At 41.3% G+C, this 67,905-nt stretch overlaps 1 protein-coding gene across 1 annotated transcript; it reads right to left on the minus strand.

The window, feature by feature from the left end:
* Window positions 1-19,696: 19,696 nt before the first annotated feature.
* Window positions 19,697-59,836, minus strand: LOC135222055 (serine/threonine-protein kinase RIO3-like; the record flags this gene model as incomplete). Its single annotated transcript, XM_064260197.1, is given in 8 exon segments — window positions 19,697-20,380; window positions 26,095-26,268; window positions 31,941-32,046; window positions 37,721-37,890; window positions 50,471-50,674; window positions 50,810-50,948; window positions 57,971-58,116; window positions 59,771-59,836. Coding segments are annotated over 8 exon segments (1,287 nt in total), but the record flags the coding sequence as incomplete, so codon positions are not given.
* Between the last annotated feature and the right edge of the window lie 8,069 nt (window positions 59,837-67,905).

Genomic DNA, 67,905 nt, shown 5'->3' on the forward strand with positions numbered 1-67,905 from the left:
AAAATAAATAATTACTTGAAAACATAATTTCATGTTCCGCTAAGCATAAAATAAGACTTTAAATATGAGCTATTTATTCTGATATTTAGCCTATATTTCTTCTTTGTCACTTGAGAATACCTTTCTGTAATAATATTTTGCTTATGGTTGAAACATAGATAAGATTATAATGATGTAAATTCGTCTTAAGAATAATTTAATTATTCTGTAACTAAGTTAATTGTGCTCATTTAACTAATATAGACTTCTCTAGTGGAGCTGTAATGACAGCTAGGAGAATGTCAGTTAGGAATAGCGTAAATATAAAAGAGAGAGAGAGAGAGAGAGAGTAACGATCTGGAAGTGTCGTAAGATGTTAGTCATAACACAGGGGCCAGACTAATCTTAGCGCAGCCATTAAAAACTGCCTACCTGTTTCACCTGTAACCTAACCTTTCAACTCTCGCCGGAACTTGAAGACTTCCGGTGACGTCAGTAGTCCTACCTACGAGGGAGGGATTAAGTCAGTTAATCACACCCAAGCGACGTCGGTAGATAATCTGCAATCAATAAGCACCACTACCAGGCGGGACAGAAGGCAAGCACAGAAGCAGAGTGCAGAGAAGCTGAAGGAACAGAGCCGAGAACAGAAGTGGTTTGGGGTCCCGAACCTCACAGTTGTGGATAGAAGATTCAAGAAAGGCTCACACTTCGATTTGTAGTGGTATACTTAACTTGTGTCTTCCTAAGACTAACAACTAATAGTAAATAAAGCAAGAAACGATAAAGGATCTATAAACTAAAACAAATTAAAAAGGACTAGTAAGAAAGAAGACCATTACAGAACCACACTACATTAAAGATGAAATAAATATCTTTATAGAATGACAATATTTCCAGATGAATGGGTGTCTATGTTTTATATATATAATCAACAGAATACTTTCAAGTGATCAAGCGTTATTTCTTAGTACTAAAAGAACGTCGTTTTTTTTCTAGGGAAACAGATTCTTTATTTTCCAAGTGTAACTCCTCTCTTTATGAAAGTTAAACTAAATATGTTATAGTAGTTATGTGATCAGTCTATCTGTTTTAGAAATCAATGATGCTTTACAAAAGCGATGTTTTATAAACTGAGGCTATGTTATATAGCACAACCTACAAGAAAATATATTCAACATTTTGAAAGCTGACAAATCATAATAAAACACAAATGAACCCGTACACAAAATCTCCAAAACTGGAACTTAATCAAATTTGCTAGTATGAAATAAATATACAATTCATTTAAAGGAAATTCTTCGATATTTTACATCGAAATCCACCCGCAACATTTCACCTTTCACCCCAACTTGTTTCTGCGACCTCCTAGGCCTTCACAGGGAACCAGTAAAAGAAATGTTACTTAGATAACGCTTCATATCGAATGTGAGAACAATCACAGGCGCCATCAGGGTCCGAGAGTCGAACATTTTAGGTCGGAAAGTTTTTTAGATAGTTTTCCTTTTACATGAGTACTGCTGAGGCCTACAGGAAATAAATTCAGAAAATATAACAACAATATCATTAAAGAATTGTCTGAAATAGACAAATGAGATTTTCATGCCTATGAGCTTATTATTATTACTAATATTAGCAAGAAGTAGACCCTCTCGGATACATGTCTTATTAAGAGAAGTTTAATGAATTTGTCTCATAAAAGAATGTTCTCTATTTTATGATAATTCGTTTTTTCATAATCAGCGAGGCTGCTAAGTAATTCTGGTATTTTTGAATGTCAAGATCTGGTATTACCAATATTAAAACATGAAATCTATATTTTATTCTGATCGTATTTCAATATACGTATATCCGGAGACTACAACGGGATTGTAGAAGGTGATCTCCACTACAAAATCATTAATACAGTATTTTCTTATATTGTTATGCATTTTCAGTCAGTTGTTTCCTTAATGTCGGCATGTTTTGGCCATCATCTGGACGTTACAAGGGACCTTCTGGATGGGCATCGTTGAAGGGTCATCGTTCATAGTAGGGGTAGGCGTGGTCAGATCCGGGTTCGATTTATGATTGGCTGCCTAATGGAATTTCTTCTCGTGCGAAGCCTCGTTGCTGCGAGGTCTAGAATAGTTCTGGGACGAATCTGGTTGATTCTGGTCTCCTGTTGCTAAATTATGACTGGTCAGCATCTATATATATATATATATATATATATATATATATATATATATATATATATATATATATATATATATAATGGTAGATTTAACTCAATTTATCTTATAAAGAATTTTCTCTATTTTTCTGATAATTCGTTTTTCATAATCAGTGAGACTGCTAAGTAATTAGCCTATATTCAAGGTGTTATTCTGGTATTTTTATATGTCAAGTTCTGGTATTATCAATGTTAAAATATATATGAAATATATACTTTGTTCTTATTGAATTTCAATATATATCCGGAGACTACAACGGGATAGTAGAGGGTGATCTCCACTACAAAATTGCTAATACATTATTTTCTTATTATTACGTATTTTCAGAGCCAGTTGTTTCCTTAATGTCGACATGTTTTGGCCATCTCCCTGGCCATCATCTGGACGTTCTGAATGGGCATCTTTGTTGTTGTTTAAGATTAAGCCACCACAATGCCAGCACGGGCTCTTGTTCTCAGAGCAGCCCGTAACAGTAGATGTGTATATATATATATATATATATATATATATATATATATATATATATATATATATATAAGATATATATATATATATATGTATATATATATATATATATATATATATATATATATATATATCATATATATCTATATCATATATATATATATATATATATATATATATATATATTGTCTATCACAGTCCTCCAATTCAACTGGGTGGTATTTACAGTGTGGGGGGGTTCCGGTTGCATCCTGCCTCCTTAGGAGTCCACCACTTACTATGTACCCCGTTTCTAGGATCACACTCTTCTGCATGAGTCCTGGAGCTACTTCAGCCTCTAGTTTTTCTAGATTCCTTTTCAGGGATCTTGGGATCGTGCCTAGTGTTCCTATGATTATAGGTCAATTTCCACTGGCATATCCGGTATCCTTCCCATTTCTATTTTCAGGTCTTGATACTTATCCATTTTTTCCCTCTCTTTCTCTTCAACTCTGGTGTCCCATGGTATTGCGACATCAATGAGTGATACTTTCTCCTTGATTTTGTCAACCAACGTCACGTCTGGTCTATTAGGACGTATCATCCTATCTGTTCTGATACCATAGTCCCAGAGGATCTTTGCCTGATCGTTTTCTATCATTCCTTCAGGTTGGTGCTCGTACCGCTTATTACTGCAAGGTAGCTGATGTTTCTTGCACAGAAGAATTCCACTTAGGCCAAAGAAAAAGATAGACTAATAAATGATAGGATACAAATATTATCACAGTGGTAAAATACAGGTGAATTGCTTGAGGGTCATAATGCAGTGCATCTATGCTTGAACATATCAGTGCGAGGGTGCAAGCAAATTAGAGCTGAATAATCAATGCACTAAAAGCTGGAGGTTTGATAAGAAGTGAAAACATCAGGGATCAGCAAAAGTCACTGAATGTCAAGGAACAGACAAATAAAAGAAGGGAAGAAGCTGGAGTTTACAAGATACCGTGCAGTAATTGTACTGAGATTTACATGGGGGAGATGGGTAGATCCATCTCGCCAAGATTAAAAGAGCACAAAAGACCAGTGCGATATGCTTCACAGAGCTCGGGGATTTTCTCACCTATTAGGGATAAAGGCCACACTATATACTGTTGTGTCTTAAGAGCTGGTTTTCAAATTAGCTGTCCATACAAAAGGAAGTCGCTAGAATCCGCTATCATCAATCAAACCAACTGTCGTGAAAAGACGAGTGGACAGTCTTTCCTCAACTTGAATCTACCGCTCTCCCAAATCGGAAGTAATGGGATATGTAGCTGGCGGAAAGAAGGCAATAGGTTCTCTGTGCATTCGTGTATATTTATCTGTATTTGGGGTTTTATTCCTCCATGTCGTGGGAGGTATGTTTCTTTTCATCACGTAAATTGTTATTGGGCTATCCTACAGGGACCAGGGATCGAATTAGGGGTATTAGAATAATGCCTAATTGGTTACGCACAACGAGTCAAAAGCGAAGGTGAGCGTCCTTCCTCCATAGAACCTCATCGAGGTAGGCTGCACATAATTTCTCTCTCTCCCTGGTCGCCGGCTAGATCATTCGCCCCCATGTGCATTCATTAGTCAGTTGTATCAGTGTTCATTGAATTGTGTCCTTCTGCTGAGTAACGTAACTGTGAGTAGAGATGCTATATTTCCCGACCTGCGTCGACTGTTGATCAATGAATTAATCGGTTTTTCTTTTGTAGAGTTGATCTGTGAATCTCTTAGGGGCCACGTGACCGTCCTCGAAGTCATTCAGCGTTTTGTAATATAAGAGTATTTGCTTTAGATTATTGTAAGAGCAGATAAGGGAGGTGAATACTTACTTTTGCAATAAAATCTTTTAAAACTCCATCCTGCTTTGTTCACTCGTCCTTCGTGACAAACCGATTGCTGTTCCTTAGCCACTGTCATCAGGCTGCTGGTAATCCCACATCTTGAGGGATTTCACGATACCAACAATATGAACCTGTGAAGAGGACATTGGAAATCGGATGACATCGTCGAGTTAATCCTCCGGCCACTTCTCAAGCAGGTGTTCCAGAAAATACGACCACCGGACCCGGTGCCAGACGGGAGTTAATGAAGCCAAAAACAAATTTGGCTTGCCCAATATTATCAAGTAATTGATCTGTAGGAGGCAAGGGATAATTGCCAGCCACACTGATGGAATTAAGTTTCCGGTAATCAGTACACATCCTAAGAGAGCCATCTGGTTTCTTCACTAACATACATGGAGAACCGTAATAACTTGAACTGGACTATGATGTAATTGTACCGTGTTTGCTATTGACTGGCTTTTATATCCATTGTGCAATTAACCTATGAATGGCTCGTATGTGGAGAAATCAGTTAACATGTCAGCTACTAGGGCCTGTTGCCAAGAGCCTTCGACATAAGGATAGAAGGACAGCTTTGCAGTACGATCCAGATTCTCAGCTCGGCAGTCTAAATGTTTGTCATGAAATTGAGTCTTAACGGATGCGGGTATTTATGAAAGAACTTCCTTACAAAGAATGCCATGAATCTCGATTAGATTCCTCTGACTCTTTGTAACGGGAGTCGGAATACAAAGATCGCCAGTGATTAGTCAACTTTTTGCATTGAGCGCTCTGTGAATTGAGTGAAGAAGGATGGACACCAGATTATGGATAAGTAGCTAGGCATAGAAATGGCTGATATTTATCCGAACACGAATTTATTATTATTTCAAGTAGTTTACAATGAACGTAGGAAAAGCTTCGTGCAGATATCTTAGGTACTTGATCATTCAAGTGCTGCTCATCGCACGAAAATGTCCTGTGGTGCATTATATGCAATGACGAGAGATGTAGAACTGTGTACTGTATCCTCGTAGCACAGAAGTTCATGACAGCATCGTGGATAAACTTGGGTAAAAGACTAGTATATTATGACTTTATATCTCTTGTAAGACAGATAACCGAAACTATGAGAGTGACAGCTGTGATCCAAGGAAACTCGAATACGAATTTAAGATACAGTATATATTGTTTGGTTATTTTCAGAGAAGAGGCGAGAAGAGTGTGGCGGGTGGATATTTTTGGCCAAGAATGTTATCGCTAGTTGTAAGAAGGATGCTTAATATGGACGGAACGGAATCACTGTTATCTAGAAGATAGCGAGCCAGGGTTTTATTCACGCCTGAGAGCGCGAACGGCTGAAGGATTACGAATAATGCTGAAGTTGGATGCGTTTGCTATGAAGAAAAAATCCTACTCGTCCTTTCATACTGTCTGGCCGCTGGACCTTCCCTGTCACAGTTCTTGCGTTCGAGAGGCCAGTCATCATTATTTTCCAGTATCATAATCATAGTTACGACAAACATATATGAGCGCTAGTCATTAGTTAGGATTTATTTTTCTCCTCCGCCTCTGTACCTACCGTCATAATTTTTGCCAAATAGTTTCTCGTATTTTAACTTGCATTTTACTAATGAGATTCGTTCGTGAATCAAGTTCCCCACACTAAACACCGACGCAGATGGAATTCATTTCAATTTATTTTGCAACTAATACAATACGTAACCGTTGCATTGGTCATTCTCATCGAACATTTGTTCCGTATTGATGAGAATGATTTCAACTGTAGAGATGGGAAAAGCTAAATCAAATCTTATCATTATATTTAAGCTTGAAGTTTTTCTGTCTGTTCTGTATCTTCTTTCTTCCATGTTACTCTCAACACTCTCCTAACAATCGTTTCATAATACGATTACCAGGGTTTCCTCTTGTTCCACCTTCCAGACCTCCTATACCCTCAGTTTTCCTTTCAGCGCTGAATGACATCATTGGTCCCAGCACTTGGTCTTAATCTCATATTCCTTCAGTGCTGCCTGTTTTGCATTTCTGTGTTTGGGTGTGGCGTTAAACGAACAGTATCTCAGGCAACTTGGCGAGGAGGAAAATTCAGCAGAGAACAATTGCTTTTTTAATTGTTGTATTGTATATCCCCAGCACACGCAATACGGACACACACACACACACACACCTAGTTGCTGCTTTGGTCATGCAACAGGACGTCAATTTATCAGTACAATTAACGACATAATACTGTTCAGTCTCTTCCAAATCAAAAGCTGATTTTTCGTGGACTGAAGAAAAGTGAATAGCATAGCCTTAGGCTAAGTTTTGCAAGAGCCCAACATCATAAGTAACTGAAAGTGGTTGCGATTCCTCTGGTGCATAAAAATCAGTATTAGAGGTTTTTGCAATTTTTCCATATAGTCACAGCATATTTGAAAAAAATCAGATTCATGGTACCATTAACAGAATTTTCCGACACGATGTACTTACTGATTGCCAAATAACTATTAATATCATTTAGTTTTTTTATTCACGCCAAGAATTCGCTTGCATGCAAAATATACCGGAAGGAAATAGGAAATACACCGACACTTATATAAAAAACATCTGTCCTCGCACTGTACTTCTAGTGGGCCCTCTGCGGTGGCCAGTGGCTTTAGGGAATGCGGGCCCCTGGTGTCGCATCTTTCAGCCAAATGTCCGTCCACCTTATTTGAAGTCAGCGGGAGAAAAGCTGTTCTCGCTCTCTCTCGGTAGAGTAAGACGCAGATTTACTTCAGTTCGGTTGTAACAAAACAGATCGGGCTTTCTCTTTTCGAAATCGTTATTCACAAGTGTTTTTTTTTCCCTGAAACCATCCTAGCAGATATATCAGCAATCATTGCTGCCATGATAAATAATGCCAGTTACATAGGATTCTGATACAGTATCAATTCATGAACCTGGAAATTGACAGATGTCCGGGAGGCTGTACATTTTGGTATGAAGACAATCTGTTATGTAGTTCATCGACAGACAACGATTAGGACGAGCAGTATTGCTCACAATAATAATAAAAAAATCAAAATGCAGAGTTGTAAGATCAGACAAGGACAGCTGTAGTGATGGCATAATTTTTAGATAACGAATTGTAGCAGTGGAGGGTTTTGGAGAAATCAGGATACTGCAGCGCAAGTACAGAGTAGGAGGAGGAGGAGGAGAAGGAGGAGGAGGGAGGAGGAGGAGGACTGATTTGGCTGAGGCCGTTATCTCGGACGGGGCAGGGTGGGGGGGCCAGGGGGTGGGGAGGCGTGACTGTAATAATTTAGCGTTGCCAGAATCTTTGAAACTATTCCTTAATTAGTAAGCTGGGTTTCTGCAAGTTGGCCAGTCTTGGCATTTCGTATCTTTTTGACAGGGAAGTCAAAACTTCCATTGACCCAGAAACCAGTTTACCGACATTTATTTTCATATAAGATACTGCGGTCACTTTGGAATGGACGGTTGAAATGGATGTGTTTTTTCGCTGGATTTTCCAGTCTTTCAGTTGTGTTTCCATAAATTATGAGCATGATTTTGTCTATCGTAGTATCTGCATGAGTTAATAGACTTACTGTCACGCTTCTTGTGAAATGAGACATAAGAGAAAACGATATATTATTAAAACTGTTAGGGAAATTAGTTATAACATTTCGGATTGCAACCAAAAATACGGAAAAATACGACAACATATTCAGTAGTATAGTCAAGAATTGTGCTGTCTAAAATAATAAAAAGAGAAATTCTAATTTCAATAACTGGAATTTCTGGCCCTTGGGAAGACGCCTATCTGGCAACTCTGGGGCCAAACCCTCCTCCATCCAACGGGAAATATTCCTCCCCCAAGACCAAAAAAAAAAAGTCAGGAAATCTCGTCGTACAAACTACACTGGCGTACACAGGTACGCACACATTCCCACTTTCGCAGTTGGGTTACTCGCGGTCATAGGACAGCGAAAGCAAGTCTAGATTTGTTAGTGCTCTGCTCCTGAAGTTTCAAGACCTCAGAGATTTGGACTGACAACGTTCTACGTATTTGTCGAGGTTGCTACACCTCGGAGGGTTTTCGTCGCCATGGGACACCTCACTTTATTTCTGTAAGTACTAATGACTTGAAACTGGTCGTGATGAAGATAGGCTTCGTGGTTACCATTTTCCGTAACATTACCACATCCCATTTGTATCTCGGAGAGATTTCCTTCACCAAGCCCTTTCAAGGTTTTTGGTGGTTGTTCTATAATTATAGTAGTAATAAAGATGAAATTAAAACAATAATACGACCGTATATACAAGTTCTGGATCATAATCAAGATCTACAAGGTATATATTTTCTTAGGGAAAAAACGCAACCATAAGTCCCCAACTGCCAGGGACTTGGGTTCAGCTGCTGCATGCCATCTCTCTGTAGCGCTTTGGACTTTGCAGCCACAATAAAAAGCGGGAAGCATTATTTTTCCTCTTTCTTTTTGTCTGTGCATTATTACAGCTTACCTCATAAATTTCTGGGATTTCTATTCTATTCGATTTCTAGTTTATCAAAAAATTTCAAAGGTACAGATATAGGACCTCAAATTGCTGGTGCTATGACCAAATAAAATTTATTTCAGGTGTTCGAATTTCAGCTATTGGTGATCACACTCATTAATTCATGGTCCTTAGTTGTTAAAAAGTTAAAAAAAACTTTTGTAGTGTACTTCAGGAATTCAGAAACATTTCATCATTAACAGCCATTTGAATCCTAAATCATTGGCTGTAGAGAAAAAAATACCAGCATCTTGACTTTCATTAAATAGTCACTTCTCATCTCCTGAAGTATGTCTGATACACCCCTCATGGTTTATATGAAAGGCAGTCATTTTCATTTTCTTCAGTTTAGTAACAAGCTTTGAAAGAATGTTCTAAATCAGTCTTATGAAGTTTGATTTGTTCCTACACGTTATACAAACCATCGGTCCTTTACATGAGGAATTGCTTTCAGCACCAGCTGGAACTCGGTCATAAGATTCTGTAACAAGATAGTTAAGCAGTAACTGCTTGTCCGATAGTCGGGAATCCCGCCCAACTGGACGTAAACATTCCACTTTGCTTTCAACTGCCATTGTGTACAGACGTTCTCTCTCTGCCTGCTCCTGTCATGAGATTACCCATTCTTTCCTGTTTTCCCTTTTCTGTCATAATTGTGTTTGTTTGCCTAATATTTGTGTGTTCGTATGTTCAGTATGCAAGCCCACCAATCAGATAAGCCCTCTTGCCCCCATCTATGCAGTAATTATGCCCTGGAGTAGGGTGCAGGAAATGTGGAGCTTTTTGCTCCAGTATTGATGTGGACCCTCACGCCCTCTGTGCGAGATGCCAAGGGCGTGAATGCAATAAATTGGACACCTGTGACACTTGTATCTCTTGGTCAGAGGAGCAGTGGGAGAGATACGAGGGAAGGAAGAAGCCACGTAAGTCTGCCAAGGCGTTATCGAAGAGTTCTCCCTCAACTCCTTTGGTGACTGATACGTCGTCTTCTTTCCTTCACCCACGTAAACTCCCCCATCTCGCTCTTTCCCCTTTGGGGGACATGTCTCTCTCCGTTTCTTCGATCAACCTGTCGAGTGCAGAAGACGGAGGGAAACATGATGACTTGGAGTTGTACTCGGGAACTTCTGTTCGCTCAGTTGGGGATCCTTCCCCCTCTGGGTGAACAGGAACTCCACCTATTAACCGGACTTTGCTCTTTCAGGTTTGTCTGACTTCATGGGTGGGGACCTGTGGCAGATATGGCTGATGCTCAATCTTCCTGGCACTCCTTTAATGTGGGGACTACTTCATCATCTAGCAGCAACCCCAGTGACCCATGGAGAGGAGGCAAGGACAACAACAACCATTTTCAACACCTTGGTATACAGCACCACCACACCTGGAGTACACTACATGTTATGTCAGTAATCCCATCTGCTGTGGTGTAATCATAGTGTCGCATACCTTGAGAGTGTAATATCTTCCACCTCCTCCTCCTCCAGGTTATGTCGTCCTCGCTCCTTCACCAGACTTCGAGTGCCCAAAGAGTTCGCCACAAGACTTCCCTCCTGTCTCCATCGTCATACCTGTTGCCCCTGTCCCTGCCCGTGGAAGCGTTGCTGCATCTTCAGTTCCTCCTTCACAGGCCGTGCTGGAGCCTGCTGATTCGGCAGCCACTGCAGCCCCGTCCTGGGTGGGGGATCTTTCTGCTGTCCTGAAGAAGCTGGTGGAGAGGAAGTCTAAGAAGAAGAGGAAAGTGCCATTGTCGTCTTCTGCCGCCTCCTCCACTTCTCCTTCCGAGGCTGCCCAGCTGAAGAAGAAGAAGGTGGTCCCGCACCCCGCCCCCGCCCCCCCCCCCCCAAAAAAGTCTCTCGTTCAGGGACTTCTTAAGGGCCTGTCTCATTGTCCCGGTGAGACAGGCGGGCCTTCTGCTGCTCCTCCCCTTCCTTCGGGAACAGGAACCGCCCTACCTTCCCCAGGGAAGAGCAAGGCAGGGACCTTAGAGGTACCAGCTGTTGCCAGTACATCTGCTCCCGGATTAGAGGTTCCACCTCTGGACTGGGAACCGTCTTTGGTTCTGGCCAGCGAGTTTCTCTGAGTGTACGGTCACCTGCTGGTGACCATGCAGCTAGAGTCCAGAGTGCTGAGTGCGCTTACCGCCAGGACTCCGGCACGGGGCAGAAGGATGGTGGAGTCACCCAGGTGACTCACCTAACCAGTGATCGTTCACGTAACGATCATCCAGTTCCCAGGGTTGACGTGACGGTGCCACAGGATGTGCACGAGGTGAGACTGACAGGTCCCCCCAGTCTCCGGGAGCAGCTGAAGCTGCTTCTGGGACTGTGATGCATCAAGACGACGGTGCTCGTTCTCGCCACATTGGTGGACGCTACCGGTTGCCCGACCATCGATCACAACAGGGTCATTAGAAGGTCTGGGCAGCCGGTAGCAGTTCCCCTGACGCAAGTGATCGACGCTACCGTCCTTGGACCAACGCTTCTCCTCAGGGAGACTGCTTGTCTAGACCTGCAGACCGGTCATCACTGCGGGTTGGTGATCGCCTGCAGCCCTCTCCGTCCACCGGTTCTGCCGGTAGACAGAGCGGGAGCGTCAGATCTGTCTCACCTGTCCCTTCAACTTCCTTGGGATACACCAGGAGGAGTGAGGCGACTAAGGGGTACCATGAGGAGTTGCTCCTCACAGTCCGTCCATGAGAGCGTATGTGCGGTTCAGTCTAGGACCCAGGAGGTCATACGCTCAAGTGATCAGAGGAGATCAAAGGGGGCCTGACGAGGTTCTTCCTTCTGAAGGAAGAGTGTCTCGGGAGGGGCTCGGCCTGGATGGACTTGACGGTCCGTCGCCTCAGGACGCAGTCACTCCCGAGATATAGAGGTCATTGCACTGATTTGTCAGCACAATGACCTCAGGGAAGGATCAATGGTTGCCCCTTCTGACTGTCCATCGCAGTTAAAGTCGTTCTAAGGTCCAAAGAAGGAACCCAGAGTGTCTGTAGGGCTCCCATGGTCCTCCTTGGCTGACGGTGTGCTGGACTAGGTGAACACTCTTGTCTCAGGACAAGAAGCTTTGCTTAGGTTCAGCAGGTCAGACAAGTTGCTTCCCCCTCCTATGCCTTGTCAGTGGCGCTTCTACGTGCCTTCATCTAACCCTTTGCCAACCAAACAGGTTGACCCGGAGCTAGCCCGTCTAACTCTGGGCTTGCCTCCACAACACCTGCTGTCAGAGAACCCCTGGTTCACACAGCAAGAGGCAATGGCCTTGGAGTCTACTGCTATGGCAGCCTTCCAGGCCGTCTCCTGGCTGGATCTGTGGTCCCTCACAGTATCCAGGGTCACAGCTTCTTCGGGACCAGTAGCTCCCGTAGAAGACTCAGCTTTCAGGAGACTTTGTCAGTCTGGAGGTAGGACTATCTCCTACCTGGCCCACCAGACTGCTAACCTGTGGGCTAACCTGGTACTTAGGAGGAGGGACACTGTCCTGAATCTGGTAACCAGGTCGGCTGGTCCAGAGTTGGCATTGGGTCTCAGGAATGGACCGTTGCTGGGTTCCTCCTCTATATCTTCCCTAGAGAGATGGTGGATGCTGCGGTGGAGAAATGGAGAGCTGAAGACAGCGACCGTTTGGTACACCAGGCAGTTACAAAGACGTCTGGGCCAAATCGTTCAACTGCGGCTAGGCTTTGGAGCTTAGCTAGCTTTTCCTCCGCCCCCAAGACTTCTGTACCGTCGAAGGGGGCGCGGGGAAAGACCCAGCCTTCCTCCTTCGAAAGGGGAAGAAGGGGAAACGCTAGGGACGGCATTCTCCCTCGCCTGCTGCCAAAAGTGGGGGTGTGCCTGGCGAGCCATTGGGCAACATGGCAGCGCTACGGAGCCAAGACCTGAGTAGTAGATGTCCTTCGGGAGGGATATCTTTTCCCCTTTGAGTCGAGGCCACCCCTCACTTTTCATCCAGTCCATCACCAGGCACGTTCTTGGTTCTGCCTGGGACGTAGCACTCAAGGAAGAAGTTCAGACGATGTTGAGGAAGGGAGCTGTAGAAATCATGTGAGAACCATCACCGGGGTTCTACAGCCGACTTTTCCTGGTGGAGAAGTCTACAGGGGCCTGGAGACCGGTGATAGATCTCTCTCCTCTGAACCAATTCATTCGCCAGACTCGGTTCATGATGGAAACGGCACGTTCTGTGCTCGATTCTATCAGGGAGAATGATTTCATGCTTTCGGTGGACCTGAAGGACGCATATTTTCAAATACCCATCCATATCCATCGGCCCTCCAGAAAGTACCTACAAGATGGTGTTCCAATTCAGGGCACTTTGTTTCGGACTCTCAACCGCCTCTCAGGTGAGCACGCGAGTGTTCACTCTGGTGTCGGCTTGGGCCCATTCAGTCAGGATACATCTTTTGAGGTATCTTGACGATTGGCTGGTCCTGGCGAGCTCTCACTCATAGTTGCTACAGGACAGGGATCGCCTTCTCGACTTTTGTCGCAATCTAGGGATCGTGATAAATTTCGAAAAGTCGGATCTCGAGCCCAAGCAGAGGATAAAGTACCTGGGAATGCTGATCGATACGGAAGCAGCACGAGTTTTACCTGCAAACTCGCAGATCAGCAGGTTCAGGGAGGCTGCTCGACAGTTTCTGTCACGACAGGAACAGCCAACTCAGCTTTGGCAGGTTGTGATCGGTCACCTGTCATCATTAGAGAAGCTAATCCCTCATAGGCGTCTTCACCAGCGGTCTCTGCAATGGAGACCGAAGGAGTGTTGGTCACAGGTGCGGGATCCGCAATCCTTCCTTGTTCCTCTCACAGAGGAAGTAATGGAGGATTTAGCTTGGTGGCTGGACGACAGGAATCTCTTAATAGGAGTGCAGTTGCACACTCCCCCTCCGGAGATGCTTCTGTTCTCGGATGCATCAACTGAGGGTTGGAGTGCACACCTGGAGGAGTTGCTGGTTTCAGGTGTGTGGAATCGACATGACGAGCACCTTCACCTCAACGTTCTGAAACTCAAGGCAGTGTTTCTGGCGCTCCAAGAACTCTAGGAATGGGTGATGGGACACTGTGGTGTTGATGAGCGACAACACCATGGTAGTGGCGTACGTCAACAAACAGAGGCCTAGTGTCCCTCCCGTTGCATCAGTTGACAGTGCAAGTGCATGAGTGGGCAGCAGCTCACTCAGTAGTGCTGTCAGCCAGGTACATTCCAGGCGAGAGGAATGTAGTGGCAGAATAGCTCAGCCGCCAGAATCAGGTGATTGGGACAGATTGGTCTCTATACCCAGACGTGGCAAAAAAGCTGTTCAACCTGTGGGGGCATCCAGTGGTGGATCTGTTTGCCACTCGGCACAACAGAAAGCTCCCGATTTTCTTCTCTGTCGTGCCGGACACATGGGCAGCTGCAGAGGACGCATTCCAACACCCGTGGGACAACCTCGAAGTGTACGCCTTTCCCCCGTTCTGTCTGATTCGCAAGGTGATCAGCAGGGAGCAACCTTTGGATGATTCTAGTGGCTCCCAAATGACCTCAGGCTGTTTGGTATCTGGACCTGCTGGCTCTTCTCTCAGAGGCACCACTGGAGATTCTGCCCATGGCACAACCTGCTATGTCAACTGCACATGGAACGGTACCACCAGGCAGTACATTCCGTGTGTCTTCGCAGCTGGTGGATATCCACCATCTCTTGAGAGTGAGAGGCTTTTCTCGCTGAGCAGCAACAGAGATGGCGGGATACCTCAGACAGTCCTCTGCAGCAGTATACCAGGGAAAGTGGTCCGTCTTCTGTGGTTGGTATTGTAGACGTGGTCTCTCTCCGCTCAAAGCCACTCTTCAGCAGGTAGCAGATTTCCTAGTCTTTCTTCGCCGAGAGAAGCTCCTCTCTGTTTCTGCAGTTAAATGATGTAGAGCCGCTTTGGCTTTAGTCCTTAAGCTGTGAGGGGTGGATATTTCCTCTTCCATGGAAATATCCCTCCTTATGAGGAGCTTCGAGAGGTCTTGCCCACCCAGGGAACTTAGGCCCACTGAGTGAGACATGACTCTCATCTTAAGGAGTTTGACTTGTAGACCCTACGAGCCTCTCTGGGAGTCATTAGACAGGGATCTGACACTCAAGACTGTCTTTCTGCTGGCCCTGGCATCGGCGAAGAGAGTAGGGGAACTTCATGGTCTCTCTTATAATGTTAAACACTCGAAGGGATGGGGATCGGTTACGCTCAATTTCGTCCTGGATTTTGTAGCAAAGACTCAGAATCCTTCAGTCCCTGATGATAGGTTCAAGCCCTTTATGATCCCTTCCCTAGAGGACTTTACTGGTAACGATGCAGAAGAGATATTACTTTGTCCTCTTAGAGTGCTACAGCGCTATCTGAAGAGAACTCGCCATCTCAGGCCTGAGTGTCGACGCCTCTTCGTTAGCACTGCGGTAACCAAGAAAGAAGTGTCCAAGAACACTATTTCTTTTTGGCCTTGTGAGGTGATCAGGAAAGCGAACGACTCCGAAAGGAGTTTCGACACCGGTACCTTTCGTCCGAGCGCCCACGAAAATAGAGGTATTGGTCCTACCCTTGCGTTCCGCAAGAACTTGTCGGTTGCACAGGTGCTGAAGGCAGGGGTGTGGTCCAACCAGACCACCCTCACCTCCTCCTACCTTCAGGATATTGCCCACAGGTCCTTGGACACTTTTCTTGCGACCTGTGGTGGCTGCTCAACAAGTTGTGTAGCTTACCCAGCTCCTCTAACGGGACAAGGTTGTATCTTGTCCTTGTGGTAACCGTATGAATGGAGAGCAAATGAGAGTGTGACTGGCTTCTCTTCCTTCTTTCTTCTCTCTTCCTTCGGGCAGAGAGTGGCAATCGTCACATGCTGGAGAGGGCAATAGATGCAGGTAAGCTATGTGACTGAGCTCCATTCTTTTCCTTTCATTATGGATAGAAGCATATATCTGTCCCTTCCCTAACAAGGGGGGAAGCGGACAGCAGTAAGAGACAAACCTAATACTATATGTTTGGCCTCTTACTTCCGACTATAAGTTCTTGTTTTCTATTCATAAGAGGCTACGCATGCCTCCCTCTTATGATTTGGTCCAGAGGTCTGCCCATTGGTCTTGCAGTAATCTCACTCCAATCATTTGGACAGAAGCAAGGATCCTCCCATTGCTCTTACAACTAAGGAGGAATCTTGGTTGGGCAAACACCAGTATGTTTACAAGACTCAGACTCCTCCCACCAATCAGTGAGTCTTCCTTATGTAAAGGACCGACGGTTTGTATAACATGTAGGAACAAATCACAATTATTAAAAGTAAATTGTATTTTTCCTAACTATACAAACCTGAGGTCCTTTACATTTATGCCCACCTCATGCCGCCTCTCAATCTGTTCCTGGGTCTAACTACCTTGTTATAGAATCTTATGACAGAGTTCCAGCTGGTGCTGGAAGTAATTTCTTATGTAAAGGACCTCAGGTTTGTATAGTTAGGAAAAATACAATTTACTTTCAAAAATTGTGATTTTTAACTGCTTTGGTAGACATTGAAGAAGTGGCTGTCCTTATGTCCAGGCTAGACCTAGTAAGAGGTTATAGTAGTGAGCTTGAAGCCGTATCTTGTTCTTTGGCTTTGCTCTAGTGGCATACTCTCTTTTCGTCATTGCCCTTCCCAGATTTGTGACAGTGCCTAATTTAACTGCTTAGGTAGCAGTGGAAGAAAGGCTGTCTTATGTGAAATAATGGCTGTCTTATTCTAGTCAGAACTTCATTATGGAAGAGTTATGGGAGTTCCATTTGACAACGTCTTTGAGAGAGAGAGAGAGAGAGAGAGAGAGAGAGAGAGAGAGAGAAATTGGTGGATAGATGGTTAACGATTGAATTGGCTGTTGGTGAGTTCTGGGTTGTCTGCTGGTGCAGTTGGTGCTAGTTGTTGGGATCAGAGTTTTGTGGCAGTCTAGTCAGTCTTTAGGCAGAGCCTGTGAAGATCAGTAGTGTCGGCAGCAGTCTGTGAAAAGTATTGAAGGCATTGAAAGTCAGTTAAGTTGTGTGTTATTGACTTGTTGTTTAGTTGTTGTTGAGTTTGATGTTGTTTGCTTTGGAGTTGGTGTACCTGTGTTGTTAGGTTTGTTGTGCTTGTGATTTCCTGTTGGGTTGTATGTGAGTTGTTATAGTTCAGGGTTGTTATTGTTTGGGGCTGTTGTGGTTTCTTGGTGTGGTTGTGAGGAGTTGAGGGTTGTTTGTTGGTGAGCTGTTGTGATTCCTTGGTGTTGTTAGTGGGTTTGTGTGTTGCCTTTTGTGTTAGTGATTGTTTATTTGTTGTGGTTGTGGTCCTTGGTTTTAGTGTTGTGGGGTTGTGGTCCTTGGTTGTTGTTGTGTTGTTGTTTTTTGTGTATTGGTTTGTGATGGTTATTAGTGTCTCAGCAACCTCGACCAGCGGACAGCACAGCATAGCCCTGAGTATCTGGAGTTGGGCGAGTACATGTGTTTGTGTTTTTTTGTTGTGTGTGTAGGTAGGTCAATTGTCCTGCGTGTATTCCGTAGTGTAAAGAGGAAAGTGTGGCTGAGGGTGAGTTTGGCAGCCGGATTGGTTAAGTTTATGTGGGGGGATTTTGCCACTCGGTTTTTGGGCTTGTGATCCTGCCACACCATAAGGGTTTACCTGGACAGTTATAAACCTAAAAGGAGAAGTTAAGAATTTATCGTAAGTGATAGAAGGCCAAACACTCCCAAGATCCAAGATGGCTAAAGTCTATGCAAACGCATTTGATTCCCCGAGTGTTTCCCAAGTTTGGAAATATCATGATGGCTTGCGTACTGTAAACATTTCCTTATTTCCTCTCAAACCTCCTTCTAGAGAAGGTTGTCTTGCAGCTCAGGGGAGTTATAACTGTTTTTGCCTCATAATTTGTGTATGAATGTTCATTTTTAAAATGAGGTCTTAAGCCCTTAAACCTTTTGTTGCAGCAGGGACTTTCTCCTGAACCAAATATGATAGTAGCCTTGCTTTCTATCTTATTGTTAGTAGTTAGAAATCCCACTGTTGAATTTTGGGAGCGTGAAGGTACAGTTTTGGTGCATAGGCGCACATTTATCTGATAGTGGTAGTCTTTTTAATTTTGGACTGTCAGTTATGAGCTTTTCACTTGGGCACAAGAATTGCCAGTGCTTGATGAGATAGTCCTTTTTTTCCCCTGTAAGGATCCTCTGACAAGTCTCGCTACGACCTTACACCCTGTTGTGGTTCTATCTGGCAACATTACTTACTAGTAAGGATCACATATCAGGCAGGAATATTGAGAAGCTTTTTCTCCCCTTTTGAAAAAAACTTTTAGTTAGCTTGGCTTAACCCAGTTTCTCTGGCTTTACTACCCACCATCTTTATTCAATGTGGTAGGCAGCTAACTTTAACAGCAGGTAAGATTCAATCAAAATAATAATTTTCATGACAAAATTATTAGGATACTTACCTACTGTTAAAGTGGAAGACCGCCCAGCTTCCCCACATCTTTGTGGGTGGGCATGATGAAATAAAAGAACATGAACACTGCAGCACCATCTGGTGGGAAAACAGATGACTTCAGTGACAGTCCGGGTGGGTTAGCCAAGTGTATTTTGAATTTTTAAGTGCCAATTACACCAAAAGTGCAGAGGTAAAGCTAACTTTAACAGAAGGTAAGTAACCAAATAATTAATTTTATTATGAAAATGAGCTTACTGTTGTCATTGATTTTATCATTATTGATTGTTCTTTTGATTTTTAATATGTTGTTGTTGTTTTGAGTATTTATTAGGTTTGTTAGTTTTCATTCTATTTGGGACATTGAGCTGAACCCTGGACCTGCTGCTCATTACTATCATAACCGGAAGAAAATCACAGAGTACTTCTTTTTTATATTTTGAAGCCTAAGGTCAAATTTTCTTAGATCTCCAGACTTGTGCTTGTAACTGCAATTTAATGTTTTCATTTGACACTAACCCTGACTTTATCATTGTAACATCCCACATGTGCAAGGTATGGCTGACTAACACACAGTCCTGATACCTATTTATAGTCAGAAAACATGGAGTGTATATACTGTTTACTGCAATACAAATATTTATGATTTTGCATATGATGGTTTCTTGGAGAGGATTAGTAAGGCCGTCACAGGGTTAAAAAAGCTTCATTCATTGTTTGTCGAGACTGCGATGCAAAGCTCAGCATGTGGCTTAATTTAAAGTTTCACAGATCAGCATGCCTGGTCTGCTCTTAGGATTTGTCTATCCTCAGATTTTGTCCAGCTCATTGAGGAAGCCATGTGAAAATCTACTATGTAAATTGGTGTTTTTTTTTTTTTTTTTTTTTTTTTTTTTTTTTTAAGAAAATAATAAATGGTTGCATGTCATCACCTTTTAACAGCAGAATTATTATATTACTTTAGAAGTATAAAACAGTTCTCACAGCATACTTTTCTAGAACTTTTTTTTTTTGTCCTATTAGATTTGGTTTTGCTGCTTCTGTTTTAGAGACATGGTCTGTTATTTACCATTTTCACAAAAATATCAGTAACTTTCGATTATTATGCAATGTAAAAACGCCATACAAACTGTCAACCATTACAAAATAAATATCTTAATAAACCACTTTTTTCTTGAAATGGGACCCCTGTCATTTGGTAAATAAAAACAAAGATAAAATGTATGTTCATATTTTCCTTGATCATATTACAATATCAGTGAATCAATAAGACCCCTAAAAAGTTCATATGCTCCCATGCACAGAGTTGCTATTTGACCAGTAATGATCCAACAAAGTATCCCCACCATCTAGAAAATATTAACATTTACAAATAAAAAATAAGTCATCCTTGCTTCAAAAATGAAAGTCTGTTAAGCACAAAGATTAGCCATCATATTCAACATCTGACAGAACCAAAATTCAAAATGCCTTTTAAATTCATAACATCCCAAAATTAAAAGGTTTCAGCATAACTGCAGATCCTAAAAATCTCTACCTCACAAAATAAATTCAGCTGTTCGTTCTTTTTCAAAATGGTTCCAAAATCAATTTTAACAGAAAACTTTTAAGAAATAATTACTTCTTTTTCTTTTTACTCTTTCTGGGTTGCTTACAATTGCCTTTGTTTAAAGGAATATTAAGGCTGGGAAATTCCTCTGTAGGAACACCATCCTGTGGACATTCAAATGTTACAGTTTTTGACTCCAGTTTAACTTCATTAGATTTTGCTAAAAGATTTTTATTTTTCACATCAACTTCATTACTGTCTGTCATACCACATTCTTCTGTACCTACGACCTTGATATTGCTCTTCTTCTTTACATCCTTAATTTCACAAGAAGCCCCTTGTTTCTGATCCTGAAAAGAAAGATTAAAAATGCTTGTAACTTTGATGATAATTATACGTATTTACAAAATTTACAAACATACCAAGAATTGTTTTATTTTCAATTCTCCACCAACACAACTTGCAGATGTTTTCCTTAGAACTACAGATATTCCAGGAAATTGAATACAAATTACATTATTAATACAGGTTTTCCTTTAAATCAAGTAGCCTGGATTTACAAGCTTACTAAAGAGATTTAAAATCCATTTTCAAGTAAGGAGGTTGATTGTTGTAAAGCAAAATTATAATTAGTTTCTCCTGTACAATACCATTCTTTTGATTTATGTAGAAAGATGCACTAGTTTTGACAGCTCAGAGCACAAAGTAAGGTTGATGTATGAGGCTTGATTTTTACCCGAATGTAAGTGGAAATATACAAGACTTGGAAATTTATAACAACAACTATGTACTTGATTTTTCTTACTAAGGTAAGTCAGCAAAATTAGTCTTGTTAGTAAAACCTCATTTAAATGTAAAATCTTTTATTGAAGAAAGAAACTTAGATAATCTATATATTATGCCAAAACTGCTGACTTTTTTAATATTGCTTCACAGATCCATTATTTAGATTCTTTCCACAAGGTTACAAAATATTGATTACATGACTGTTTCCCAAAACATGACTTTGGAGGTGCAGTAATCTCGATACAGTAGCCCTTCCCATTCATGTTTGTCAACGACCATATTTAAGGGTAAATTAAAGCAGAATACTATTCTGCTTTAGTTTACCCTTAAATACGGTCATTGACAAACATGAACAGGAAGGGCTACTGTATCGAGATTACTGCACCTCCAAAGTCATGTTTAGGGAAACAATCATGTAATCAATATTTTGTAACTTTGTGGAAAGAATCTAAATAATGGATGTTTTGGCATAATATATAGATGATCTAAGTTTTCTTCTTCAATAAAAGATTTTATTTTCACTTACATTCAGGTAAAAATCAAGCCTCATACATCAATCTTACTTTGTGCTCTGAGCTGTCAAAACTAGTGCACCCTTAGAGCACAACCAGATATAAAGTTTTGGGAAAAAACTGCTTACATTGTTGGGCTCTCAAGCCATCACACAATCACCAACTTTCACCGTAACCCAAAAGCGCAAGATGATTAGCCAAAAGCACAAGAATTTTCATAGGCTATAGTATTTCATTTGTTGTAAAACCAAAACCATTTGTAAAAGTTAAACTCTTCAATATGTAATTAGTTTGTAAAATGTATTATTAACTTCTCAAGGAGTGAAGTTATGTCTGATGTAAATTACTACTTTTCAGGCCCTGCCTCAGCAGCATACATCCACCCACCCCCATTCACAACCCAGAGGCCTGGTTTTTCTGGGAGAAGACCATCTTAAGATCAAAAAGAAAATCATGTCCTCATGCTACAAAGCGAACACCTTCCTCAAGTTCCAGCCAGACAATGTTTTCGAGCAGATCACAGAGTGGCTGGCTGACCAATCGCATAAAAGGCCCACTGAAGGCACAACTGAAATTATCTTTCATTATGCCCCAGCCCTCACTGCTAGGAAATTCCTAGACAACATGGGAGCAGCAACAGGAGACCAGCAGCTGTCACACATACACAAACAACTACGGTTGTTGATAATTCCTGCTGCAGACGATCAACCAGAAACGACGTTAGATCTGGTGAGAGAAGTCTTCCTATCAAACCTGCATCACCAAACACTCGCTACAATAACCAACGCATGCCCCTCGTCGAGTTTCTAAGAATGTTGAAAGTAGTGCATACAGCCCAGACATCATTAGTACCCTCTTGACTACCTGTGGCAGCAGTAGTCGCCACACAGCAGCATCAAAGCAGAATAGATGAACACAATGAGGTAGACAAACTTGCCACTCCCAAGACTACAGGAGGGAGAAAAAACAAACATTGAACCAAAAGACAAGAGCATCCTAAGGGCCTATGTTTCTTCTACTGGAGATCGGGAAGCATGGGCCAAAAATGTGAAGCAGACCAGTTACCTTCTTCGAAGAAACTGGTCTGTCTTTTCCTGTCTTTCTGTTTCAAGTACAGAGACAGACAGAAACACTCAACATTCTTTAAAATCATTGATAAGACGCCAAACGCAATTCCTTGCAGAGACAGGCATGTGCAAGTCGCCTCAACCCCAACCCCAGCACTCTCCAGGTATCCACTGCGCTGAACAATAACCTTCATCATTCAGTGCCAAACCGTACACCTGAAAAGCCATCACGGCAGACGTTGCACAAGCACTACTTGGAGCAGATTTCCTGAAGGCCAAATATGTACTTGGATGTAATCAGACACCAGCTTGTTCCATCACTCTACTAGCAGCAGCAAAGAACAAGATGAGACCAGAGGTCTATCAACTCCTTCAAGAACTCCCTGAAATATTTCAAGATTACCTCCAACACAACCTTACCAGCCCCACAAAGCACACTTCAGACTTTGCCCCTAGACAAACTGATATACAGCAGTGCCTCAGGTTATGAAATTAATCTGTTCCGAAACAGCCTTTGTAACCTGATTTTTTCGTATCCAGAATTACGTTTTACATGTAAGTTGCCTAATCGTTCCAAGCCCTAAAATAACACCACAGTAAATTGTATAATAAAGCTAAATTGACCAATAAACAATGAAATAACAACAATTTGGACAATTCGATACCTAACCTAACCGTTACTGTACCTGTAAATAGTGTATTAGTATACAGGGTACAAGAAATACTATACGTACATATGCAGTCAAATGTGGAACCTTACCTTTTGAGTGAGGCAATCTCTGAAAGTGGCGACAGAGGAGGAGGACAAACAGCAGAAAACGTGAACACTTAAATTTACGAAACACATTAAAAAATGGCAGAAAACATTAACACAAAACTTTACGAAACACATTAACAAGTTAAAGGCAGAAAACATTAACACTTCCTGATTACCTCCGTCTTTGTCTCCATAGAAAGCATCCTCTTCTTTCTGTGAACTTTAGCAACATTCTTGGGACCCATGGCTAATAAAGTCAGTAATTAAGTTCACACACTACACGATAAAGTAACTTACAGTACAACGAAAACGAAATCACTAACACGAATTTACGTTAACAAACGAAATCTATGTGAACGAATGAATTCCATGTGTGTACGATAACGCTGCCGAAACTAAATGGTCGAGGAACTCCCTTATGTAGATGCATGATGGGATAGATGCTGACCAATAGGAGAGCAGGATCTTGCGGCAGTAACTAGCATCAGGAATCAATGGGAGAGCGGGAGGATGGTGGCTAGTCTACTGAGTTGGCGACGCGCAAGTTTTAAAATTGTTCTTGGCGTCCTGGGCAAATATCGGACTTTATAGTACACCCTTCCGCAACCTGAATTATTTTCGTACACAGAAGCAAAAAAATCTTCCATCTTTGCCTTCGTAACCTGGATTTTTCGTACGTGGGGACTTTCGTATGTAGAGGTATGACTGTACTCCAAAAATTTATTCCACGACATGGAACAGGCAGGAATTTACTAGAAAGCCTCCAGTCTATGGGCATCCCCCTTCACAAGTTACATAAAGCAGACTGTACATAGTGACCCTGCGATGACTACAGACAGCTCAATGTCAAGACTGTACCAGACAGGTAACCCCAGCCTAACATCACCGACATAGTGAACCAGTTGAAGAGTCAGAATGTGCACAAAAATCTGCCTCCTGAAGGGATACTATGAAATCCTGCTAACAGAAGAAGACAGAAAAAACACCCATCGTCAATCAGAAAAAAAGCCATCATCACCCCCTTCAGGAAATACACTTTCAACCACAGCTGTTTTAGCCTCCAATAAAAAGGAGCGACTTTCCAGCGACTCATGGACAAAATCCTTGGAGAATTTTACCCCACAGTACTGCATCTTGTGCCTCAAAAACATTCTAATTTTCAGGCTCTATAAACAGCACATTAAGGACAATTAAAGTCCTACCAAAATTAAGAGAAAACTGGCTAGTAGTCCAACAAGATAAATGTGCAAGGGGCCCAAGACACAATAGAATTTCTTGGCCGTCAAACTCCAGATAAAAAAAATAAGCCCCCTGGATGAAGATTCATGCTGTCACTAACTTCAACAAGCCAAAGACCATCAAATCCCTCCTAGAAATTTGCAGGCATGATAAATTACCACCATTATTAGTCTAACAAACAAGGTAAAGCTTTTCAATTAGCCAAAAAAAGCACTTTGTTCTGCAGTAACCTTAATTTTCCTTCTCTAACCCTGAACCTGACAACTGATGCTAGTAATAGCGATAGGCACAAAACTTGAACAGGACACAGGCATTATTCAGCCAAGAACTACTGCCAGCAGAACAAAAATACTCCACATTCAACTGCTAGCAGGCCATCCAACATTTCCAGCACATGCTTGAAGGATGACAGTTCATAGTGCATCCCTCGGCCAACACTTTTTTTTTTTTTTTTCCAGGCTGACTGTTGGTCAGCAGTGTCACTTGTCTGCATATAAGATATCTGAAGGGTTCCTCCAACACTGCAGATGCCATTTGCATAAACACGGTCAGCACCATCCAGATTGGGATATATCATGAGATTGCAGCAGGCCAGAAGGAGGACGTGGGCCTTCAGCAACTCTGACAGGATAATCCTGTCCTCATGGAGGGATTTTGCAACAGACTATGAAAACATGACAAGTGCCAGACATCCTTACCCCTATTTACCGTTGGCATTTAGGAAGAAAGCTTTCAACCTCAACCATGACCTATAACACCCATTAGGCTGCTCAACTGCCTATATCCTGTCACAAGCCATGACCACAGACATCAAGATAGGGCTAGATAATCTCTTCCCTGCCAAACATCCAAAGTCACAAAGCATACAGTCAGGGATAGGGAACTAAAGCACAATTGACTGTCAACTCGCCCACATTCACGTCGACATTGTGGACCCACCTACCACCCTCGACTGAAACACCAGATAGGTGGAGATGATAATCCTCAAGCAGTAGATGGCTGAAAATTGTGCAAGAGCGTTAATAAACTGGGTCATTGGCATGGAGTATCACAATACATCACCAGCAACCAGGGGAGCTAACTTCATGTTCTCCCTTGGAACTATCACCAGCAGTCTTGGAACAACAGTATATCGCCCACCTGCATCTCAATTGACAGACTAAAACCAGCATGCATTCCACGATTCATCTCCATAAGTTGCTTTTTGGGGAGGGGGAGTACTGTGGGGGGCCTAGTTGGGGCCTGCGGGCAACTGATTGCCAAAACAAGATCACCTACTTTCACCAGAAAACATGAGCCCAAGACGATCAGCCGAAGCTATCTTTTCCCGTGTTTTCAGAAGTTATAGTAATTCATTTGTAAAACCAAAACCATCTGTAAATGTAACTCTTCAAGCTATCGAACAATATGTAATGGAGAAATTTACTTATTTTGTACAAAAAATTATTAACCGTCTTCCAGATGAGAGATAACATGTCTGACTGTAACATGTTCCTTGCTCTGATGTTAGATACCACTGGTCTGTTCATATAAATGTCTTGTCAGAAATTTGTGAAAATACATTTGTAAGTACCCACACAGTCTCTTACTTGCCTTATCTCTATAATAGAATCTATACTAAGTAGAAGGAGTCTAATATGGTTTTTTGAGGAAATCCATCGAGAAAGTTAAAGAATTTTGGGCAAAAAAAATAGGTCACATACCATCTCTCCTTCTAAATTTGCATTGTCCTCATCACTATCTCCAGTCTCAATCTTACATGACTGTTTCTGTTGCTTTTCATCAGCTTGAATTTCTAGCCACAATTGTTCAAAGTGGTCTCCAACATTTTGCCTGTTTTCACGCCACAGCTCCTGGTGTTTCTCATATTCATCTATCTGTAATTCAAATATAAAAATATAATCAGAAGATAAATGAAAACTACTTCAAAGCACCATACAATATTTACAAATTTAGAGAGATCTGCATCTGGTAAAATAGTATATACTATTAAATTCTAGATATTGTAATAGATCATTCATAAATACAATACAGAATTTGAAAATATCACCTCATTCATAAGAATGTGCTTTTTCTAAATATACCCTTCAACCTCGTCTTCCAATGCATTACTATTAAGGAGGAAGGTTTGACCTGATAAATGCACCAGAGTTCCAGTATGTCAGAAAAGGGTAGAGAATATAATTTTTGCTTTTAACATCATTAGGAAAACAAAGATAAGAAAATGTTAATAATCATAATGTTTAATGAATTTAAGAGAGAATTAACCCGACAAAAAATTATTCAATAATCATTAAGAGCTAAGAAATTGTGAAGTTTCATAAACTAAAGGAAATATTACTGATCAACTATATCTTTGTGTAGTTTCATGTATCAAATTCTCACATGGCAAATATGATCAGTTACATAGCAAGCTACAACACACATCCAAAGGTTTGCCATATACAGTGGTACCTTGACCTACAAATTTAATTCATTCTGTGGCCGAACTCGTAGCTCAATTTACTTGCACATCAAATCAATTTCCTCCACTGAAAATACAAGCAGCCCTCAGTTAACAGCAGGGGTTCCGTTTCCCAGCTGATGCTGCAAACCAAAGGGGGGGGAGAAAATCAACAATAACAGCACTAGAAATCTGCTTAACGGGGGCGCTAACCAAATATCGGCACAGTTATCAGAGATTGGTGCTGCTGTTAACTAGAAATTGGTGCTGTTATCCAGAGATTGGTGCTGCTGTTAACTAGAAATTGGTGCTGTTATCCAGAGATTGGTGCTGCTGTTAACTAGAAATTGGCACTGCTAACCAGAGATCAGCACCAAAAATCCAGTTAACAGCTTCACTAGACAAACGCTGTAAAACCGGACAGCCATTAACTGATACCTCTGTTAACCGACGAGGGGGGGCTGCCTGTACTGAAATGCCCTTACTCTGTTCCAACTCTTAAATGCCACCCCATATTTTTATGTTTCATGTTATTAAACAAAGAAAATACATTTCTAAATAAATATTGTGTAAAAACAATAGAGAGTATGCAAAGATATAGTAAGGTTTTATACAGTGTACAGGTAAAGTTCAAGTTACGATAATTTGTCTTGCGATAATCCGATTTTACAAGAGAGAGGCCAAAGTACAACAGCCTAACTTTATCCAATCTTCTCGTTATATATTTCGTCTTGCGATAATCCGATTTTACAAGAGAGGCCAAATTACGACAGCCAAACTTTATCCAATCTTCTAGTTCTATAAGTTCAAAAACAGCAAAGGAGAATGATGAAAGTATTGTTTTAACATACTCGCTGCGCAAATTTGAACAGCCATGAGCAACTGAACGAGAAACAATTTTTTGCTAAGTACAACTGAACTGGATAATAACATCCGTCTGGCTTGTTTCAACCATCGTACGATAATAAACAATTACTGTAGTTCTGTTATAAATGATGTTATGTAGAATAGGACAGAGATATTTTCATGTAATAAATTTATCTGCCATACATCAAAGATCAACAAGGAAATATAATGCTAAATTTAAACCAAGTTGTAGCTGAAGCTGAGAAAACTGTTCCAGCTGCTAATGACTATTATCGTGCATCGGCAACAAAGATAAAACTCCCATAAGCTTACGCCGTCAAACACAACTGTAGATAAAATTGAGAAAAAATTATTTTAATCAAAACTACTGGGCTTGAAACAACAAATTTTACTGTTGTTTTCATACCGATAAAAGATACATAACTTTTGCTCGTATTACAATGAAATAAAGTGAAAATAGCGAACGGAATCATATAATTTTTTTACTCGATAAACTTGCCACCAACATAATCTCAATCACAATGAGATGTATTCAAGTCATTTTTCAACTTAAAAAAAAATTTTATAACAAAAAATGACCTTGTCTCATATAAGTCAAGTATCTAGATATTTGTTATGCTAACTAGAAGCAAGAAAATTTGCTCAGAATTGAGTTAAATATGGCGAAACAAACTTGTATTTGCCATCAGATGATTTCCAAAACAAAACATTGACTACCATGTTAGTCGTATTTTATAATACAATAATATGAGAGTACAGTCACCTCTCAATTAACACGTTTTCGATTTAATGCGAGCTAGAAAAATATTTTTTATTATTTAAAAAATGCAAAAATTTTGATTTAAAGCAAACTGGCACCTAAATGTTGTTTTCAAATCAGAAGACTGCCACAGACATAAACGAAGACATAGCACAGTATGTATTCTTTTAATAAAGCGAAAAACTTTTTTTATTAATAAAGCGAAAGATTGTTTATTTATTAATAAAGAAAAAAAAATTTGACACGAAACGAGAATCAGCTTTGTTCCGACATCAGTGTAACTGTCAGGCTGCTAATGGCTATGTATAATTTACACACAACGAATAACATGCATCTTTTCCATGAATCTTTTAAAAAGTTATACATTACTTCACTGTATCCAATAATATTGTATGTATTCTTATATTATTGTGTTATAAAATAATAACATTGCGGTCAATGTTTTGGTTTGGAAATCAGCTGATGGCAAATATGAGTTTATTTCACTGTATTTAACTCGGTTCTGTGAGAATTTTCGTGCTTATAGTTAGCATAAACGAATATCTAGATACTTTACTTATTTGGGTCAAGGTCATTTTTCGTTATACAACGAATTTCTAAGTCGAAATATGGCTTGAATAAGTCTCGTGAACTAAATTTTTTTTTTTTCATTAAAAAATTGCATTGGGAACATGATTATTTGGTAAGAAAAAAAATTATTCCGTTCACTTTACAGTATTTATCTTTTATTTGTGTGAAAACAACAGTAAAATTTGTTGTTTCAAGCCCAGTAGTTTTGATTAAAATTATTCTCTTGATTTTATCTGCAGTTGTAAATAATGGCATAACTTTACTGGAGTTTTATCCCTGTTGCCAATGCACGATAACAGTCATTAGCAGCTTGAGCAGTTTCCTCAGCTTCAACTAAAACTTGGTTTAAATTTAACAGCATATTTCCTTGCTGATCTTTGATCTATAGCAAATAAAAGTTATTACATAAAACGATATCAGTCCTATTCTACATAACACTGTTTATAACATAACTATGGTAATTGTTTACTATCGTACGATGGTTGAAATACAAGCCAAACAGATATTGCTGTTATCCAATTTGGTTGTACTTCTCAAAAAAGCACAGAGTTCCCCAAGTCCAGGAAACGTAATCCCCCTTATTTCTGTCATTTTATATGGGAAAAATGTTTAAATAACATGTTTTTAATTAACGCGAGCTCTCCAGGAACATAACCCTCGTGTTAATTGAGATGTTACTGTACATACAATATTATTGGATACAGTGAAGTAATGAACAACTTTTTAAAAGATTCATGGAAAAGATGCGTATTTACTTTTTCTTCTTTGCTTATCTTAATATCGTCACTATGCCATCTAGGTAGCAGCGGCAACTCGAGCTCATACCTCAATTTTTTGCTTGTGTAACAAAGCAAAAAACTGACTGAGTGACGACTTGAACCTTGGAAAACTCTTACGTTAATTCACTCGTAGGTCAGGGTACCACTGTACATGTACACATAGGTAAGGTAACTTTTCTAGCATAAACATCAGCCAGAGATGCTAAGAATGTGTACCACGAGAGCTGAGAAAGCTGAGTGAGACCGATGAAATTCTGCAAACTTAACTAGCCATTAAATTATTTCATAGTACATCTAAAACTTGACAGGACCTTTTCCTTCTGGGAAGGTTGGAATAACCAGTGTCTCCCTGTAGATGTGTGTTTCTAGCATTGATGAAAATCTAATCCAGTTACAGAAAGGAACCTTTCATTTTATTATTTCTTAATTCATCTCCCATTGATAATATGAACTCCTTTACCGACAGATACTTTTTTTTTTTTTTTTATTTGGCTGAATTTGAGTCAGTGGTTCTGGAGAATTTGAAAACGTGAAAAATGTTTTCACACTAAGAAATATACATATATATATGTACCATATTAACATAAGTATATCAGAAAAGCTTACATGAGCTTTCTGCACACCTTGGTGAGTTATTGAATTTATAAACAAGGGTGACAAATTACAATCATTTTGTTTCTTGCAAGAACTCTACAAAAGCATACCAATCTTTCCTTTACCTTACCTAACTTGACTGAATTATTTGGCTACTAATGTTTTAGGAGCTTTCCTAAACTTGACATCTAGTCAAAATGTACAACCTCAACAAAACACATGAATGGAACAAACAGAAACAAATACCTTTCTTGTGACAACCGACTGTTGGTATGAAACAATGATGTAACTAGGCATATGGCCTAACTAACAAACAAGGGTGTCTTTGATGCCTCCAATAAAGTTAACCAGAATGCCAATATGTGACTGACAATCAAAATCCCTAATCTAGACCAAACCCAAAGACTAAAAGAACAAGGAGGGGATGAGGGAGAGTGGGATCAAGCTTGAAGACATGACATCCTTGCCTCTTAAAGGTTAACAATACAAAATATGGAAGGAAGAAGAAAAATCCAAAGTTTAGGAGCCATAGGTATAAACAAGAGAACTATTTTCTATGGAATTTCCATTAGGATGCATTGTGTAAAGAAAAATGACAAATTTTTGCTATATTTACACAAGTCATCAATTTTTCTCATGTTGCATACAACATTCTGTTTACTGTTGCAACAGTAATAGGAAACTGCAAAGACAAACATCATTTATCTGACAGGGAATCAGATATATTTTCTATGCAAGAGACAGAATTAAAGTATACAAATATAAAAAATGTGGGTCATACTTAATTACAAACCAATGACTTCCTTTGCAAAGTCTCAATAACCTACATAAAGTCTCAAATGACAGTCCATTACTGTTTTGTAAAACTCATCTATAATAGCTTTAGTTTGCTGTTTTTATCACTGCTTACCTGCAATAATCACTAGGTAGGCAACAAGTACAATGACTATTCCTGTCATTTTCCTTAAATCTCTGCCATCCTGTAAAACTAATGTTACACTGAAATAGGTTCATCACAAAACTTGTGCACCCATATAAAATTACAATAACCAATAGTTTCAAAAGAAGCCCAAATCTGACAAAACTGATATATCTATAGGAAAACTAGACTACAGCTAAATAGCATGCACAAGGTATCCATAAAGCACCATCTTAGGGATATCCATCAACATCACAATGTTAAGAATACACATTATGGTCTGGAAGATGCAAAATAAAGATCTTTAGACATGCTTGGCATTATGCCCAAAATAACTGAGAGTGATTGAACAAAATAAAGTTAATGGCTAGATACAAAATGGTGAAAAAGTAAGTAATAATCCTTTCCTGTTAGTTGTGTTACAAACTGTTACTCTGAAAAAAGTAATAATCCTTTCTTTTTAGTTGTGTTACAAACTGTTACTCTGAGGTGTGGGTCAACTAGAAGGGCCACAGCAATACATGAACACATTAACTTAAAAGAATTGTAACAAAGAACTATCAAAAGCTGATGATCCATACCCCTACATACCAATACAGAAGACAAATAAAACATACCATGGTAATGGCAGATTCTTCTGGTCCTGGAAGCTTTATATTGCTAACTTTCTCAAACAGCTGCAAAGGAGTCATTAAGTCCGACAGGCCTTTAGAAGTGAAAAACCTGTTAAAAACACAAGAAACATCATGACATTAACAGACCTTTCAAAATAATTATATCATATATTTATACATGTAACTACTGCATACAAAACAGTAGCTCGTTAAGCATATGCAAATGGACATGTTTCCATTTATTACGTTTAAGGGCTCTTGCATTACATATATTGCTTTAGTAAGAAAAATGTATTGAACCTTTTTTTATATAAGTATTAATAACTGTTACAGGCAAAAAATAAGATAAAAAAGAAACTTTCCACACAGTATCCTGAACACACTGTGCTACCTAGGGACAAAAAAAAAAAAAAAAAGCTACCTTCAGCAAGTTTCATCCTATACTAACCATTACCTGATATTTCTTTCAATGGCTGTGAATTATATATATAAAAAAAAAAAATTGGAAATGGTCACCCAAGGAGCCCAGGATATTTTTTTTGTTTGCCAAAGAATATGTGAATCAAGTACAAGAGGATGAAATGTTGTTATGATGAGTTTCTGTTTGCTTTGAAAGCCAATACCTAGTAACAAACTGTACTTTCCATAGACTAAAAAATACTGTAATGCAATTTATTATTTTCTACCATATGAGTGGCCAGTGACCATTCCAAATAATTCATATCATTACAGATTTACTTATAATTATTCATATATATTTAACCCAGAACCCCACACCATAAAAGCCATCCAGCCAAATAGGATGACAGCAATACACCAAATAAAATGACAAATTCTTGGTAATTTGTATTTTTGCTAGCTATACTTACCGAGAACTACTATCGTAGGAGAATCCTGGATGTTAATCTGGTATCGACCAGAAAAAACTGGTTATTTCTTTCCCTACCTTTAGCCAGGTACATGCCCTAAGGGACGAAGATCCTGACCCATGACCCGGTCTCCAGTCCTTTCCACACCTCTAATGCTCCTGTCCTCAGATACGCGGGGAAGGCAGGGAGGGCTTAAAAACTCAGTAGTTCGGGGTAAGTATAGCTAGGAAAAATACAAATTACCAAGAATTTGTGATTTGTTCCGACGCCGTATACTTACCCCTAACTACTATCGTAGGAGACTTATTCTTTAGGAGGTGGGAGTATCTAGGGACGGGGAGGCCCAGTCGAAGGTTAAGGGGTCATTTGTCCCAGGAGGAGGGGGACCTGCTCCACCGATTAGTAGTAAGGAGAGGTCTTGGAGTTACCCAGGTCTACATCCCTTTGGTAGAAGACCTGGCTCAATGCTGCCCTGACCCCTTGTTGGCCGCAATGGAAAGTCCCTTGTCCTCCCTCAGGTGGACCAGGAACTCAAACACATAAGGGATCTTAGTCCATAAGGTAGGAGGCTACCCTGCAGGATAAGCCTCTCTTGTTCAGGAGGAGCTTGATAGCCTCCACCCATGAAGGCAGAGGGGGTCCAGGCCCTCATGAAACCTCTCGAAGTGGGGCTGCCTTAGGAGGTCCGGTCTTCGGGGGAGCTCCCAGGGGCCTTGGATGGACCATTCTAGGTGGTCTGGGAACCAGTCCCTGTCTGGCCACATGGGGGCCACAAGGGTCATGACGGTGCCCTTGGAGGTCCGGAGTTGGTTGAGGACATGTATGAGGGCCCCAAAGGGGTGGAACGCGTAAAGATCCAGCCCGTATCAGGGGTGCTGGAACGAGTCTTCCCAAACTGCCGCCGGGTCTGGGACTGGGGAGCTTGTGGTTCAGACTCGTTGCAAACAGATCCATGGAGGGGGAGCCCCACATCCCGATCAACTTGGCCACTACCACCGGGTGTAGGGACCATTCCGCCCCCAGGACCTGCCCGTGTCTGCTGAGCCCATCTGCGATCACGTTCCTTGTCCCCGGAATGAACATTGTCGCCGGGGAGATTGCCGCGTTCTCTGCTAGGGTGCACAGGAGGCGTGACCTCAGACCTCCCTGCTTCTTGAAATATGTGACCACGGTGGCGTTGTTGCACAGGACCGCCACCCGCTTGTGCCTTAGTCTGGTCTCGAATGATTGGAGCGCTTTGTGAATGGCTAGGAGCTCCAACCCGTTGATGTAGAGCTCCCTCTCCCACTCTGACCACGCTCCCCCCCCATCATCTCCGACTGTAGGTGGGCTCCCCAGCCCTCCTTCAACGCGTCCGTGAAGAGGAGCATCTCCGGAGGAACATCCGACCAGCTTCTCTAGGGAGACAAGGTAACCTATGAGTCTCTGCCACTCTCTCACCGGGAGGGGAGCACCTGCCAGGAAGGGGCTCACTACATTACGTAGATTGTTCAAACATTCCTCTGACGGGAAGCCCCTGGCCCTTACTGTGTCCAGATCCATCCCCAAGTACCCTATCCTGGTGGTGGGCTCCAAGTGAGACTTCTCCCAGTTTAGGACGATGCCTAAACGACTGCAGAGTTCCAGGAGCTCGTCCCTCTGCTCCTTCAAGAGTTCCCTTGAGAAGGAAAGAAGTAGCCAATCATCCAGGTACTGCAGAAGGCGCATGCCCTTCTTGTGGGCCCAGGAGGACACGAGGGAGAACACCCCTGTGAAGTCCTGCGGCGCCGTGGACAGGCCGAAGCAAAGAGTCCTGAAAGTAAGCGTCCTTGAGGTCAAGGGACACCATGTAGTCCCCTTCCCTCAGGGCCGCCAGAACAGAGCGTGGGTCTCCATTTTGAAGTCCGTCTTGAGGACATAGGTGTTCAGGATGGACAGGTCAATGACTGGTCTCCACCAACCTGAAGCCTTCGCCATCAGAAAGAGGCAGCTGAAGAACCCCAGGGAGTGATCTGCAACTCACTGGAGGGCTCCCTTCTCTAACAGAGACAGGACCTCCAGTCTAAGTGCCTCCCCATGACTGGGGATCCTGGGGGCGGAAAGCCCTGCTGTCGGGCTCCCCCGTCAGGGGAGGAGTCTTGTCTAGGAAGGGGATCCGGTAGCTGTACCCGAGGACCTGGATAGTACAGGGATCGGCCCCGATATCCTCCCAGTCCCACCAATGTTTCGAGAGGCAACCCCCCACCTGAGACGTCAAGGCGGGTAGGGGGCCTTACCTCTCCGAGGGGCCGAGGGCCTGGCTCTAAAAGAGAAGGGGGTCTGAGGGGCTCTGTAAGAGGGCCAAGTTCTCTGAGGACCCCAGCCTCCTGGATGGATTCTAACATACTCGAGGGGGCCCCGCCCTAAGTCTGGATGGTTGTCTAGGCTTCTGAAGTTCTTGGCTGTGACAGACGGCAGGTTGTTTGAAGGAAGAAGCCCTGTAAACGATGGCGCCTTGGCTAGCCTTCCTCTAATGTTCCAGAGCCTCCTCCACCAGGCGGTCTGAGGGAACAGGGACGCCCATGGATGGAGGTCCACTCCGTATACTCCATAGCCATGGCTTCCTGCTGGGAAAACGAGACTGGGCCTGCCAAAACCTTCTCCTCCGAAAGGCCCAGAGCGAGGGACATGACAGGCCCTTCCACCAACTTCGGAGCCAGGGACATACCTCCTGGGGCGTACAGCCTCCTCTGTCTGACCTTGGCTGCCAGGAGGAACTTCAAGGAGCCCTGGGCCCTCAGGAATTCTTGGACCCAGTAAACTACATTCCTCCCCCTGCGCCAATGCCTCAGCGGAGTTACAGTGGCTGGGGGAAGAGACTGGGACTGCTTCACTACTACCTGCCCACTGAAGAGCCAGTCCACACCAGGGCCATCCTAGAGTCAGGGAGAGCGGAGGGCTTCGCCAATCCATTATTCGCCCGGACCACTCTGAGCACTCTACGGAACACTGAGCCCTCATCTGCGGGGCCTTGGATCTCCAGGGGACTCTGCAGACTGGTCTGCGCAAAAGCCTCATCTTCAAAGTCCTCACGGGATGTGGAGGGACCCGCCACCGGCTGCAGCAACGGGAGAAGAGGGCTGCCAGGAGGATCCAGGGCCTTCTACTGAGAACTGAAGCGCCCCTGGGGGAGAAAGCCCTGCCCAAGCCAGAGTGGCCGTCATGGGCCATCCTCCGGATGGGGGGAGTGCGGAGAGGGAGCGCTCCGCTCCGAACGCGTGTCAGGCAGGAGTGGAGGATCCGAACAGGAAGGAGCTTGGCCGCCGCGTGAGAGGGCCACCGGGGCCACCGGAACTGGCACAGGATCCACCGGGGCCACAGGGGGACAAACCTGAGGGAGAGCGGGGCACCCCTCAAGAAGAGACCCCGCAGGGGCAGCGCATTCGGGGACTGACCTCGGAGACCGGGCGGTCAGAGAGCAGTGGGACCTATGGCACGAGCCATCTCAGTGGCGGCTGTTCCTACTCCGACCCCTGGAGATCTGGACCGTTGGTCCAGGGAGGAGACGTAAGACCGTCCTTGACTCCTCCCACAGCGCCTTCTCTTGAAGTGACAGCGCCTTCTACGAGAGGACCTGTAAGAGGAACCATCCGAAGAGGACCTATCTTCCAAGGAGACATCTCTATTCTTGCCTCTCCTGCAGTGGCTCCTGTCCTGGGTTGAGCGGGCGGAGCAGCTAGGGTGATCAACGTGGGAGAGATCAGTGGAGGCTCCCCCCGGGAGCCCGCTCCACTAGCGAGGCCCACTGACTTGAGGACCCGGGGGGGACCCCTGAAGACTCCGTCAACCTCACGCCGCCTACTGGGAGATTCCCCACCTCAAGAGAGTTGGTTGGGATAGCGGAGGAGGATGAGGACATACCCACAGGGACACTGGGTGGACCGAGCAGAGCACTCTGCAGACCACCATGCGTTCAAAATTCCTGAAGAAAGGCGGTATCGTCCGACAGCACATCCTGTGGGGGCAATGAAATGCTCCTCCCGGCTACGGACTCACCTAGGTCCCCTTGCTGGGAGGGGACGGGGAAAAATCCAGACGCTCCGCTGACGAATCCTAAAGCGGAACCGACACAGAGAAGGGCCTCTGGACCCACCCCCCCCTCATGCTGCTACTCTTCGGAACTTCCAAGGAAGACTTCCTGGGGGGGGGGGGGGGGTTAAGGCTTTTTCTCCCTCTTTGTTGAGGCCAGATCCCATTGATGCTCCGTCCACACAGCGCACTCACCACACGCGAACAAGGCCGACTCCAACACTTGTTACATACAGTGTGGGGGTCTATCTTCACCGGAGAGAGAAAAGCTCCACAAGCCCTGCCCTAAGGACCAGGGCAACGCTGTTGAGAAGAAGCCTCCATCTAAAAATCAAAACCAACACACACGGAAACACAAATAGAAACGGGCTGGTAACAGACGAAAAGCTGAAGCGTGTGAACGCTACAGCGACCAGGAAAGGACTGGAGATCGGGTCATGGGTCAGGATCTTTGACCTGGCTAAGGGTAGGGGAAGAAATAACCAGTTTTTTCTGGTTGGTACCGATTGACATCCAGGATTCTCCTACGATAGTAGTTCAGGGTAAGTATACGGCATCAGAACAAAAAATAATTATAATTAAAAAAAGTTATCAAACGGGAATAGCATCAAACACATACATGAGACAGGATACAAATACCTGGGAATAATAGGAGAGAATATGAATTTCCATACTTGCATCAGTCTCTACTGAGTTCTAGGAGCTCAGATGACAAATTAAAACAATATTCATTTAATTAACAGTCAAGGGACTAAAATCTGCCCAGGGCAGTAAAGATCCTGAAAATACTGGAAATGGTGGTAGAATAAATATGCAAATAAATGCGATGTTTAAAAGTAAGCACAGGCTTTAAAAAATTCAACTTACTTGATAACATTAGTGCAGTCCCTGTACAAAAACTGCAGACCATGAGGATGCGTAGGTTCAACTGCCTGGCCTACATCAATAATATAGCAAGTTTCATCATGCCAGAGAATATTGTACTCGCTCATGTCTGCATGCACTAATCGGCATCCCTGGAACATCTTCACCATGGCCTATAAGAACAGCAGCATTATAAAAAAAATTATCACAGACTTATAAATTTTATGCAAACATACCACAAAAAACTGAATGAACATTATAAAAAAACATTAATAAAAATAGTTCAAAGCACTACAATCTATTGGAATTGGTTACTGCGTTTCATTTGTTTGTTTGTATGATGTTTTTACGTTGCATGGATACTGGGGTTATTCAGCAACGAGACCAACGGCTTTACGTGACTTCTGAACCACGTCGAGAGTGAACTTATATCACCAGAAATACACATCTCTCACTCCTCAATGGAATGGCCGAGAATCGAACCCGCAACCACCGAGGTGGGACACGCAAACACCAAACCAACCATGCCACTGAGGCATTTCCGTGTTTCGGTTTGATGGTGCTTGTCCAATATATTCATAACTGGGGTTTACCCTCCGTAAACCTACCTTCCATAGGGTTTATAGCACTGTTGTCTGGTTATCGACTTATTAGCCTAAGCACCAAGACCCTCATAAAATACAAACATAATGAAAATGCATCTTTTCTATGTCTCTTTTAAAAAGTTATGCTTTAATTCCCTATATCCAATAATACTGCATGTAGTCTCATATTTATTGCATTATAAAATACAAAACAAAGCGATCAATGTCTTTGATTTGGAGGAATCAGCCGAGGGTGGAAGTAAGTTTATTTTGCCGTATTTAACTCAATTCAGAGATTTTCTTGCTTCTAGTTAGTGTAAATTAGTTAGTGTAAATAAATCTCTAGAAACTATTTATACGGGACAAGGTTATTTTTCGTTACATGAAGTGTTTTCAAGTCAAAATATGACTTGAGTCTTTGCTGGAAGACAACCTTCATTAATACAGGTTTTATTGAAATTTATATCCATTTCATCCACATTTACTCTGTATAATATTAGTTTCTCTATTCTTCCCATTACTGACCTTTCTTCTGTACTCAAATCGGCTATTAAAATGCCAAATGGGGAATTCAAGTCATAAACGTGGTATATTCAATTTGACAAATACCACATTTTTTACATGAATCCCCTATTTGGCATTTTAATAGACAATATGAGTACAAAAGAAAAGTCAGTAATAAGAATGGAGAAACTTCTATACAAAATAAACACAATTGAAATTGCCATTATTTTCAATAAAACCTTAAAAGTCTTCTTGTGAACTAGATTTACTTTTTTTTAAATAATGGTGTTGGGAGCTTGTTTTTTTGTGTAAAAAATCAACTGATTCCATTCACTATTTTCACCTTATTTCATGATAATACGAGCTTTACGTATTTTATCTTTTACTGGCGTGAATTATAGCCCATTAGCTGAGTGAACATTGTTTTCTCAGCTTCAGCTACAACTGCTGCTTAAAGGTTGCAGTGAAAGAGAACCCCGGACCTCGATGTTATTTCGTTCCAGAAGACGAGAAGCGATTTTGTCGAGATCTGAATTAATTTTTCCCATAAATAATAAGTGAAAATGGATTAATCCATTCTTGACCACCAGTTATTACCCTAACCTTGCCTTTTTATACAAAACGTTACCGATGAATACAATAAATTACAATTAAATAAGTTCAGTGTTAAATAACATACCATTCAATGCACTTTTTTCCACCTTTAAATATATACTGTGGTAAAATAACCACCCTTCATACGCCCAATTCGTCCATATTATGATGGTTGACTGAGCGCCATAAGCTAGCCCTCTTACGCCGAAGCGGTAAAAAAAAAATTGTCTCCTGTGTGCCGGAGGTGTGTTTCAGAGTGAGCGCAGAAGCGGAAAAAATATTTTTTTCAAAAAATCACAGTGCGCTTAGTTTTCACGATTAAGAGTTTCATTTTTGGCTCCTTTTTTTTGTCATTGGCTGAGGTTTAGTATGCAACCATCAGAAATGAAAAAAAATGATCATTATCATACATAAATAATGCGATATATGATAGCGCAAAAACAAAATTTCATATATAATTGTATTCAAATCGCGCTGTGCGCAAAACGGTTAAAGGTTACAAGTTACTTTTTTTCCGTTGTAATGTACACTAAATTGCAATCATTTTGGTATATAACACATTGTAAAACAATAAAAGCAACACAGAGAAAATATTATCACAAAATAATGCATGAATTCGTAACGCGCGGACGTAAACAAATATTTTTTTCAAAAATTCACCATAAAATCTAAATATTGTCCTAGAGACTTCCAATGTCTTTCAAAATGAAGACACATGATTGAATATTACTATAATGTAAGAGTATTAGCTTACAATTGCAGTTTTCGACCATATCTGACGAGTTAAAGTTGATCCGAATGTCGAATTTTTTTATATATATTTTTTATATGCAATTATTTCGGAAATAAGAACGCTACAACCTTCAAATATTTTTAGTTTTATTCTACATAAAATTGCGCAACTTTTCATATATAAAACTCTATGAAATGCCTAATATGAAACGGAGCAAATGTTCCGAGAATGGGACGTACGCATTTCGGAGATTTGTGGCGGAGAATGCCGCAAGCGGCGGGAAGGGAAAGAAATTATTTTTTTTTTAATTCACCATAAATCTAAATATTTTGCTAGAGACTTCGAATTTGTTTCAAGATGAAGATAAATGACTGAATATTACTAGACTGTAAGAGTTTTAGCTTACAATTGCTTTTTCAACCATTTCGGTAGAGTCAAAAAAAGTTGACCGAACGTGGTTTTTTTTTCTATTTATCGTGATTTATATGCAAATATTTCAAAAATGAGAAAAGCTACAACCTTCAATTATTTTTTGTTGTATTCTACATGAAATTGCGCACATTTTCATATATAAAAACTTTATGTAACGGCTAATTTAAAATGGTGCAAACATTACCACAATCGCACGTATGATTTTTTCGGAAGAGTTACGCGCGGACGTAAAGAAAATGATATTGTAATGATACAATTAAGTTTGTTCATACTTACCTGGCAGATATATATATAGCTGTATTTTTCCGAATCCGACAGTAAATTTAAACACTTACGACACCACGCAGTGGGAGTCAGGTGGTTAGTACCCATTCCCGCCGCTGGGAGGCGGGTATCAGGAATCATTCCCATTTTTCTATTCATAATTTTTTATTTCCACTGTCTCCTGAGGGGAGGTGGGTGGGTACTTGATTATATAATATCTGCCAGGTAAGTATGAACAAACTTAATTGTATCATTACAATATCATTTTGTTCATGAAACTTACCTGTCAGATATATATATAGCTGAATCCCACCTTTGGTGGTGGGAGTAGACAGAATAGAAGATTTTAGGAAACATATATATGCAGATAATTGATATCTTGATTCCTTACCTGTTAGCATAGCTGACTTCGAGGGTTACTGCCGCGTAAGTCTGCTTGTGCTACTAGAGTTGCCAGCGAGGTAGAGGACCTATATAGCTGGTGCACTCCAGATGATCTGTCAACAGGGGCGAGACCACGACGTGACTAGACATAGGACCATACAAATGAGGGCACGAAGGGGTTTAAAAAGTAAAAACCAAACCACCTGGCGTAGCCTACCAAAAGTATCCCACATAGACTAAGCTAATGGAAGGGAGATCCGCCGCAGGCGGTCAACCCCACAACCATAACACAAATTAAAAACTCCCCTAAACCATTAAAGGATAGGATGAGCGCTACCTCCTGCCCCAAAACAGTGTCTGCAGCGACGTATGGTCCTAGCGAGTAACAATTTTCGTATGTTGCTTTCACCTCCCGCAGGTAGTGTGAAGCGAACACCGAATTGCTTCGCCAATAAGTGGCGCTCAAAAATAAAATGTCTTTGATTGCCATATTCTTGTGAAAAGCCACCGAAGTAGCAATAGCCCTCAACTCGTGGGCTTTCACTTTCAGAAGCTCCATGTCACTTTCACCACACTTTTCATGGGCTTCCAATAACCCGTACTTCTTAAGAAGAACGCCAGTGCATTCTTCGACATCGGAAGATCTGGTTTTTTCACAGAGCACCACAAAGTTCTCCGAAGAACCTCTGCATGCTCTGGTTCTCTGCAAATAAACTTGAGAGCCCTGACAGGACACAGGACTCTCTCAGCTTCAGGTCCCACTAGCTCCGACAACCCCTTGATCTCGAACGTTCTCGGCCAAGGGTTGGAAGGGTTCTCGTTCTTGCCAAGAACGTAGGACTTAAGGAACAAACTGCACTATGATCCTTGAACCCAATATGCTTGCTTATGACTTGAATTTCGCTAACCCTCCTTCGCCGTCGCCTAGCCAGAGCGGTTAGGAAAATAGGTCTTCTTAGTAAGATTCCTAAGCGAGGCTAAATGGAGCGGTTCAAATTGACTCGACATGAGGAACTTCAGTACCACGTCTAAGTCCACGATGGTACCTTAGGTTGGAGAACTTTCACAGTCTCAAATGAATCTACTGAGCTCCATGAATGTCTTTATCATTCGCTAAGTCGAGTCCTCTATGTCTGAAGAAGACCACAGAAAGCACGCTTCTGTAGCCTTTAATCGTGGGAACGGCTAGTTTCGCTTCTTTCCTAAGATGAAGAAGGAAATCTGCTATCTGGCTCACAGAGGTTGAGGTGGAGGAAATGCCCTTCCTTCTGCACCAACTTCTAAAGACAGCCCACTTTGATTGGTAAACTGCGACTGAGGAGGGCCTCCTTGCGTTGGCAATCGCCGTTGCCACAGGTCTTGAAAAACCCCTCGCTCTGGCCAACTTCTTGATAGTCTGAACGCAGTCAGACTCAGAGCGGGGAGGTTTTTGTGGTAACCTCTCGAAGTGGGCTCTTGAGTAGATCTTTCCTTAGGGGCAGAGTCCTCGGAAAGTCTATTAGGAAGGACATCACCTCCGTGAACCAGTCGGCCGCTGGCCAGAAGGGGGCGATGAGGGTCATTCTCGATCCTTCCCTGATGCAGCGAACTTCCTCATTACTTCCCCGAAGATTTTCCCCGAGTATTTTGATGGGGGAAAAGCGTAAACGTCTAGTCCCGAACAATTCCACAGTAGGGCGTCTACTGCCACTGCTCCCGGGTCCAGAACTGGGGAGCAATACAGCGGAAGTCTCTTCGTTCGGGAAGTTGCGAAAACGTCCACATGAGGACGTCCCACAGCTTCCATAGCGCCTGGCATACTTCCTGATGAAGGGTCCATTCCGTCGGCAGAAGCTGTCCTTGCCGACTGAGAAGGTCCGCTCGCACGTTTTCCACGCCTGACACAAACCTTGTCAGAATCGTGACGTTTTGCGCCTTCCGCCCACATCAGGATATTCCTCGCGATGACGAACAGAGAATGAGAGTGAGTTCCCCCCTGTTTCCTGAGGTATGCCAAGGCTGTGGTGTTGTCCGAGTTTATCTGAACCACGTTTGTGGAGACTTCCTCCTCGAAGAACCTCAGAGCGAGGTAAAACCGCTGAGAGTTCTTTTAGATTGATGTGCCAGGACACCTGTTCCCCTCTCCAGGTGCCTGACATTCTCTCCCTCCCAGTGTTGCTCCCCAACCGGTGGAGGACGCGTCGGAGAACAACACTAGGTCGGGGTTCCGAAGCTTGAGCGAAAGACCTTCCGCAAGCTTCTTTGGATCCAACCACCATTTGAGGTGCTTTTTCACTTCTTCCGTCAAAAGCAAGACCTCTTCTAGATCCTGTTTGCGTGACCAATTGCTTGAGAGGAAGAACTGAAGTGGTCGGAGGTGCAACCTTCCCAGAGAAACAAACTTCTCCAGTGAGGAAATGGTCCCCAGCAGACCCATCCATTCCCTCACCGAGCATGTTTCCTTCCCCAGAAAGGCCGACACTTTGTCAGGCATTGAAGTTGTCGCCCCTGGGACGGAAAAGCCCGAAAAGCCACTGAGTCCATCTGAATCCCCAGATCCCCGACTAAGGATTGAGAAGGAGTCAGATGCGACTTCTCGAGATCACCAGAAGTCCCAGGGACTTCGCTAACGACAGAGTCGTGTGCAGGTCCTTCAGACACCTGTCTGGCGATGAGGCTCGAATAAGCCAGTCGTCTAGGTAGAGAGAGATCCTTATATCCGCAAGATGGAGCCACCTCGCAACGTTCTTCATAAAAGAACGGTGAACACCATCTGGCGCCGTGCTGAGACCGAAGCAGAGTGCCCTGAATTGGAAAATCTTCCCTTTCAGGACAAACCGCAGGTATTTCCTTGAACGGGGATGGATGTGGGGACGTGAAAGTATGCGTCCTGAAGGTCTAACGAGACCATCCAATCCCCCGGTCTTAAAGCTGCAAGCACGGATTGAGGTGTCTCCATCTTGAACTTCTGCTTGGTAAACGAAGCGATTCAGCGCTGACATCCAGAACGGGGCGCCACCCCCCTGACTGCTTCGGCACTAGGAACAGACGGTTGTAGAACCCGGAGAACTCCGGTCGAAGACTTGTTCCACTGCTGCTTCTCGATCATTTGATCTAAAAGATCGTGAAGCACTGTCTGTTTTTTATCCCTGATACGACGGAGACAAATCCTTTGGTGTCGAAGACAGCGGGGGTAACGACAGGAAAGGAATTCTGTACCCCTTCTTGACGATGGTCCAGAGACCCAAGCGTCGGCCCCTCTCTCTTCCCAAGCTTCCGCGAAATGTAGAAGTCTGGCTCCTACTGGTGTCTGAAGGACTTCCCTCTCACTTCTTGCTCTTGGAAGGAGCGGGAGTCCTTGCCTCTTGAAAAGAGCCATCTTCCTCGAGGGGCTGGCTTCGAGGAAGAAGCGGGTCGAAAGGGCTTCGACTTCTTCAAAGCAGAGGACCCAGAAGCCGAAGAAGTAGCAGGCTTCCTAGAAGACTGAGCCAGAAGGTCTTGAGTTGCTTTCTCCTGGAGACTGGCTGCTATGTCCTTTACCATAGACTGGGGGAAGAGATGTTCTGAGAAAGGCGCGAAAAGAAGATCCGCTTTTTGCGCAGGTGAGACCGACTTTGCAGTGAAATTGCAAAAAAGTGCTCTTTTCTTAAGCAGTCCGTGCTGAAATGAGCAGCCAATCCTCAGAACCATCCCTGACGGCCTTGTCCATGCAAGACAATACACTGGACAGCTCCCCCAGAGTGATGGAATCAGAACTCCTGGACCTGGCATCCAATACCCCCAGGCACCAGTCAAGAAAATTAAAGACCTCTAGTGTCCTGAAGAGGCCTTTAAGGTGAAAGTCTAACTCGCTATGTGTCCACGAGACCTTCGAGGAAGACAAAAAAGATCTTCTGGTGGCGTCTACAATGCTACCAAAGTCTCCTTGAGCTGAGGCTGGAAGCTTAACTCCGACGTTTTCTCCCGTCTCATACCACATACCAGCTTTGCCACCAAGTCTTGAAGGTGGTAAAGCGAAAGAAGTCTTGCCTGAAGCTTTCCTCTTTTCCATCCAATCATGGACCTTTCTAAAAGCTTGCTTCGTAGAAAAGCGACTTCTTCATCCTCACAAAGCCCGAGATCTTAGCAGCTTTGGAAGACGAAAACTGAGAGGGAGGAGTACGTGGAGCTTCAGGTTGGAAGGTGTCTGCAAAGACTGACTGAAGTAAACGAGTCAAAACCTTGTAGTCCGTCGAAACGGAGCCAACTGCTGTCTTCGTCCCTTTCGACGAAGCGTCATAACTCCTCTTCAGACACTGGAGAAGTCGGAGGAAGTAAAGAAGAGTCCCGAGCTTTCTCAAAAAGAGAAGAACGGCGAACAGGAAGAGTTCCCGCCTCCGCTTGTGCTTGCGGAAGTGGAAAACTGACGTCCGTATGCGCGCGTTTTGCGTCCGAAGCCAATCTACTGGCGCCGACAGAAGCGCGCTCAAACTCCACAGGTGTACACCTGGCGTCCACTTGTGCGCGCTGAGTGTCCACAGGTGCGCGCCGAGCGTCCACTGATGCTCGCCGAGCGTCCACTGATGCGCGCCGAGCGTCCACTGGTGCGCGCCGAGCGTCCACTGGTGCGCGCCGAGCGTCCACTAACACTCGCTGAGCGTCCACTGGCGCTCGCGAAACTTGCACCGAGTCACGTTCGGCGTCACTAAAGCGCGTTTGACTTTCGCAGAAGCGCGTTCTGCATCTAAAGAAACTCGCTTCTGATCCACAAGTTTCGTATCAGCGGAACAACCGCTTCACGAGAGCGAGAAACGAATTTCTCGCCTCCTCTAGAAAGTTGCTGGGGAGCAGGACTAACTCTAGAGGGAGACTCAAACGGAGAGAGAGACGAGCGAGGAGAGGGAGAGGGAGAACGCCTCGACCTCTTCACGGAAGGTTGTCATCCTTACGGCGACGTGAGCAGTCTTTCTCGAAGGAAAAAACATCTCGAAGTTGCTGCTGAAGAGACTGAAGAATCTTGCTTGTAGGTGAAGCCTCCTTTTCTGGGGAGGGGCTGATCCTGTGAGCAGGAGAGCGGCGAGGGGACGCCTTCTTGCTACTCCCAGGAACCGCCGCTTCACGCACCTTAGAGCGACTGCGGCGCTCGAAAGAAACATCTAGGGAAGACTCGGCCTCCGAATAATCCTTACGCTTCTTCTGCGGAGGAAAAGCAGCAAACGCACTATCGGGCGACGAGCAAAGTTCCGGAGAACAACTTGGACGTGAAGCGTCCCGCACGCGAGCCGTCCTTTTCAGCGGACGTGATGCGGTATGAGAGCTCCACCCCTTGCGCGGGGAGGAAGCTTCAGAAGAAGAAAAGCACTCCTTGAGAAGACGTGCACGCGCAGCTCCTTGGCAGTCTGGGTATGTTCGTCAGAAGCTGCCGAAGGCACGCCAGATCGGTGGGGGTTCCTCGTAACCCTCCTTCGACTTTCGACATGCTCTCTCCCCGTAATCTGGGAGTCAAGCAGAGGTCTAGGGTCTAGAGGCGAAATGAGGCCGATCTGACGCACCCTCCACTACACAAGGGGCACTTTCACTGCACTTTTCTTCACTTTTGCTCTCCAGAGCTAACACTTTTGATTCTAAGTTACGAATCGATTCAAGAATTAGCGATAACGTATTACCTTCTACCGACACTGTCTCAGGGGCCGGAGGCAACACTACAGGGGTAGGAGCATAGTCTACAGAAGGAGGGTTAGCAGGAGAATAATTTAAATCTTGCCTACCTGAAACACTCCTGGAGGAAGACCTCCTTAACCTATCTCGTTCAAGTTTCTTAAGATAGGTTTCATACGCCTTCCATTCCGACTCTGTTAGTCTTTCACACTCCTTACAACGACTTTCAAACGTACATTCATTCCCCCTGCACACTTTACAAACAGAATGTGGGTCTACTGAAGCTTTCAGTAGCCTACCTCTACATTCAGCCATCGAACAAAATCTAGCGCTAGTAGAACTAGACCCTGACATCTTGATCAAAGAAAATTCAATACCAAAATCAATTCAAACCAAAGTCAACGTGTGCCAAGCCACCGATCCAATTCAGATACCAAAGAAAAACCAAAAGGGATACTCAAGTAGCTAGTAAGTTTCCAAAATCTGGACGGAGGTGCTGCAAACAGGTGTTTCCAGCACCGGCGACAGAAAAATTATGAATAGAAAATGGGAATGATTCCTGATACCCGCCTCCCAGCGGCGGGAATGGGTACTAACCACCTGACTCCCACTGCGTGTGTCGTAAGTGTTTAAATTTCTGTCGGATTCGGAAAAAAATACAGCTATATATATATCTGACAGGTAAGTTTCATGAACAAAATGTTATTTTTTTCATAAATTCGCCATAAATCGAAATATTGTCTAAAGAGACTTCCAATTGTTGCAAAATGAAGGTAAATGCTTGAATATTACTAAAATATAAACGTTTTAGCTTACAATTGCGTTTTTGACCATTTCGGTAGAGTCAAAGTTGACCGAAGGTTAAATTTTGGCAATTATCGTTTTATTTATATGAAAATATCTCAAAACTGATAAAAGCTACAACCATGGGTTGTTTTTAGTTGTATTGTCCATGAAATTGCGCACATCTCTATATATAAAACTTTATATAACGGCTAATTTTAAAATGGTGCAAACATTACCACAATCGCATGTATGATTTTTTTCGGAAGAGTTACTGCGCGGACGTAATGTTACATATAATTAACATTATATGTAACATAACTGCAGTAATTTTTACTATCGTACAATAGCTGAAATGCAAGCAAAACAATGTTGTTATCTGATTTGGTTCGCGTGTTTGTAGCAAAACAAGTTTTCGTTCCGTTGTTCATGGCTGTAGCGATTATAACCTTACTAACACCACTTTTTATCATTCTCTTTTGCTTTTTTAACTTAAACCCTTAATGAATGGATAGAGCCTTGAGAGTAGTAGTAACAGGTTTGGGGCGGTGGATGGTTTGATCTTGTAGTTAAACAATATTACTTGCCATTGATTTGGAAAGAATCAGGAGGGAAAGTGGTGCCAATACTTTTATAGCCCATAAATTCACTTACGGCAACTTTTAAACTGACTAAGATCACGCGTGCGGGTGTCTCAGGACTTCACCAGTGCTTGTGTCTTGAAGGGGGGAATGTTCTGCATCTCTCTCTCACATGATGTTTTTTTTTGTAAATTTGCTTGTAAATATATCAGTGTGTTGCTGTTGTGTTTTGTTCCTGTCTTTTATGATAGTGTCGGTTGTAAATGTAATTTTACAAAGATAATTGCAAAGAAATATTATAAAAAACATAAAAGTAAAAAAAAAACTTTCCTAAATCTCTGTTCTCTGTAAATTTATGTAAATGTTTTTCAACAAATATGCTAAAAATTTGTTACTGCTTTTATTTCTTATTTGTTTTGATATTGTGTGAGCAGTGTGTAATTATAATTTTACAAACTAAAATAAATTTATTTCTTAGGAAAATATATAAGTTGGTAAAATTTACGATAGTCTTGTAAAAGAGGCCCCAGAAGGGGTTGTAAATAGTCACTTTCAACTTCTTGTGGAAGGTAGGGAAAATTTTTTAGAATTTTTTTTCTTTCACCATATCTTCCGCTTTCCATTGGTGTGTTTTTTCATAAATTGGCCCACCTCAAAGTTTACCTGGCCTGAGGAGCTGCATATCGATATATTTACCTGTTCAGTAAGGGTTACGTTAAGTAGAAGATATGACAAATAAAGATATAGAGGAAACATAAAGCATTCTGAAGAAGCCGACTTTATTTTTAATCTCTCTAGGCCAAGGTTTACCTCTAAGTTCATCGAATTTGACAAAAAATTTTTAGAACTACTGTGCAGACCATAACTAAAGGATTTCTATTATAAAGTTTTTACACCTAAGGGTAAAACATCTGGCTGTGACACTGTCCAGAGCATCATTAACCAGCCTAGGGCACCATAAGGTGGATTGTGGCACCAGTAGACTTTTGAATTTCACTTAATGGCTATTTTCGGTTACCATCAAGCCCCCAGGAACGAAACCCTGTCAGTAATAGGGGGCTGCCTGTACTGTAATAATTCACAATAAAGTATCGGATTTTGTGCCCCGATTTACAACTGAAGCCACAGTTGTCAGGCTGTTGGTCATCATACCAATGACTTTCTGTTGAGAAGAGAATGAACTTTTAGAGGGCTAAGAACAGAGCCTGCAACTTGGCACAAACAAGTGTGCCACCCCTACCTTCAGTCCTGCAATATTCAAGTTCTGTTTATTGGTGGTCTCGTAAGCATGCTCCCAAACTAGGATTCTACAATAACTGAAGATCTTAGACATTCTGAGACAAGTGACTACAACCTATCTACCTTCAGCTGGAGCAACTGCAACATGAAGAGGTTATGGGACACAAGCTTCACCATACACGAGATATTCAATAAAACATTCAGCTGTACCTGCAGGAACGAGGTGAATAATCTCCTGCCTCTGTCAAGATTACAAATAATGCTTCAGTGTCTGTCTATAACCAGACAAGTAGCTCTCAATGACATTACAGTTCAGCTGCTGTTGCACCATCACCAAGCCAATTTGTTTGGGTACTTTCAGTCTGGTGGTCTCATGCACCTGTGCTGCCACTAGCACCAAGCCAATTGGAAGGCCAAAACCTGCAACCTTCCTATCCAAGAGGTAAATTTATTTTCTCAATTGGATGAAGTGGTACATGTTAGTATGTACATATACTTGAGGTCCTAGAGATACCAGCAAGCCTGATAAAAATCACTGAACTAACTCCTTCGTGGGTTTTCCACAAAGGCTTGGCTGATTACTTGCCAATGTCCTTATATCGCCTTCAGCACCAACCAGAAAAGGAAGTTGACAACTTATACACCTCTAGCTCTATTACATAACTGCACATTCTCCAGGGCTTTTGGAAGCAAACCCTTGCCAGCTGTAAAACTGTCATTGGGGAAATTTTGTCTGCTACCTCCTAACTCTGGTTCATGGCAATAACTACATGAGAGAATCTGTCTTCATGTAAAGGGTACACAGGGCAATTTTGTCAATCTTAGGAGCTGCTACATTTGATGAAAATTTTTATCTTACTGGTCATTAAATATAGTGCTTTTCTGCAGCTATATTGTAAAAATGCACCAAGTGTGGTGAAGAACAAGCTAATCCTTCAAGTGAATTGCTTTTTCTTATTACTTTACATAGGATTTAGTACAGGCATTGATAAACCATATAAATTCAGGATTATTAACAATAATGAAAGTAAGTACTTACTTGGACCACTTGCTCATATGCTATGCACAAATTAGCAAATGAAAGTTGTGCATCTTTTAACTTAGGCGCAGCTTGATGGTTTGACCCAATGAAAGACATTAGTAAAACATGCTTCTTAATGAGTATTGGTTTAGGGGAAGGAATACCAGCACGTTGAAGGCGACGTAGGTTGTGATACTCCTTCTCTGCCCAAGAGCGAATAGTCTAAAAAATGAAGAAGAAATTATTACATTTTAGTCAATATGAAAATAAACTATAGCAAAACTTCCTCACAATAAACAAGTACTTTATCATCAAATGATCCCTCAAGATCACAAAAAATGAAAAAATGTTACACACTTTCTGGGTATTGCTTTTAGTCAGCTTGTCTTTGAAACGATAATCCTCCTTAATGTATCGCTCACGACGTTTTGAATCAGTCAGAGTAGTTTTAAAAACTTTCACTGCACATTCTTCAGGAAGTGGAACATCTTCATACCTGATAGGAATACAAAAAATATAAATCTTTGTGCACAATCACATACAGCTGGTATGAAACAATAGCTAGGAGTTCCACTCATCACACACAACTTCATGAAAAGCCTTACGTATTTCAAAGTACAAAACTCAAAAGCTAACAAGCTATCATTTCACTTGAATGTATTAATAATGCAAAAAGATATAAACTACTAGTACCTTAAAATTGTGGATCTTATAAAATAAGGAAGTGTCCTACAAACCCAATTAATTTAACCATGATTAGCCTTCATTTGCAGTGTCAGAGTTTCCCAAACATGTGCTACTTCTGAAGTCTTCAAGACAAAGAAGAAGAGCTCAAAGAAATTAACCGCCAGGTGGCAGTATCCACACATGCCCTTGAGGCATCAGTACAGAGAAAGATGGTCACAGTCTTTTGAGTCTAGTTGCAAGATAGCCAGAACCAGGAGGAAGACACCTCAGTGGGTTTGTAAGAAAAATCTTAAAAATCCTTCTAAAGGCAATAAAAGTAAAGAAGGCCTTGATTACAAGAACTGTCACTCTCACTTGAGATGTCCTCTTCAGTAGACAGAGGTATAAAGGATGACAAGCCAAAGTCAATATAGGACTGTATTTAAATGAATTTCCTATGCTGATCAGCAGAAACAAAGAACTTGGAATCTTCATACTGAAGATCTTTTGTCCTTGATATAGTTTCAAAGACTATCTTCATCTCTGCCAATAACCAATGTATTTATAGCAAAAGAGTCAATAAGGCAATCATGTGCGCATGCAGACTGAGTTTGTTACAAAATCAGGAGGGCAGGACCTAACACCTAATCTTTGGTCTTGGCGACACTGACTGAAAGAAGATGTAAATTGTTCACTCACCTGGAGGGGAACCACTCTAAAATCTCCATGACACTCATGAGATCTCATAGGACAGCATCTGCTAAGTACAGTCAATCTACGCTTATTCGCCGACTCACACATTTGCGGATTTCTTTACGGACCTTATATACCCATTATTTGCAGGAAATTTGTGTATTGCTACATTTTTCTGTGAGAAATACCCACAAATTACTGAATTTTCATATCAATCTCATGATTAAATGCACTTTTTTGTAATAAAACTAAAAAAAAAACAGGGTGTAAGCATTTTTAGTGTGGTCTTTGAGTTTGAACTAACAAAATAGGCTGTTTTAAGAATTTTTATAGGGGTTCTAAGTATTCACAGATTTTATTTGCTGGGGGTCTGGTACACATAACCCGCAAATACAGGGGTCCACTGTAATACGTAGAATTAATGCAGGTCTGTAAAATGTGGAACTCTGCCAGCATAACAATTATGGAGGACCTCTGAGACAAGTTAAGGGATTATCTTGAACTCTGATACATATACAGGCGGCCCGCGGTTAACGGCGCAATCACTCAACGGCGAATTGGTTTTATGGCGGTCGTCAAAAATATTCATTAAAAAATAAGGCATTTTAAAGGTATCTTTACGGCACACATTTCAGTTAACAGCGCCGCTAGCGCCGTTGTCTAACGAGTTCATACATATGTAGAAATGCCGTTCAGACCATAAAGGTTATGCAAATTATATTAACAAATTTTATGGAGAGTTATTACGTAGGTATTAGGGTAAAATATATGCCTCTGACGCTGTTCTATGCCGAAAATATCGAGTTACCTAAGTGCAAATTTAGCTATGGATGTGTCGATTCATAAATGTTCATGCTTTTTTTTGTTTAAAAAGTGTATGAAAATGTATTACGTGAAAGGCATTTTTATTTCTGTACAGAAATATGATACAAAGGCAGCTTTTGAAACTGCCCTTCACGTTATCAAATACAATATTTTTTCATGTTCTTTCTTGTAAGCCGCCGCCTGCCGCTCTTCCAAAAATATCAATTTAAAAAAAGTGCAAATTACCGATCGATGTGTCGATTTTATAAATGTTTATGCTTTAATGTTTAAAATGTGTATGAAAATGTATTACGAATAGGTATTTTTATTTATGTGCAGAAATATGATAAAAAGGCAGCTTTGAAACTCCCCTTCAAGTTATTGACTACGATGTTTTTTTCAAGTTCGTTCTTGTATGCCGCCGTTGCCGCTCTCCGAAAATATAGTTTAAAAAAAAGAGTGCAAATTTAGTCGATGTGTCGATTTCTCAAATGTTTATGCTTTTATGTTTAAAATGTGTATGAAAATATATTGCGTAAAGGTACTTTCATTTTGTACAGAAATAAGATACAAATTAGGCAGCCTTTGTAACTACGCTCCACGTTGTCAGGGGATGGTTTCATGTTCGTTCTTGTCCGCCAGTCCCCGAAAAATGCATTGTGTTATTTTATAATTATGCATCTTCTCCATAAATCCTTTAAAAAAGTTATACATTATTTCACTGTATCCAAGAATATTGTATGTATTCTCATATTATTGTATTTGAAAATACTACGGCAAACTTAAGCCCGTATTCCGCGGAGCGGCCAATGTTTTGGTTTGAAATCAGCTGATGAATACGAGTCTGTTTCACCATAACGCAATTTCTGAGCAAATGCTCTTGCTTCTAGTTAGCATAAACGAATATCTATATACTTGACTTATATGAGACAAAGTTATTTTCCTTGAACAGCGTGTTTTTAGGTGGAAATATGTATTGAATATGTCATCGTTGTTGAATGTGAACTACTATTTTTTTCGTTAAAAAGATTACGTTGGCGGCATGTTTATTGCGTAAAAAAATAAGTGATTCCGTTCGCAATACGTAATCCTTTATATCATCATCATCGTAATACGAACTGTTTACATTATTTATCTTATATCGGCGTGAAACCAACAGTAAAATGTGTTCTTTCAAGCACAGTAGTTTTGATTAAAATGATTTTATCCCAATTTTATCTACAGTTGTGTGTGATGGCAGACGTTTACTGCAGTTTTATCCTTGTTGCCGATGTACGATAATAGTCATTAGCAGCTTGAACAGTTTTCTCAGCTTCAGTTTATAACTAGGTTTAAATTTAACGATATATTTCCAGATTGATCTTTAATCTATATTGATCTCTGATCTATAGCGAATAAAGTTATTATATTAAGATATCTCAGTTCTATTCTATACATAACGCCATTTATAACAAATACGGTAATGTTGCACTGTAGTACGATGATCGAAATACAAGCCAAACAGATGTTATCCAGTTCGGTTGTACTTAGAAAAAAAAAAAAAAAAAAAAAAAAGTCGTTTCTCGTTCGGTTGTTCATGGCTGTACACGTTCACGCAACGAGTATAACGTTTTTTAAAATTCAAAAACAAAACAATACTTTCATCATTCTCTTTTGCTGTTATTGAACTTATGTAACTAGAAGATGGATAAAGTTAGGCCATTGTAATTTGATCTCATAAAATCGAACTATCGTAAGACTAATGATCGTAACCTGAACACTACAGCTACCTGTACACTGTATAAACTTTATATCTTTACATACTCTAGACACCCACATGTACTGTACAGTAAATTCTATAGTACTATACTGCATAAATATAATTTTACTTATTGCGCCGTTGGATTACGGCGCCTTTGACTGGTCTAGAGTTAGAAAGAAGGTGTGCGGCGCCCGTAGGCTTTAAAATCGCTCAGCGGCGAAAATCGCTTGGCGTCGGTGGCCAGGAACGGAACCCCTGCCGCTAACTGAGGGCCGCCTGTACTAGTGAAATAAAGACTCAGTGGGACAGCAACTGGAAGTCACTGTATTTTGCTAAAACCATCGCAACAAACCAAGCCAGAATCAAGGACACACAAGCCACCTGTGAAAAGATCAATGTATATTCTACTGCAGAATTAAAAATAATTGAGGACATGGGAAAACCATTGGAAAGTGCGGAGAGCAGGAAAAAGAAGCACAACGCCTGACCCTAATGAAGTTCAAATAAGTGATGGCAAAGTAGAGGCATTGACAGCTTACATTGCAGAGAGCTGTTGAATGGACTTTAAAGACATCCAGCCATAGTGTATTACACAGAGCAAGTCTGCTATGATACAGATAAAGTGGTTCTGTAAACCTTTCAATCATTTATCACTTTGGAATACATGTAGTGTCCTGAATACAAACCAGTCCTTTTCTGAGCGCTTGGTATCCATAAAATATTCTATTTATAATAAATTAAAATCTTTACTCTTTCCTTGAGAAAGCTTTTGTGTCATAATGGTTATAATTAATTCACAGCATATATGACATATGTGCTTCAGTAAACTTGATGCTTTTAAAATATGTATAGTGAAATAAACATGAAATTTTAAGATAAAATATATTCTTTCATTCCTCACAAGACACTGAAGTGCAATCATCATTTATCGTCTTGTTTTCATACAGTATTGTAGCTTAAACGCCTTGGATGACAATGTTATAAAAAAAATAGGTAGGGCTATCAATATCACAATAGCAAGCAAAAGATAAAGAATATTAATCTCTCTCTCTATCATCTTCGTATAGGCATGTCCTGGTCATGTGATCACGATCCCTTGATAGAAATAGTCTTGTGAGGAAAAAGAAAGATAAGATGTCATCAACATCATCCCTATCTTTATCGCTATCACCCTCTTCATATCCTCGAGTGGAAATCTTGTATACATAATAACATATATAATAAAAAGGAATAATGAGAGGGATATATGAGAAAACGAGAAAAGATTGTAGTGAAAGAAAAACCAAAGGGATGAATGAATTTCTTCCATAAGGTATCAATATCTCTCTAAATAACCGTTTTATTTTCTTTATATAGAGATTTACATTATAGGATATGAGAGAGGGTGATAGTGATAATGATAGCAAACAATAACAATGTCTTTATTTTTTTTCTTTTTTTCCTTTTTCTTTTTCACCCATAAGACTTACATCTATTGAGGGATCGTGATTGCAATGAAGTCATTGATTGGTCACGTGACCAGGACGTGACAACACGAAGATGATAGACATTAATAGTTAATCTTTTGCTTGTTATTTCGATACTGATAGTCCTACCTATAATTTTTTCGTAGCATTGTCAGCCATGGCATTTAAGCTATGATACTGTACAAAACACAAGACAATAAATGATGAATCCACTGTGATGCCATGTAAGGAACGGCTGTGGTTGGCTGTTGATCGATCAACGTCCAATCAGGAACGTCATAAGAGATGGGGCTGGGCACCAGATGCACAGATGCTGTGAATTACTTATAGTTGGTTTTGTATACATTAGGTTGTGCATCTCCAGGCTAGGCTAGCCTGAAAACATACCTAGGTTTTATGTCCATAATCATGTTTTTATCTATTTTCATGAACCATTCACATGCTTACAATGTGAAAATATATACGGCATTTTCTCTACATTTCAACAATAAAATTGGTATTTGTTGTGTGATAATGTTAAATTCAAGTCCATTTTTTGTTCATGGCATGACACTTAATTTCAGAGAGAAAATGATAGCCTAATGAAATTTAAATTAAAATATTTAGCACATTGGAAAACACCAGGTTTCCATGGATTTAGCTTGAAAAAAGGGTGTACGCCCAGCCTAAGCAATTACTGATAATTATTGTTACCACAAACAATCCTGAATACAGGCTGTCCCCGGTTATCAGTAGGTGTTCCATTTGGCTGGGTGCTGATAAGCGAAAACTGCAATTAACAAATACTTGGCAATTTATGGCTCAAAGTTTCGGTTAATGGCGCCTTTATTAGGTATGTTATGGCGCCATAACTCTATTGTCAACACATTATGGCACCAATAACCTAAACTTGGCCCTTATGGCACCATAAATCACCAATTTTATGGTGCTGGATAAGCGCCATAAAACCGGATTGCCATTAACCGAGACCGTTGATAACTGGGGACTGCCTGTAAATAATGCATTCTACATCGTACAACAAATCTTAATAGCACTATACTCTGTTTTTTTCCATCTGCCCATCCACCTGTGAAGCTAACTTTAATTCATTTCCATTTGGAAAAAGAATGAATGCTACAGAACATTATCCCAAGAAAGCTTTTATGAAAGTAAGCCTTTCTTAATGTATTTGTAAGCTTTGACTCTCACAGCTTTCCAACATGTCCGGATGAAACAGGATGATACGCAAGGAATTAGATAAAAAAAAAAAAACTAAATTGTATCCGTAATGATTTTTTTTATGATTACTTTTTGACTGGAGATAGCTAGGTCTGAGTAAATTATGTTAAGCAATTATGAAAAGGATAAGAAAAAAAGAACATGGCCAAAAAAGAAAGAATAACGGGAATAATCAAATAAAGCAGATTAATATAGATGTTGCCAATTTAAATATTCATTCACATTACGTATCTCAGAGAATGTACTGCTGAAAATAGACAGGCTAATCAGGTGTCAAAATCAGAAGTAAAATTTAGGGCAAGTAAATGTCATACAAATTATTCAATTGATCAAAGGACAAAATAAGTTTAATTGCACTTTGCTTTTAGAGAATACTGACAGGCTTAATGTATTATTTGTCGGTTGTAGGTGACGAACTGACGACACACCAGTACAATATGATACATTGGGTCAAGACTCGTGGCAGCAAAGCCAACTTCAAAATGCTTATACTGTCACAAAGCTTGAGTTGAGAATGAAATTAGAATTTGTGGACTCATGGGTTTACATTTTCCTTACTTTGCTAAATAATTGATACATTGAATAAAACTACACTTATTTCTAATTTAATTTATTTCAAGTATAACATCTTTTGAAAGGAAATATTATTTATTGAGGATAAGTAAATAATCTGGCTCCTGCGTATGGCAATATTTCCTTAACGAACAATGAATTAAGAAACTATGCCAATTCTTTGTGGGCCGACTATACTGTTACTCAGTGGTTGATCTTCTAGCTATTCTTCTTCAATCTTCAAGCTTTCAGAAGCTATGAATAGGGACTGTATCACAGGAAATTAAGGCTAATTGTGATTTATGGGTTTATTATGAAACAAAGACACACTTAAAAAGGGCTTCCAAATCAACAAACAAACAAGTACACAATACTTACTCCCCTCCCAGTGCATGAAACACCACAGCCTCCTTGCCAGAACTGATAATTCCATTCACACTCTCAAGGACTCCATTGTTAACCAACTTGAATATAAGAAGACGAGTATTGGGATCCAAGGCCATTTCTGATGTTGCTTTTTCAACCTAAATGGAAAAATTAATCAACAATCAAGCAAAATTTGTAATATAAAAATTTTTTTCTACAAATCCATTAACCCTTAAGAGACAGGCTAAAAAAACATATGCAGCACCCCAGGCCAGGGAAACTTTGAGGTTGGTAAAATTAATGGAATGAGTACGATTTGCAAATGCACATTATGTAAGAACAAAATTGTAAAAATTCTCCCTACCTTCCACAAGAAGTTCAAAAGACTACAGTGAAACCCCATATTAGATGGGAATATGCATCAGACCTGCTTTCCCCCCCTCCTTGAACAACTAGAATCCACAATTATTTAGAACCCCTCTAAAAATGCTTTTAACTGCCTATTTTGATAATTCAAAACAAATGCTTATAACTGAATATGTACTATAAAAGTTTTAGCATAAAAAGTGCATTTAGTCATGAAAGTAATATGAAAACACAGGCAGTCCCCGGGTTACGACGGGGATTTCTGTTCTTGAGACGCGTCGTAAGCCGAAAATCGTCGTAAGCCGGAACATCGTAAAAAAATCCTAAGAAAACCTTGCTTTTAATGCTTTGGGTGCATTGAAAACTATGTAAACTGCATTCTTATGGCATTTTTTCATCAAAATAACCTTCAAATATTGATTATTTGCATTTTTGGTGTCATATTTCATCTGCCAGATGAGCGTTGTTGTAGGCGTCGTAATCCTGGAAATAATCTCTGATGAATATAATTGAAAAGCGTCGTAACCTCGGAACGTCTTAAGCCAAGACCGTCATAACCCGGGGATAGCCTACAGTAATTTGTGAATATTTCTCAATGAACAATATCGTGAATAGGCAAATTTCCCACTGTCTAGTTTGTGTTTAAATCATTACCAGCAGGGGATAATAAAAATCATCTTGATTGCCACTTATCCTCACTACATTTCATTTGCTTAAAATTTTCCATTACTGCTGCTGACTTTCAAGCACTTTAACCAATGTCTGCAGTTCTCTTGATTATCTAAACAGTACTATTATAAACTGCAAATTTCAGCCAATCCACATATTACTCATTAGCCAATTTTTCTTGAATAACAAAATAAAACAAACTGCAATAAACCAAACAAGAGGATTCTCACAGCAAACCCCATGGTAGGGCAATCAATGACAGCTCCCAAATGAAAGGTAAAATGATGGAGTCTAGCACAAAACAAGAAACTAACACGCTAAAAATCATGAGAGAACAATTTCAATCAAGAACTAGACAAATTAACAATGATGAACGAGAACAGCGGCAATGATATAAATGAATAAAATAATGACAGCATGGAAAAACAAAAACAAAAGTGGGAGGAGAGAAGGGAGCAAAATAAGCAGGCCTGAGCACGGCCAGTAGAGGCCTCACAACCCTAAATGATCCAATTTGTGGTGCATACATGCTACAGTAAAACATGTCAAACACACAAGTCCATGACTTATTGCACACAAACAGTTTGAAAAAAAGTCAAATGACTGTAAGTGGAGAACAAATCACTGGCAAATGTTGGATAATTGTATGGGGAACTGTAGTATGGGTGCATCCTTTGTGTGCAGGGTATTTCCTGTCCAAAATAAGACAATACATGCTTACTGAAATTTTCATTAAATTAACGATTACTAAATAACACTAATATCAGTAGTACTCACTTTGTCATGGACACGATTTTTACGACGCACTTCAGACATTGCCGAACGCTGGAGTTTGTTGTAAACCTACAGCAAGAAAATAGCTTATTAATGCAACAGAAATCTATTCAGTAAAAGTTCTTAATCCACATATAATTAAGGGATACTGGTAACAATAGCAAACAAAACCCCTAAGTAATTAACATCCAATAACGTTAGATTTTTCCAATTAGATGCCCATATTTCTTAGGGGTAAGTTATCAAAAATTTTACACTATAATTTCTGAAATGGTTTGTCATCATGAGATTATCAGAGACATTTTAAACTGAAATTTCGGGACATATTTTCTGCTGTTTGTGGCTACGGTTGTTTGATTTCTCAAGCTTTAGTTTCTATACTGTGGAATAAAACCTCTTACAATGAATCAACTACCACAGAGGTAACAGTAATGGTTACAGGGTAGTGGGTAGGAAAGTAAGGACTCATAACTCAATTCTTAAATTTTTGGCAAAAACAACTTCAATGGGCAACCAAAAGAAATTGCTGGCTCTCTTAAATGAAAGTTTGGGTTAATAAACAGTAAACAGTAAACAGTCTGTGGAAAGTTTTGGAGGAAATACAATGCAAATAACAAAAATGCATTTTCCTTGGGCTTGAAATGATGCACAAAGGAGAAAGGAGAAGCAGATGCCTTTCTCATTACTACTATGGAGAGGAACGTTAAACTAATCAAGTGATGGGCAAGTCAATGGTATTATATTGTTATTCAGAATGAGGCAGATACTAAAGTATTATTCAACTGATCAAACATTTTTCCCTGGGAGATGATGTAGATGACCTGGTGTCAACAGACGAATATAAAAAAAAAGAAAAAATAGTTGGAGAAAATGTTTAAATGGTTGAAGAGGGGAGGGGAGGACTGAAAATCAATTTAAACAAAACAAAGCTTATGGTCACTGGAGAGGAAACACAAGAAAAATCACAATCAGGAGAGTAGCCATGTAGTTGTTCAAGAAAAGGGTATGAGGCTGAACTCGGTAACTGTAACAAACAAAAGTAACAGGGAATACCACAAGAGGTGCTCTGGATTACATAATATATATGGAGTACAATTGTCAATACCCAAAATGCATTAACCCTTAAAGGCCACATTAAATATTCATTAGCAATGCCCAGAAACAGGGCAAACTTTAAGGTTGGCTAATTTAAAAAAAAAAATCACTGGAAAAAGGAAAATATGCAAATGCACATGGTACAAATTTTTTTTTTTTTATATTTGTGTATCTTCCATGGGAAGTTGAATATTTCCAACCCTGAGCAAGGCCTCTTCAAAGATACTCTTGAAAATACGTACATTAATTTTAGAGAGAGAGAGGTGTTATTTCTGATTTTTTATTTTACTCTTTTTTGCAAACTTATAATTACAGCTCACAGATTATAGAAAAAGATAAGAACTAAAATCAACAATCCTCCCTGAATATATTTACGGACAAATATTTACGAGACGTACTAGGAAGGGGAGATGCAGTACCTTTTGGTCAGTTAAACAAGCTTTTTCTAATATTCTGTATGTGCTCAGCACAATTATAGCAGACATACTACTGTATAAGATAAGAAATAAAAGAAGCAACAATCGCCCAAATGCATTTAAGGAGATGTACCGGGACTGGGAGGTGTAGCACACTCCCTAATGAAATCCAAAGTCAGACTATGTATTCTCTCTTGTATCCTTTGCTGTGGTTCATGTTGCCATATAGTCATTATGGGCATCCATTTAAGAGATTTGAACGTCTTCCCACAAAATTCATTCAAATATTATGGCGCAAAATGACAAATTTGTAATCAATTTGTATTTTTCATAACTAGCACACCTGAGGTCTTAACATTAGGATAATACTAGCGACAAGCTGGAAACCGGTAGAATTAATAAAAACTTGTGTGATCCAGGGACTATTGGCATCTTTACTAGGTCACGGGGTATTCTAGTTCCCAGAATGCCCCTGGTGTCCCGTGACCTATCAGTTACTCTTCCAACCCAGTTTAGACTGTTAGAGAGGTGGTTCGAGATGGCCTTACGACTTGTTAAGACCTCAGGTTTGTTAGTTATGAAAAATACAAATTGTTTAAAAATTTGTCATGTTCATATACGAAACAAACCTTCAGTCTTAACATTAGGATAGATTTACTTATTGGTGGGATGCAAGTCTTTATAACTGACTGTTAGTTTGCCACCTTCATCCTTTTTCTAACTGACTGTTAGTTTGCCACCTTCATCCTTTTTCAAATAGATGTATTCTAAGCCAATGGACTATAACCTCTGAACCAAAGATATATGAGAATCTATTGGTTTCCATCTCTGGGTGTTTCATACAATGCCATAGCTTATTGCATTACGAAAGGTGGAGAGCTATCCGTTCTCATAAGCAACCCCAGTCCCTGTACATGGATCTATTATCACCCCACTCTCTTCCATCACTGAGAGGAGTGTGTTGCTACTGAAAAATATCTTATGCTCTAGATTATCTTTACAGTATTGCTGTCTCCCTCACCTGCATCTAGTTTGTTCCAGCTCAATGATGGTACTCTCCTCCCTCTTACTGCCTGTAGGTAAAGGAGTAGCTAGAAAAAGTAGTAGAGAAGGAAGACCAGTCATCTCATTCATTCTACTTTCATACCTTCATCTTAGACTAGACACTAACTGACCCACCAGGGGTACTGGATGAGCTATACCCCTTGTTGGGCAGCCACCACTGGACCCAAGGAAAATGTGTCCAAGGATCTATGGGCAACATCTTTTAAATAAAAGGAAGTGAAAGTTGTTTGGCATCGCCAAATACCAGCTTTCAAAATCCTCTCCAGAGACTTTTCTTGAATGCCAAAGAAGTGCTCAAGCCCCTGATGTCATGAGCTCTAGCTCTCTCCAGACTATTTGACCCTCCATCTCCTGTCATGTACGCATTCCTGATCATTTCTCTCAACCAAAACGATATTGTATTCCTGGACACTTCCTTTTTGTTCCGTCCTGTACTCGCAAATTTTCCTAGAGAAGGTATCGAAAAGGAGTCAAATCTGCAATCCACTACTGATGGATTTTGAGTTTTGGCTATGAATTCTGGGATAAATTCAAAGACCATAGACTTCCACCCTCTCGAATGCTTCACTACATATGACAGATCATGCAGCTCCCCACCCTTTTGGTTGAGGCTATAGAGCCAATAGGAAGATTGCCTGTAGGGTCAAGCTTCTATCTGTGGACTGTCGCAATGGCTCGTATGGGGGTTTTGTAAGGCTGCTTAGTACCATGGTTAAATCCCAATCTGGAGCTTTTAGTTCCTTTAGGGAACAGGACTGCTCAAAACTCTTCATTAACATAGCTATTTCCCATGAAGAAGAAATGTCCACACCTTCCATCCACAGAGCCGAAGCTAGAACAGCCCTGTATCCCTTTACAGCAGATACTGACATATGTGTCTTTCTGTTCCGAGATATATCAGAAAGTCTGCTAACTGCTGAATACTGGTTCTGAGTAGAGACAAGTTCCCTCAATGACACCAATCACAGTACACGGACCATTTTCCTTGGTACACGGCTGCCAATGATCTTCTGATATTTCCTTCCATCTGTGTTGCTGCTTTCTGAGAAAAGCCTCTCCCTCGTAGGAGATACTTGACAGTCTCCATCCATGAAGTGATAGGGACTGCACCGACTGGTGGTACCTCTCTACGTGTGGTTAACACAGTACGTTGTTCCATGGAGGTAACTCTCTCGGCACATCTATTAGAAGTTCCAACAGGTCCAGAAACCGTTCTGCCTTCAGCCACAATGGGGCTACCAGAGTCATCTTGAGGTTCTGAGACCGCATCACCTTGTTCAGAACCTGACGGATTAGGCAAAAGGGAGGAAATGTGTACACATCCAGATTGTCCCATGGGTGTTGCAGTGCATCATCTGCTATGCCTCTGCGTCTGGGACTACTGAACAAACACTTCCAACTTTTTGTTATACCTGGTTGAGAATAGGTCTACGATTAGCCTTTCCCACAAGATGAACATTCTGTCCACTACATCCTGATGCAAGGACCACTCTGTTCCTAGAATCTGGTCCCTGTGGTTCAATTTGTCAGCACCTATGTTTCTTTTCCCTTGAATATTCCCTTGAATATATCTGGCCCTGATGTCTACTAAGTTCTCTACAGCCCACTGATGAAGCTAAAGTGTCATCAGGTGTAACTGACAAGATACTAAGCATCCTTGCTTGTTTACATAGGCTACTACTGCGCTGTTGTCTGACATCAATACCAGTAATTGCTCCTTCACCCTCCCCGGGAATTCCTGCAGTGCCAGAAAGGCAGCTTTTAGCAGCTTTTAACTCTAGCACGTTTATATGGAGTTCTCTGTCCTTGTGATTCCACTTCCCCAAAATCATCAGTTCGTCCAAGTGGGCGCCCCAACCTTCGATTGACACATCCGAGACTAGCAGGAGATCTAGAGAGGTTGCTGAAGGGGAACTCCCACTTTCAGATTGTTGTCCTGCACCCACCACAGTACGTCTTTCCTCACCTCTGTCGACAAGGGAATGTGCTCGTATGGGTGATCTACAGTTGTAATGATCGTAGGTGCAGTCTCCCATGTGGCACCAGCTTCTCCAAGGAACTTAGGATTCCCAGGACTACCTGACACTGATTTGCTAACTGTGTTTGTTCCCCCAGAAAAGCATTCACCACTTGTTTGCATTTCTCTACCCTCTGGACTGCTGGGAACACTTTGGCCTTGGCTGTGTCTATAATCATACTCGGATACACCAGCCAAACTTGACTTCTCCTGATTTATCACAATGCCTAGGCTGTGACAAAACTGTAGAAAGGTATCCCTGTCCCGAAGTAATTTTTCTCGGGACTTTGCTATCACCATCCAGTCGTCTGGGTATCTTATTAGTCTGATCTCCTGTGGATGAGCCCATGTCGACACAAGAATGAATATCCTTGTAAATACTTGGGGAGACACTGTCAGTCTGAAGCACAGGACTCTGAATTGGAAAACTTTCCCTGCAAGACTGAAGCAGAGGAATTTCCTGGAAGACTGGGATCTGAAAGTATGCGTCCTTCAAGTTTATTGTCATCATAAAATCCTTGTCCCTGACTGCTGCTAGAACTGTCTTTGGGGTCTCCATTTTGAATCTGGTTTTCCTTATGAACAGATTCAATGTTGACAGATCTATAACTGTACTCCAATCTCCATTGGCTTTGGGGACAAGGAAAATACGGCTGTAAAACCCCCTTGACGGAAGTGATACTTGTTCTACAGCTCCCTTCTCCATCGTCTTCACTTCCTCTTGCAGAATAAGAAATTTCTGAGATTCCTGAGCATAGGAGAGGTGTGGTAATGTCAAATGGAATCAGATATCCAAAACTGAGAACATCCACCACCCACTGCTCCGCTCCAAATTTCTGTCCCACCTTCCAATGATTAGCCAGGCATCCCCCCACTGGTGTTCTGTTGGGTCTCTAGTGAAAGGGCCGATGAGCTAACTTCTTCTTGGGGGAAGAGGGTCCTGGTGATCTATTGGAGGGATTATGTCTCACTGGTCTCTTTTGAGGTAATTGTTGTTGCCTTACCTCATTAGAGTTTGGACTAATCTGTTGTTAGTATCCATTCTTCTTCTATCTATAGCAGCTTCTAGTATACCCTTTGGCAACAGCAATTGCGACTCTAGAATATCCCCATTCTGAATTGCTAATAGGGAATCCAAATCAATACTGCGGCTTAATCCAGCCAATGCTGCATCTCTCCTCATCAACAGGATATTAGCCCATACATTGGCACTCAATATGTCAAGTACGCAATTGCTTTTGAACCAGATTGAAGCAATCTGAAAAAAATTGTCTCATCCACCAGTTTCCTTGTTGATTCTGAGGATGTAATTTTTGCTACTGCTGTTGACCAAAGGTCTAAAACCAAGAAGCAGTCTGAAAGACCGAAGAAGCTGTTGCTTCCAATGTAGCAGCCTCCTAGCAAGTCATCGAAGGACATTCCATCATAACTTGATCCAAGGTTAATCCAGGTTTTAACCTTACCACATCTGGGTTGATTTGTCTTGATAGTAATGGAACCATAGGGGTCGCATAATATTTCCTGTCTCAGAAAAGGCAGGGGAATGAACTTAAATGATCTATTTGATCTTAACAAATTATCCCTTCCAGCAATCCATGCACTGACATGCTGTAAAACCGACTGCATGATTTGAACAAGGTAATTCATACGACACCTTAGTATCCTTTTTCAGTCCTAATAACAGCTTTGTCCTCACCATTGGCATCTCCGCCGCGGCCGCCAATGCTTTCGTCTGTTCGGACACATGTAAATGACGGCAGTCATTATCATTACCTTTACTAGCCACTGCCTTCTTCACTTTGTTGCTGACAGGGATGTGACAGTCCTAGCTCGAAGATGAAGAAGAACTTAATCTTCTACTCTTGGCACGAGGATCAGTCACAAAGTCTTTTACCCTCCAATGCTTGACTAGTACATATGCAGTGACGTCGTCGAGTCTTACGATGACGTCAAACTAGAAGACGACGATTCAAATCTCTTCTTTTTGTCTTTCTTGTTTATTTCGCCCTCTAAAGCTTCTTTATAGCTGTGTGTACTAATGAGTGTGATAGTGTATTCATCTACGGAGGCAACGAGATTGTGAGAGAGGCAAGACTGTGACGTCATGGAGGCAGCAATGCCTGTGTGTGACATCAGTTGTGACATACCATGCTTGAAGGGAGAGACTGAGCGGCTACTATTATTATTATTATTATAAAAGTAGCGGCTACTGCTGGTATCCCTGAGTTTGTTGCAAAAATGTTTCGAAAGTTCTGCATTGCCAGAAACATTGATAATGTTGTCGTTGCCATAGCATTCGCTCCCATAAATTGCAGGCCAGGGGGATGCGGAACATTCATTGTTGACGGGCCCGGGGGAAGTGTGACGTCACATAGTATGATAGCAACCCTTCCAAGGTTGGTATGCCTGATAGGCCTAACGCTGACCACATTTCTTCCATCCTCTGCGCATCGGGGGCTGAAATCTGGGACAAAGAGGGTGATCCTCACCCTCTCCCTGCTGGGAATGACAGAGTGTAATTATCCATCAAGTTACCCAAAACCCTTCCTGGAGTTTCCGATAACGAATCGTTAGAAGAAACTGAAGGGGTATGGGAAATATCAAAACCAGGTGAAAAACAACACAAGGAGCAGTCTGATGTATCACTGATACAAAAGACACTGAAGATGCTTGGTCATCCGAAGATGGCGGTGTCTCCTTTCTTTTGTACCGGCCTTTCCCATAAAACTTTATCCATTGTTCCACCGACCAACCTCAACAAATTGAATCAGGATTAGTAATAGTACACACGTTTTCTCTGCACCTACTACACGTTGGATGAGGATCCATAGACACCGATGTTAAAAATCTTGAACAAGCATATCCACTCACTCCAGGGTATTTCCTTTGTCTCTTGTGAGATCCCAAAGAAAGTTCCCTTGGTGAGCAAAATTCTCTATATCTCACAACATACACACACCTAGCAGATCACACCCACACTGAGATTACCCAGAGAAAGAAAAAACAAAAATATGAATTAAACGGGCAAACTAAACCAGTTTTAAAGAGATAGAAAGTAACCACGTCCTATCTTAAAGGTGGTAGGAAAGGAACTGATAGGTCACGGGACACCAGGGGCATTCTGGGAACTACAATACCCTGTGACCTGGTAGAGATGCCAATAGTCCCTGCATCACAAAAGTTTTTATTAATTTTACCAGTTTCCAGCTTGTCGCTAATATCCTAACGTTAAGACCGAAGGTTGTTTTGTATAATGAAACAATAATATTTATCATGTGATACAGCTCGCTACTCTTCTCATGACATTATTGTGCATCATACATAGGATGAATGCTGCCACAAAAGTGTTAAAAGAGCATGGATATGACATGGCTGAGATTCTCTCTCTCTCAAACAACCCGTATTAACAGGGATAAATCTCTCAAAAAGACCACTCACCACAGCTGATACCTCCAAAATATATCATTCAGTAACAGGTTTAATTACCAAGTTTTCTTGCTGATTTCAGTTATTTACTTAAGACATATATACTATTGTGTGAAGAC

The sequence above is a fragment of the Macrobrachium nipponense genome, chromosome 3 (assembly GCF_015104395.2).
Source record: "Macrobrachium nipponense isolate FS-2020 chromosome 3, ASM1510439v2, whole genome shotgun sequence".
Lineage (NCBI taxonomy): Eukaryota > Metazoa > Arthropoda > Malacostraca > Decapoda > Palaemonidae > Macrobrachium > Macrobrachium nipponense.